Source organism: Grammomys surdaster, unplaced genomic scaffold (assembly GCF_004785775.1).
Source record: "Grammomys surdaster isolate TR1022 unplaced genomic scaffold, NIH_TR_1.0 239, whole genome shotgun sequence".
Lineage (NCBI taxonomy): Eukaryota > Metazoa > Chordata > Mammalia > Rodentia > Muridae > Grammomys > Grammomys surdaster.
In genome coordinates this window covers 3,838,344-3,910,138 of record NW_021604684.1, presented here as the reverse complement: position 1 = coordinate 3,910,138, position 71,795 = coordinate 3,838,344, and the positions used below count along the sequence as shown (strand labels likewise).

Below are 71,795 nucleotides of genomic sequence, written 5' to 3'. Positions count from 1 at the left end.
TAGAACTTTTTAACATTTCATGTGTATAGGTGCTCTGTGTGCATGTGGAGGCCAGAAGAGGGCATCAGACCCCCTGGGACTGGAGTTAGATGAGACTGAGCTGTCGTGTGAGTGCTGAGAATCAAACTCAGATCCTCTGGAAGAGCAATCAGTGCTCTGAGCTGCTGAGCTGTCTCTCTAGACTCTTATTTAGCACTTTTTAAGCAAAAAACTTGAATTATTTTTCTCACTAGTCACCTTGTTTTTAGACATAATAATCACATATTAAAGTTTTTGCCAAAATTTATTCCTGTTTTCAGAAATACTTATTTTAGCTGAAACACACATTGACCTATAAATGAGGTACAATATGACACTTCAGCATGACAGACAATGCATGATTATCAGGTCAGGGATGTTGGACATTCATCACTGACTCAGGGCTTGTGTTAGGAACGCTGAAAACACCCTCTGCTAGCTATTCTGAAATGTAAACAATTGTCAGCTGCTGTGCTGGCTATTCTTGGTTGTCAGCTTAACTACATCTGGAACTAACTAAAACTCAATCCTTAATTAAATCATCTGAAGTGTGAAGACCCACTTTAATCCTGATTTTCTGAGATGGGAAGACGCACCTTCAATCTGGACCACACTTTCTACTGGTAGTCTATATGGCAAGTCCATTCCTTCACTGCCATTAGCCTATCTTCAGGATTGTGGCATATACTGAAGGCCAGCCAAGGCATCCAGCCTCATGGACTGAACAACTTCTGGACTCTTGGACTTTCCATTGGTAGACACCATTGCTGGGCTAGCTGGATCACAGCCAGTAGGTTACTCTAATAAACTCCATATATGTGTGTGTTCTCTCTCTCTCTGTCTCCCCCTCTTTCTCCCCCAGTTCTACTCCTCTAGAGAGTCCTGGAGAATACAACTGTGGCTCCTGTCCTGTTAGAGACTAGAAGTGACTCCTCTATAGCTACTCTAATACCCACTAGTCATTCTCTAGCACTTTCCTCTACATGGCACAGTTTTAAGAATCAATTTTTTTATTTTTAAATAATTTTTTCCTTTTAAAGATATATAGTGGGTGGGGCTGGAGGGGGGATACAATCAGGATGTTAAATAAATAAATAAATAAATAAATAGGAAAACAAATATTCAGGACAAGAAACCCGGTTTGACTGGTCAAGAACTGGCTAAAGAATAGTGGTGATAAATGAATTCAGTCATGAATCAGCTAACCAATCAATCCATCAGTCAATAAATAAACAAGTAAAAGAAAAAAAAGATACATAGAGGGCCACTCTGTATTCCAGACTGGCCTAGAACTTACTATGTGGATCAAACTTGTGGTGAGTCTCTTAGCTCTGCCTCCCAAGTGCTATACCCCTATGCCCGGCATACTTCCTTCCTTCTCAGATCTTTAATATTTTTACTACATGTGTGTATCCACATGTAAGCTCAAGTACCTTTAAGAGTGCAGAGGCTGGAGTTATAGGCGCTTGTGGGCTGCCCGAGTTACAGACAGTTTTAAGCCAAACAACTGGAAACAAAACTGGAGCCCTTGGTAAAAGCTGCACGTGCTCTGTACCATTAAGCATCTCTGACACCAACAAAGGCTCAGCTTTATTAGCCATTCTCCAATGCTGATCCCATCCCCAACCCTTGCACCTCAGGACACAGGCACTAAAAGCACACTGGGCTGGTACCCCAGCGTGGCACTCTGACTTGAACTCAAGAGCTTGGAGGATAAACTGCCTACCAGAAGATGGGCAAGGTCTCCACCTTCACACACTGACACTGTGTCTGGCTTCCTCATCTAAGTCAGTGTGATGTCTGGCACTGTGCCCTCCCGTCTGTAAACAGGCAAGCGTCCACACACCTCCCAGCAGGAGGATGCAGCAGCCCTAGAAACTGTGTCCTTAACTGATAGACAGGCTGCCCAGCATGGGAAGACTGCTACTTTCTGGGTTAAGGAGTACAGGTAGCTCTTAACTTCTGATTTTTTTACCTAGTAGATGGGGTGAAAGTGCTGCACAACTGGTAAAAACTGTACCTCAAATCTTGAATCTGCTTTCCCAGGACCAGCACAGTTAGGCTTGATCCTCTCTAGCTGTGCAGGGTGGCAGCACTTGCAGTTAGCTACACCACCCTTAAGAGACACACTCTGGAGTGCTGTGCTGCTCAACCATAAGTCATGTGCACCAGAGATATTCACTGCATTTTGGACTTAGGGTGTTTTCAACTTAAATGCAAACCCACAAAGGTCAAAAGGCACCTCTAGTCAACATGTGTCAAATTCACACTTTACTGTGCTTGAGTTTTCACAGTGTTTCAGAACCATATTCAACTTTGAGAATGAGACAGACATTAGCTCTGGGTTAATAATTCTTTCACCAGTTTTTCTTAGTCAGCATCATCTTATCTCCAATGTTAGGTGGAATGCTAGCTGAGCTACTGGTATAAAATAACATTAGATGCATGCACAAATGTGCATCAGGTGTGTGCCTGTGGAGACCAGAAGAGCAGGTGGATCCCTTGGAACTGGAGTTACAGATGGCTGTGAGTAAAGCATCTGTACACTGCTCTTCAGAGCAGCTGGCATGGAGGGCTGGGAACCAAAGCCAGGTCCTCTGGAGGAGCAGCTGGTGCTCTGCTGAGTCGCTAGACTCTAATCTCTAATGAGTAAATGTTCTTTTACTCTCTAAAGTCTGTGTCACAGTAAAAATTCTCATTCAGAGATCTGAGACAACTAGCAGTTCAGTTTGACACAGACGGGCGACTGCTCACCATCCATCTCCACAAGCAGCTGATTGAGTGTGTTCTCCTGCTCACTCTGCCCGCCGAAGTTGCCTCTACCACGTTTTCTTCCCACAGCATCAATCTCATCAATGAAGAGAATACAAGGTGCATTCTTCCGAGCAAGGGCAAATAAGTCTCGGACCTTGACAGAGAGAAATGAGTTACTTTACTGAGTCAATGTTACTAGTTTAGTAAAGCTAACCTCAAAACAGGGCATGGTGCACACACCTGTCCTTGTAGCACTCGGGAAGTTGGGGAAGGAGGACTGCAAAAGGGAGGGCAGCCTGGGCTACACTGTAAAACCCTGCTCCCTCCCTAAAGACCACTGAACTCTAGTCTTTCTGTGATTCACGTTATACATCTAGGTATTTTTTTCAGTGAGAGGTAGTGAAGCTGGTGAGAAGACTCAGTGGGGAAAGGTACCTGCCACTGAGCTTGCAGAGCCGAGTCTGACGCCCCCCTAGACCCTACCCACTGGAAAGAGAGAACTGACTTCCTGGAGGTGTCCTCTTCTATTTATGCATGCTGTGGAACATACTTGCCCACACACAAAAATAAATGAAAACATACTTTAAAAAGTTATAAGGAACAAAGGAGTCGGAAATGATAGTACTAAGCAGCTGTCGTAAGGTGGGTCAGTATCATTTCTATAATCCATAAATGACTGTGCCGACTGTATCTGCTGTTTTTATAACATAACAAGTCAGTACTGTCCACGCTGCCCTGCAGATAGACTGTAGCTGACCTCTACTGACCTGAGCTGGTCAGTTAGCTTCTCCCAGGCTCACACTTCATGGTCAGGGCAGCTACTCACAACCAAGGGCTCTCAACAGGCCTCACGCAGGGCTCAGTTTCCACACCCACCTACACAGAACTGGCAATGAGGTTCTTGCCCACAACTCACAACAGGGGCCATTGCTGCAGCTAGCTGATCCTCTTAAGGCCATGACTTGGGAACATAGAAAGGGAATAGCCCTGGGCCTCACCGTCAGTCCTTGCAAGTGTACAGCTCAGTTTCCCACACTCAGACTCCTGTCACCTTTTCCTGCTTAGATTCTAGGTTTTCATTCCTACTCCGCCCTGAAAATGATCCATCCCTGTTTGTGAACTCCCAACCCCAGCCTTAGAGATGAGATCCAAAGACCTCTTGCCCTCAAGCCCTATCCTTCAGCTCGTGGCCTTACTTGGAACTTGGTACCCTTGCAAAGCTCTCAAGTAGGGTCTACCCTGTTCCCTACTATTACTGCTGCCTAGATTAAAGAGTTACTTTTTTTTAAATTTAACATATTTTAGCCTATGTTTAAAATGCTGACTTAAATGAAAAAAAAAAAGCTATCAAAGGGCAAAGTGGTATCACTTTCCAAACATGAAGATACAGCTTTCAATTTGTAGGAAAGCTTCAGAATTCTACTGTAATGTCTTATTCCTGCCATGTGAAGACTCCACCCTCCTTGCTAAGATCCTCCTCACCCCTGATGCCTGCTGGGCACTCTTCCCTTTGTGGTTGTACACATGCATGTGATTGCTGGACTCTCAGTTCCCTGACCAACTCAAGGCCAGCACTTCCACTGTGCCTTCTACAAAACCAGCTACAAGCTGTCCACCCTGCCTACCCCACCTGCCAAGCCAATTCGCCATGTACATCCCAAGCACCTCATAGGACCAAGGCTTCACCCCCTCCATTCACACACCTCCCATCTTCATCATCTCCTTACACAGTAACAGTTAGTGGCATGTCATCTATCACCTGACTCCATCTTCTGTTTTTCTAGGGAGTATCTGCCCTGCAGATCCATAATAATCCACCTGCTCCATTAACCATAGACATCGCTGATGCTAAGGTCCCCACAGTATACTCGCTACCGGAGGATCACGCTTTCCCACAGATTAAAAGCTGTATCAATATGTTTGCAGAATGCTGTGACACCACCTTGCACTTTGACAGCATTTTTTTTCATTTAACATTTTAGACACAGATAATCTCTCTCTTTAAAATTAAACTATCCCGGGCTGGTGAGGTGGCTCAGCGGTTAAGAGCACCAACTGCTCTTCCAGAGGTCCTGAGTTCAAATCCCAGCAACCACATGGTGGTTCACAACCATCTGTAATGCCATCCGATTTCCTCTTCTGGTGTGTCTGAAGATGGCGACAGTGTACTCATATACATAAAATAAATAATTCTAAAAAAAAAAAATTAAAAAAAAAAATTAAACTATCCTCATACTTTCTGATTTCAAACTCACAGAACTGTAGTAATTGTTTGGTTTCAGACCTGAGGACAAAGGACTAAAGTGCATATTTTACACTCCAAAGCAGACCTGGCCTCCAGGTTTCTCTCAGCATCCCTCAGTCCCTATCTGGCATATCCTGCCCCCAACCCTGAACTTTCCAGGCCAGGGGATGGGCTGCCCTTGCCTCAGAGGCTCTTTCCTATATAATCCAGACATTTTGGTTCTCGTCCTCTCTCCTTCCCTCCATTCCTCCCTCCTTCCTTCCCTCCCTCCCTCCCTCTCTCTGTCCGTGAGCTCTTTCTCTCTCTTCCCTTTCCCTTTCTCCTCTCTCCTCATGGCAGTAAACCTGCCTATGTGTATTTTAATCTAGCTTGAATTGGCTTACTTTACTAGTGAAGAAACAGCAAACCAGAAATCAGAGCATGGTACTGGTTAAAGAGCAGACATACAGATCAGCAGGAGAACTCAGAGTCTAGAAATAAATGATATATCTACGGTTGGCAGTGTCAGGACCACTCAGTGGGGGAAATGGTATTTTCAACAAATGATGCTGTCAGAGATGGACAGATAGATATATACGGAAAAATGAGGTAAGGAGACAGGCCGTGGTGGCGCACGCCTTTAATTGTAGCACTCAGGAGGCAGAGGCAGCTGTCTCTAAATTCAAGGCTAGCCTGGTCTATAGAATGAGTTCCAGGATATCCAAGGCTACACAGAGAAACACAGTCTCAAAAAATGTAAAAAAATTTAAAAAAAGAAAAAAAGAAAAAAAGAATTTTCATGTCACACACATTAAATGAATGTTTAAATTTAATGTCATGTCTCTCCCTCCTTCTCCCACAATAAACTCTCATTCCTCCTTCCCTATCTTACACACACACAGACACACACACACACACACACCCCTTAAGAAATTTCTTTTTAAAAAAATTTTGCTCCAGGGTGTGCTGAGCATAGTAGCTCACACCTTTTATCCCAGCACTCAGGAGGTAGATCTCTGTGATTTAATACAAAAGACGCCTCCTAACGCCTCCATTACCTAAAATTATAATCCATTAAGCTAAGGATTTAATGCACTGGAGAGAAAGCTCAGAGGTTAAGAGCATTCTTTGCTTTTCCAGAGCTCCTGAGTTCAACTCCACCAACTACATGGTGGCTCACAACCATCTATAATGAGATCTGGTGCCCTCTTCTGGCCAGCAGACATACATGCAGGCAGAATGCTGTATACATAATAAATAAATCTTATAAAGTTCTAGATCAATCAAGGGGTACATGGAGAGATTCTGTCTCAAAGAAAAGTGTTTGTAAACCAATTATCTAACTAGGAATTAGTAACCAAATGAAAAACTTTTGGCCACTCAATTAACAAAAGCATCAATCAATAAATAAATTAATAAAAAACAGTAGGCTGGGCCAGGGAGACAGCGCAACAATTATAAAAGCACTTGCCACACCAGCCTGACACCTTGAGGCTGATCTCACAACCCATGTGAAAAGGCGGATACGGTGGTATACAACTCCAGAACTCCTACAGTGAAATGGCAGAAGTGCACAGACCAGTAAGTCTACACAAACAGTAGAAACAAGAAAGACTATCTCAATAAGCACAATGAAAACTGCCCTCAAACTGCCCTCAAACTGCCCTCTGACTTCCACACAGGCACACAGAAACAAAGGCAAGCCAGGAATGATGGATGGTGCACATCTATGAGCTTAACCTTTGGGAAGCTGAGGCAAGAATACTGCTGTGAGTGCAAGCCAAGCTACATAGCTACACATTCTACAAAGCTAACACCAGACTAGCCAGGGCTACAGAGCAAGACACTGTCTCAAAGAACAAAAGCAAGGCCCACAGGATGGCTCAGCTGGAGAGGACGCCTACCACCAAGCCTGATATCCCTGTTTTGATGCCAGGACTTATAGAAGAAGAAAACCAACAACTGCAAACTCTCCTCTGATCTCCAAAAGCTCCTGGTGTAGACACCCACACACGATATACACACATCCATGCACACAGAGACACATAAGACAAATAAGTGTAAACAAGCACCACCTTCCCCACAACACACACAAAATTATACACACAAGGCTGACACGGTGGCTCATGCCTGTAATTCAAGTATTTAAAAAGCCTGAGATAGGAGGATCAGAAGTTCAAGGCCAGTCTAGGCTGCATAGGACCCTATTTCAAAAACAAACAAACACCAAAAACCACCACTGGGGCCTGGAGAGATGGCTCAGCAATTAAAAGGACTTGCTGTATAATCATGGGAGCAGAGTTCGCTCTCAGCACCCATGTAATGAACTGGACATCCCAGCACATGCCTGTAAAGGAAGCAGAGACAGGAGGATTGCTAGGACTTACCACCTTTTATCCTAATCAAGAAAGCTAAGCTGCAGGCTCAGGGAGACTCTGCCTTAAAGCATCGTGCAGAGTGAAAGAGGACATCTCCAAACACAGGTGCACAAAGGCACATACACATATATGCGTGCGTGCACGCACTCACACACACGCACACACATGCAACACAAACACACACACAACAGGCAAAGGATCAAAAAGCCATCTCTGCAGGAAAGACCTACATGTAGGGTTAAGAAAATGGCCTGGCCTGTAAAGCCTCTATATCTCTGTGCACATGCATATCTACACCACATACTAACAAGAAAATATAAGGGCTAGAAAGACGGTTCAGAGGTTGAACACACTGACTGCGCTCCCAGAGATCCTGAGTTCAACTCCCAGCAACCACCTGGTGGCTCACAACCATCTGTAATGGGATCTTGGTGCCCTTATCTGGCATGCAGACAGAACACTGTATATAATAAATAAATCTTTAAAAGAAAGAAAAAGAAAAAAGAAAGAAAATGTAGATATACCATACATACACATAAAGATGAATAACCAATATGTAGGTGAAATATTCTCAGCATCAGTAGTCAAGGAAACCCAAAAGTACAATGCCTTAATACACTAAGATGGCTATAATTAAAACATCAGAATGTAGGGCTGGAGAGACAGCGGTTAAGAGCACTAGCTGCTCCCAGCACCCATATGGTAACTCACAACCTTCTATGGAATCGGATGCCCTCTTCTGGTCTACAGATGGAAATGAAACATTGATCTACATAAAATAAATAAACCTTTTAAAAGGTCAGCACGTGTCAGTGAGGAGTGTTTAGGGTTGGTGGAAATGTAAACTGGCACAGACACTCTGGGAAATTCTGTGGTAACTGAAATACGCCAAATGAGAAAGGCCAGACATAAAAGACCACACACCAAGTGCAGCAGTGCATGCTGGGACCTAAGCTACTCAAGACATGGGTGTAGATATGTCACTTGATTCAAGACCAACCTAAACAACACTGCAAGATTCCATCTCAAAAAACAAAACCAGACAAAACTAGGGGCTGGAGAGATGGCTCAGTGGTTAAGAGCATTTGCTGCTCTTCTAGAGGACCTGGATTCAACTCTCAGCACCCATATGTTAGCTAACGGCTGTCTATTATTGGGTAGCCAACACCCTCTTCTGTCCCTGTGGCCACACTGCACACACATGCAGGAAACATACCTATACACACAAAAGAAAAGGAAAAAAAATTAAAAACAAGGAGCTGGAGAGATGGTTCCAAAGTTAAGAGCACTGGCTCCTGTTCCAGAGGACCCAGGTTCAATTCCCAGCACCCACATGGCAGCTCACATAGAGTTCGCCTTAGACCTGAGACAATTCCTCCTCTTACTCCTACTCTTCTTCCCCCTCCCCCTGCTCCAGTTCAAAGAGATCTGACAGACATATATTGAGGCAAAACAGCAAAGCACATAAAAACAAAAAACCAAAAAGCTCAAAACAGAATAGGTCACACATTATATAATTCCATTTATTTCAAATGTCTGAAAATAGGAAATATATAGATATTAGTCTCTGCTTAGGGCTGGGAGATAGAGAGATTACTGAAGGACCTGAGCATCTTCTTTACATGACTAAAATATGATACCTGTTCTAACAGTTGCATAGATCTAAAACCTAGTTAACTGCACACTCTAAGACAGCATGTCAATTATTCAATTATGCCTCAAGAGCAATTACACACAAAGTGACGCACATAAAGTAATTTGTAGATTATTGAAATCTATACATTAGAATTATCTTAAGAATGGACTACAATACTGGCCAGGGTGGGGGAGGTAGACAGGAGTCACACGGCCCTGCTAGGCCTCAGAAGACTGGATGAGGACCTTACCATTGAGGGGTCCCTCTGGGGACTGAGGGACAAAGTCATCCTCACCAGTCACCCAGGGGCAATGAGTTGGAGTAAAGAAGTTCCATCATCATAGCAGAACAAGACTTACTCTGGCTGGACCAACACCGACAAACATCTCCAGAAACTCAGATCCGCTGACAGTGATAAAGGGGACATTGGCTTCTCCAGCTGTGGCCTTAGCTAGCAGCGTCTTCCCAGTACCCGGGGGACCGGTGAGAATGGCACCCTTCAGACACAGAAAGGAAAGATTACATCTAGTCAGAATTTTGAAAACAAACACTGCACATAACATTTCATAACAATCCCAAAGGATATCTCTGACTCTAAATCTTACTGATAAATAAAATACTTACATTATAGCAGAATGTCTTTACATCAGTAAGGTTAAGAAAGGGATTGTTAGAGACAATTCTATTTCTAAATATGGTAACAATATGTTGTGAAATCTCAAATATTTCCCTTATACAGACCTTTAGTGCTTAGCTGTGAGACAGCTCAGTGTAGTCTTGGCTAGCATGTACAAAGCATCCTCAACACTCTAAGGTTTGGGTTTTTTTTAATGGTTGGGTTTTATGAGAGTGGTTGTTTTAGTGTTTTTAGAGCTTTCAATCTAATATTATGAAAAGAAACCAGCTAGACTCTAATAAACTGCTGTTTAAATAATAAAGAAATATAAAAATACAACACTCCCAATTTATAAAATTCTTTTGCTCTTTACCAGCAAAACTGGTTTTGAAACCATACAATTAATAAACACAACCTCTGGCTTTTTTCATGAAAACGTACATGTCAGTAACTACTTAGCATAGATGCATATCTATCTACTGTAAAGCCTAACTGTATTGTGATAGTTTGAATGAAAAATGCCCTCTCCAGTCTTAGATATTTGAAAACTTTGTCCCCAGCTGAAGGCACTATTTGGGAAGGCTAAGGAGAGTGGCCTCACAGAAGGAAGTATGCCCTGCAGGTGTTCTTTGAAAGTTTAAAAGTCTGCAACATTGCTGGGGATGGTGGCACACACCTTTAATCCCAAAGTTAGATTGGCAGAGGCAGGCGGATTTCTGAGTTTGAGGCCAGCCTGGTCTACAGAGTGAGTTCCAGGACAGCCAGGGCTACAGAGAAACCCTGCTTCAAAAAAAAAAGACCTGCGTCAACCCTAGTTCATGCTGTGCTCTGTGACTGTGATTCACAATGTGAGCCCTCAGCTTCCCACTCCTTTCACCATCATGGCCTCTAGCTCCTAGGATCATAAGTCCTAATAAATTCTTTTAGAGACCGTCTTGGTCACTATGTCTTGTCTATGATAGCAACAGAAAAGCATCCAACACATGTGTGAATTCACTCTCATTGTTTACTTTCTATTATGTGACCAACTATAAACTGTTCTGTCTTATAAATATACATATGACTCTTATTTCCAAATACTGTGTGTGGAGAGATGAATAACATGGTCAAAAAATGCATTTTCAAGGCTGTAATAACAAACACTCAAATACTTTTTAAATTTTTTATTTTCATCTGCCTAGGCATGATGTGAATGGGCACTAAGTAATAGCAAATTATTTTATCAGGGACATGATTTTTTTATTCATACAATTAAGACATAAAAATCATAGAAATGATTCATCTTACAAAGCTTTCATCAGCCCAGATGTGGATCTCTGTGAGTTTGATACCAGCCTGGTCTATACACCTAGTCCCAGGCCGCCAAGAGCTACACAGTGATGTTCTACCAAAAAAACAAAAAGATATTTCTTTTACAAAATATTTATCTGTATTTATGTATTTTTTTTGTGTGTGTATGTGCATGTGTGTGTACATGTATGCAAGTGCCTACAGAGGCCAGAAGAGGCCATTAGATTCCCTGGACCTGGAATCACGGTGGTTGTGAGCCACCTGACATGGGTACTAGGAACCAATCTCCAGTCCTCTCAAAGAACAAGGGCCGGATCTTAACTGCTGAGCCATCTCTCCGGAACCTGAGCATTTCTTTAAAGTAAACTTTATTGATGAAGTATTTTATCCAGTTACTTAGTAGCCAATTCAAGATGGGCCTTGTGGCACAGATCTGTAACCCCAACTCCCTGGAAGACTGATGCAAGAGGACAGTAAATTTAAGGTCTACTTGGGCCACAGGAAGAGCTCAAGGCCAGCTCAGGTAACTTAATGAGACTGTCTCAAATATCTATGTAAAAAGAGGGCTGGAGTATCTACCGCTCAGTGATAAAGTACTTGGTAGAGCAGACCTCTACCTATAAGCAATCCACTTAACAAACAGTAAGTTACTACTTTATGCCTAGCCAAGGGCTGCAGGGATGACACAGTATAGGCACAGCAGCTACAAGATATGTGTTAGAAGTGAACATTAATTAGTATTGTCTCTTCTTCAGCAAACACTGTGCCAAGACCATTAGTATCAGGCATGAGCAGCTAGGTTCTCACTCGTGGAAGAGGAGACTGGACCCCTGCAGCATGAATATGCTACCAGGTGGTATAGTTGCCAAGGGAAGAGGGTATCTAAATCAGACAGAGGGAGAACAAAAGCCAATCAAAGAAGGCTTCCATGAGGAGACAGAACACACACAGGAATACACACAATGTATAAATGAGATACAGAACACAGGCTACAGAACTAGATCAGACAGAACAATGGTCAGAAAGAAGAACAGACAACTAATTGAACAGGCTGTAAGTGACGTCTTCAGAGACACACATCGTAGAGCTAACCGTCTCCAAGCATCTTTTTACCTTTGGGATTTTTGCTCCTAGGTCTTGATACTGCTTTGGGTTTTTCAAGAAGTTCACAAATTCCATTATTTCTAGCTTGGCCTCCTCACAGCCAGCGACATCTTTAAACTTCACATCTATCTCGTCCTTTAAGACCTTGGCTGTGGTCTCCCCAACACTGAAGAGTCCACCCATTCCCCGGCCGGTCCGACCAATGCCAGCAGGCCCTCTTCTTATGGTGTAGAGTAGGAAAGCGATAATGAGCACTGTGGGCAGCATGCTCAGCAGGAAGGAGCTAGAGAGACGACACAACAGTTCAGCTGCTAAGCGTCCTTTGCTTCATATATCAGAGCAAACATTGACCAGCTTCAAAAACCTAGTAGTTTAAAATATTCTTATAATTTATCTGAGGCACAGGAGAATCTTGGCATGTTTATATCTCTAAAGCAATAACAACAAAAAGTGAGTTTGTCTCAACACGCAGGCTCTCAATGTTTTGTTCCTATGCACAGTGCTGCTAGCTACTACTACTATATCCAAGTTTCTTTCCAGTTACTCACTTAAATGCTGAGCATAATCCTGGTGTTAGCCTCAGACTCCAGTTCTCTTATAAGGAGGCCTCAACCTCCAGAAAAGCCTTCATTTAACAGCATGCCAGTTTGGAAAGTAATGCATATAATGTTTAACGTCTCTGCTCTGAAACTGCACAGGCTACTCAGGTTAACAGACGCTCTTTTAGCAGAACCTCTCAAACATGGTGCCTGCAAAGATGCCTCAAAGCCTGGGGAAGCAGTCTATCTTTTGTCTTAATCACTTATTCAATGTAACTTTTGAGTACAAATGTGCTAAATGTTTACACATTTTTAAGCACTGTTAAAAGAAGAATCAGGGGAAAATAATCTGCACTGAAAAACAAGTTTATAAAAGAATGAAATGAAACTGTCTACAGCTATGAGTACCCCTAACCTAAAAATTCAGATCTGAAATCCCAGAACATTTTCAGTGCCAACAAATGTTTAAAAAAGGTAGAGTTTTAGAGAAATTTAAATTTCAAGTTTTGGACTAGAAATGTTCAATCAGCAGAGTCTATGTAGACACTCCCACACCTGAAACAGTTCAGGCCCCGGTGTACCACATAGGGAAATCCAGCTTGTGTAATTCCAGTCCATTACACCCACACCAGCTTATCAACTTGGGCAGCCAACCACCTTAAGATCTCTTCAGAAGCATCCTATCAGCTATGAGGCATCACACTAGAGGAAGGTCACCAGAGCCCAGTTCCAGAAGTCTCTAGCTATGAGTAATACCAACAGTGCAATCAACAGACTAGCTCCTGGGTTGGTTTTGTTCTCACTTATAGAGAAAAATGATACAGTGCTAACTCCATTACAACTGCCCGTCTCACAGCAGGACATGCCTGCTGCATTTAATGAGAATGACCCAAGCACGGGGGATTACAGGTATACATAATACAACAGATGAATAACCTACTAAAAACCTACATTCCCTAGTCCATACAGGAGCATCTGCCCAAATTATGAATGGAGTTATTCAGATAAACCCTAAGAGAAGTAGTTCTGAAGAAAGAAAAATGGTTTCTTATTTTAAATGTAGGAATGTTTTATCTACATAGATGTCTGTGCACTGTGTGCATGCCTTGTGCTCATAGAGGCTCAAGCAGGCATTGGATCTCCTAGGACTAGAATTACAGATGGTTGTGAGCCATCATGTGGGTGCTGGGAATTGAATCAAAGTCCTCTAGAAAAGCAGCCAGTGCTCTTACTCGCTGAACCCCCTCTCTAACCTGGAAAAATGTCTTTTTTTTTTTTTTTGGTTTTTCAAGACAGGGTTTGTCGGTGTAGTCTGGCATGCTCTGTAAACAAGGCTGGCCTTGAACTCAAGAGATTCACTTGCCTCTACCTCCTGAGAGTTGGGATTAAAGGTGTGTGCCATCACTGCCCAACACTGAAAATTTTCTTAAATCCTGGAAAACTATCAGCTAGAAAGGTAAAAAACAGCTAACGGTAGGATGCTACTCCTTCACATGGGGCTGTTCATGTAAAATTTACACAAGGACAGCACACTGGACCACAAGAGTTTAAATCCTGCTTAACCAAGAGAAACATAACCACATAGAAAAGAAGGTAGTCACGTGCAAAGTCTAAATCACTAGTGACTTACTTTTCAATACAGCCAAAAAGAGCAAGGTCTGCTTAAAACTTTCATGGAGAGGTGGCGCAGCAATTAAGAGCACTGGCTACTCTCCCACTATCCTGATTTCAACTTCCAGCAGCCATATGGTGGTGGTTTACAACCATTTACAATGGGACCTGATGCCTTCTTCTGGTGTGCAGAACTCATTTACACAAAGCACTCATTTACATAAAATGCATGAACAAATAAACCTTAAAAATTAAGACTTTAAATGTATAACCCTGTCACTTAATGACAAGGGACAGCAAACCATCCATAGCACAGTAAGTGGTACTCAAATCTGTCTTTTTACTGTTTATTTTTTCAGCTTTTTTGAGACAAGGTCTTTCTATGAACCTAAGGTTGGCCTCAAACTCATGGCAATACTCTAGTTTCAGTCTGCCAAATGTTAGAATTATAGGTATATGCACCCTATTTGGCACAAATCATGTACTTAAAATGATTTCTTACCCATCACTTTCAGCAATGTAAACCACAGGCACCCGGTTCTCCCCTTCTATGCCCAATTCTTGCTGCAAAGTCTCCAGATTCCGCTCAAATGTGTCGACACTGCCAATATTAAACCAGACGTATTGCTATAAAAACAGAAAAACAAATATCCTAAGAATGAACAAACAACATTTTGATTTTTCTAAAGCATTTAACCTGCTAAGAATTTTTCAGAAACACTTCATGCTCTCCTAGTTAAGGACTGTGATGGGGAAAGCCTGTGCACACTCAATACAACCAAAAATGACTATGAACTCCTAATTCAACCATTAGGATTAGTGTGCACACCAAACAGACTATGATCTTAAGATTCAGGGCTGGGGACACAGCTCAGTGGTAAAGTACTTGCTATGAGGTAAAGCACCTAACAAGCTCTAGGTTCAATCCCCAACACCACAAAACAAACAAATAAACAAAGCCAACAACCTTGAGATAGAAATCTTTACTGTGGCAAATGGAGAAATAAAAGTAATACAATGCTATTAATTTTAGATGTAAATGTTTGTGTATATCAGTCCTAGAAAAGTGGCCTCTCCATCATCAAAGTTGTCCTTTGGGGATGGTACCACAGGACAGCACTAACAGGGTGGAAACAGACAGTTAGATGAGAGTAATCTCCAAAAGCAGGTGTCTGGTACCGCTAGAAAACTGTTAGAGAGCAACCTGGTGGAAGTCCGGTCCTGGCAGAGGACAGCAGGATGGCAGGACACCCAAGAACTGGGAGTAGGGTTGGACCAGGAAAGGCTGACATTACCTGAGCCTCCCTCCCCTCTTCAAAACCTCCTCTGCGCATCTGACACTTCTGCCATCTCTACACGGAGCCCAAACTAGGTGGACCAGAAATAGAGATTATTTAATACAGCAAACCAGGTGTGCCGGTTTGTGCCTGTGCTCTGTAGGGGCTGAAGCATAAAGACCGCCCTGAGTCAAAAGGCAGCCTGGTTACAGACTACGATCCTATCTCAAAAATACACAAACACAATTGGGAAAACAAACAGGTGCCACAAAAAGGTTACAGGAAAATAAACAGAAAGACTCCTAAGCTGATTTGAAAGAATCCACCTCAAAACACATGGAATTCAAATTTTAATGGTTTGCCCAACCAAACAAATGTTTTTTAGTGTTCAAAGAATCATAAATTATTCTGGAATGCTGAAAACTGAGCTCCTCTTCCCTGTGTCCTAGGTGTGAAACTAAAATAACTACCGAAACCAACCCAAAACTTCCAGAAGCCTCTCCATGTATCAGCACATGCACACACCAGCTGTCGTCAGTGAGCATCCTCCTTGGCACACCAGATGGAACTGTCCCCAGTGTGCATATCTAATGTATTGCAAGGGATGTTTTCTTGTCTAAACCTGAGAAAGTTGAATTTACTACTAACTCACATCAATTAATAAAATTATTTACCCCATCAACCGGAGTTTTTCCTGGTGTAAAGGCCACACGGACAAAACGCTTGTTGACAACTTCTAGTCTGTCCACCTAGAATGTTAAAAAGGCAAATATTTAAACATAAGTTTACAGAAAATACTTGAGATGTTATTTTACTCTCATTTTTTAAAAGACATATGACAGGCTGGGCATGGTGATCCTAACACTTGGGAGGCAAAGCCAGCCCAGTCTCTAAAGCAAGTCAGCCAGGTATACCATGCCATGCCATGCCATGCCATAGGTTTGAGACCCTATATCAAACTGAGGTAGAGGGGCTGGGGAGGAGATGGGAGATGGCTCGGTGGTGAAAAGCACTTGCTGCTTTCAAACAGGACCTGGATTCAGCTCTTAGCATCCACACAGTGGATCCCAACCACCAGAACTCCAGTCCCAGAGGCTAAGACAGCTCTTCTGACTTCTGTGATATCATTCATTCTAACCCTGAATGACATCTACATCTGCTCTGGCCTGCTCTCAAAGCTCTTCCATGGCTGTTTTTATTCACCTTTCTTTTCCTCCCATGATTACATTTGCAAGGTTTACTACATTGGCATTTTGATTCCGTGGAGCCTTGCATCTGATGAGCACACTCCAAGTTACCTCCATGTTCATTAACAGTTAAGCTGTTTCAAACTGTACACAGTCCTACCCAATGCTGCAGTGAGCACCCCTGCAGATACCTTCTGGAACATCTCTTCAACTGTTCGTTCTTCCGGGATACACAGTCTATAGACAGATGCAGCTGCACTAAGGTACGTTGTAGAGTGCACAGTCCTTCAGTTTCCTAGGTACTGTCAAACTGCTCTCTACAGTGGCTCTCCAATCCAAACTCTTCCTAGCCAAGGATTCTTACAGCTTTCCTCTCTAACACTTGCTATTATAAGATTTTACTTTTTCCCCATTACCTGAATAGTACATACTTGTTTTCTTTAATCTCCTAATTATATCTGACTGTTGAACTACTATTATTCTTATTATTTTCATATGTGCTCATTTGTTACTCCCTTGTGCCAGATTCTCTGGAACACCCTGGCTTTCGGTTTGCCACTGTTACTTGGCAGACTTACTGATAACAGATCACAAGAAATAAACATGTCTTAAAGGATACCGCTGTCACTGTTCTTCAGATGTAGTATTTTAAAAGTATTATTAAAAGTGCAGAGGAAAGATTATCATTAAGAATCAGATACAGGGCTGGCAAGATAGCTCAATGGTTAAAAAATACTTGCTATGAAACCTGATGAATTTAGTCCAAGAAGCCCAAATAAGGTGGGAGGAGTTGACCTCTGATCTCCACATGTGTGTTATGGCATGCTAATGCTGAGCCATACCTCTCTTCCACCTCACATTGTGAAATGACAAAGAAATGAGGACATTTCAAGACAAGCACAAATGAAAGCAGTTCACGACCAACATCATGGCCCTGCAAAAGATGCTTACGGAACCATAACACACAGAAGAGGAAGAAAGAAAACAGGTAGATTATATTTGGGGACAAGAATGGCTCAACAGGGGTGAAATAAGGACAGCATCTGCCATGTCCTCTGCAGTGTCAGCAAGTCTGACACTAAAGAGAAAAAGCCAAAAGCAAACAATCTAACCAGAAAATAAACCAAAAGAAGTATCCAACAAAACCCATAGGAAAGCCGGGCAGTGGTGGCACACACCTTTAATCCCAGCACTTGGGAGGCAGAGACAGGAGGATTTCTGAGTTCCAGGCCAGCCTGGTCTACAGAGTGAGTTCCAGGACACCCAGGGCTGCACAGAGAAACCCTGTCTCGAAAAACCAAAAAAAAAAAAAACCATAGAAACTTACTAATCATCAATCTATAATAACTTACGAACTATAATAACATAAATGGCCTGAATTCATCCATAAAGAGACACAGGCTGGGGGATGGAGAGCTTAGCAGTTAAGAGCACTTCTCTTGCACAGGACCCAGGTTGTATTCTCGGCACCAACACCAGATGGCTCATAAGCCTGTAACTCCAGTTTCAGGGAATCGAACGATCTCTGAGCTCAGCAGGTATTGGCGAACACATGGTACACATAAATCATATAGGCACACAGAAATATACATAAATAAGAAACATGTATAAAAAGACAGACTAGCTGACTGGATTAAAAAACTGAAATGAAATGATGGCATGGTGGCTTGTGGTTGAGGAGGTTTTTACTGTAGGTAAGAAGTAGAGTATAGGGGGCTGGAGAGATGGCTCAGCAGTTAAGAGCACTGACTGCTCTTCCAGAAGTCTTGAGTTCAATTCCCAGCAACCACATGGTGGTTCACAGCCATCTGTAATGGGATTCAATGCCCTCTTCGGGTGCGTCTGAAGAGAGCTACAGTACCCTCATATAAATAAAATAAATAAATCTTAAAAAAAAATGTAGAGTATAACTAGAGGCATCTGAAGAGTCTAGAGCAGGGAAAGTATAATACTAGTTATAGCCAACAGAGTGAACTGGACCATGAGAGGAGAAAGAGAGGAAGAAGAGAGAGAGGAGAGAGGGTCAAGAGCAGAAGACCAAGAGGGCAGAGAACCAAGGGAAAAGAGGGAGCCCATAGCCAAAACGGTAGGGTTATAGAGAACAAGAAGCTAGGGGAAAGGAAGCCCAGGAGCTGGAGAGGTTTAGGGCAGAAGATGGGTGAGAAGAGCTGAGAGGAGATGCAGGCACTGAGGGACCTAGAGGAGGCCATCGTTTGCTCTGACCTGCTAATGGAGACACAGCTAGCCATTTGTTCTGGTTTCTTTTGGACCTGACAAAACTATATCTAACTTCCTTGTCTCTAAGAAGCACATCTTACTGGTAAAGACACCAACAAACTGAGAGTAAAAAGATGGAAGACAGCTGGGCAATGGTGGTGCACGCCTTTCATCCCAGCACTTGGGAGGCAGAGGCAGGTGGATTTCTGAGTTTGAGGCCAGCCTGGTCTACAGAGTGAGTTCCAGGACAGCCAGGGCTATACAGAGAAACCCTGTCTCGGGGAAAAAAAAAAAAAAAGATGGAAGACATCATCCACACCAATAGAGACTGAAAATAAAACTGGAGTACCTATTCTAGAAAATGCTGGAAACCACACACACCCTCCCCACAACCTGGAACAAATACATGAATTCAGAAACACACAAGGATACAAAGCCAATTCACAACAGCACCGCTGGGCAGGGACTGGGCAGGTTCAAAGGAAACACACACACACACACACACACCCTTCCCTTTACCCGAGGAGCCCTCTCCGTATCACTAGCAGAGGGACGAATGGCTCTCTTTGATAACCTACTAGCTATAACCCTTTCCTGCTCAAGGGCTTCCCTCCTCCCACTCTTCATCCCATTTAACTCTCTATTTAAGCCATACTCTCTCTCTCTCTCTCTTTCATCTCTTGGCCCCTTCTCCTTTGCCCACACTTTGTCTCCCTCTCTCCCTCTGCCCATCTCTCTCCTCTCGTGGCCAATTCCAGTCTGCAGATCATGTTCAGGACATGCTACTACTTTTTCACCCTGCTCCTGACTCTTCTAGATGCCTCTGGCTATATATAGCCTCTCTCATAGATACAATAAAACCTTCTCCTCAACCATCTTTTGGAGTGGTCATATTATCACTTTATACAATACATGCCTATAATTACAGCACCTGGGAAGCAAAGACGAGGCAGAAGGATTGCTATAAGTTTGAGGCCAGCCTGGACTACATCACGAGCTCGAGGTAAGCCAAAGCTACACATAAGGAGATCCTGTTGCCCCCTTATGTGTCTTAGGAGCAGTCAGTAAGTACAGACACTTTCTGCCAAACAGACAACCTGAGTTCCATTCCTGAGACCTAGTGAGTAGAAGGCAAGAATGAATTCCCACAAGGTGCCCTCTGACCTGCACATATATATACACACATATACACAAAGAGACATACATTAAATACTGTAAAAACAGCACTTGGAAGCCAGAGACAGGTGGATTTCTGAGTTCAAGGCCAGCCTGGTCTACAGAGTGAGTTCCAAGATAGCCAGGGCTTACATGGAGAAACCCTGTTTTGAAAAAACCAAAAACCAAAACAAAATGAAGAGTTAACAACAACAGCAAAAAGAATAAATCAGTAATATTTCTATGTACTAACATGGAGTACTCTGTAAAGGAAATTAATAGTTGCACTTACAATAGGAAACAGAATGTGTAGGGACTAAATTAATTTAAGCAAAAGATGAAAGAAATGCACAATGAAAGCTATAAAGCATCTAGAAATGAGTTAAGGAAGATAAAAGAAAATCTACACTCACAAACTGGAAGACTTTATACTGTTATGAAAGTGATCCGCAGACTTAATGTCTAAAAAAGATTTTTTGCAGAAATAGAAAACCATTCTTACAATTTATATGGAATCTCAAAGGACCAGCCAAAACAATGAAGAAGGTAACATAGTTGAAAGATCCACAACACTACAAAGCTACAGCACTCAAAACTGTGATGCTGGCATTAAAAGAATGGAAGAGAGGCTGGAGAGATGGCACAGCGGTTAAGAGCACTGACTGCTCTTCCAGAGGTTCTGAGTTCAATTCCCAGCAACCACATGGTGGCTCACAACCATCTGTAAAGGGATCCGATGCCCTCTTCTGGAGTGTCTGAAGACAGCTACTGTGTACACACATATATATATTTTTAAAAAAAAAATAAATCTTAAAAAAAAAAGACAATGGAATAGAACTGACAACACAGAAACAAATGGAATCAAATGGTTTTTGACATGAATGTCAAGACCATTCAATGGGAAAAGGAATGTTTATAACAAACATGGATACCCAGTTTAAGGCCTATTCCAAGATTTGGAACCCATGCCTGACACTACCCAGGTACCCAAGATTCTGAGACTAGGTAGGCCATGGGCCTAGGGGAAAAGGAGTATAACAATAAAATGACTCCTAGTGACGTTCTGCTATGTCCATAGATCAGTGCCTTGCTCAGCCCTCATCAGAGAAGCTTCTTCCTGCCGTAGAAGGAACAAACACAGAGTACACAACTGGACAATGTACAGAGAGCGAGAGACTGGCACACTCATTTCTAAATGGGAAGTCCATCAGAACCTTCCTTTCAGGGCTCAGGTAACCCTGTGTAAGAGGAAGCAGAAAGACTATTAAAGCAGAGGGGATGATGGCATCCAAGAAACACTGACATCCATATGAATCCACAGAACTTGTGGCAGTATGCACACGTTCAAGACAGATGGGTCCAGTGCAGAGAGGGGAAGTAGACATGAGCTTGAATCCCAGGCCAAGAAGCTATCTTCAAATCACTATGTTTTCAAAGGGAAAGTTCATTTCTCCAATGAAATCTCACTGGGCATTAAGCACACTTAGGGGCTCTTACATGGGTATACAGATTATATATATATTTGTTTATATACAATACATATATTATACATATGTATATATAAAACAAACCACACTTAGGGGCCCTTATATGGGTACATAGGTGTATATAAACTACACCACACTTATACGTGGGCCCAGCAGCAGATGGCCAATGCAAAATAAACTCAATGGTGTTTTTCTAGATTTTTTTTTTAAATCTCATCTTTTATTTTGATTGGGAATATTTTATCTTCTTGGTGTTTTGTGGCTTTTGATTTAGTGATTTCTATGAGATTTGTGTGTGTGTCTATGTGTGTTCCTTGTGCTTTTTAATTGTGTTTTTTAATTATTCTGTTTTTACCTGTTTTCTAAAGAAAGCAAGAGAATGAAGACATGAAATTGGATGAGTGAGGAGTTAGGATGGATCTGGGGGAAGGGAAACTATAATCAGAATATATTATATGAAAGGAATTATTCTCAATAATAAACGATTAAAAAAAAACCCTAGATATCCATGAGTAAAGAATGGAGTTTAATCTTATGTAACTATATAAATCTTTTACCTAAGTATATAAAAAATTAACTCAAATCAAAGACTTAAGACTACATGACTATCAGAAGAAAGTAGAGCATAAAACTTTCATGACATGGGATTCATCAATGATTCTTAAAATGCTAGCAACAGGAAACAGAAGCTACACGAAATGTAAGAATGTGGAGCTGGGGGTTGTGCGGGGCTGGAGAGGGGGCTCAGCGGTTAACAGCACTGACTGTTCTTCGAGAGGTCCTGAGAGTTCAATTCCCAGGAATCACACAGTGGCTCACAACCATCTGTAATGGGATCTGATATCCCCTTCTGGTGCATCTAAATACAGCAACAGTGTACTTACATACTTAAATACATTTAAAAAAGATGTCTAGGAAGATGGCTCTGTAAATGGAGGAGCTTGGAAGGCAAGCCCTAGACAATCCTCAGGACCCACATAAAAGTAGGGTTCACAAAGCTGTTCTGTGACCTCCACACACATGCCATGACACACACATGCCCCTCCATAACAACTGTCAATTTATAAAAACAAATTTCAAGGAAAATATTCAACATGCAGTTATTTTATGATGGGCACTCTGTGGTCTAACACAACTGCATTTCACCTTCTAAACTGCAACACCCCCAGCCCCATGTTACTTACCACTCCTTTAGAAAGATAGTTATTGACAAAGTCTTTCCATGTGATTTCTCTCCCAGAGCTCTTGATCAGGAAGTAAAACATGACTCCACCCCAAAAAAGAGTAGTCCAGAGAAAGTACAGCCTGAAATCCTTGTCATCCCATGGAAAGTCACCCTAGACAGAGAGGGACACAGTTTCTGTGTGCAAATACGACCTGTGCTATGTGGGCTTTTCTTGGGGCCACCAACCCAACCTCAAAAGTAAACAGTTTGAAATCAAACCTTCTGGAACCTGGACCACCAATGAGAATCTTCTTTTTTGCCACGGCGCTTCCCTCCCCCACCACCTGCACCTCCAGAAGGCTGGGGGCCGGAGAGCTGTGATTCTGTAAACAGAGAGCAGCCTGTCCAGCATGCAGCATATCCTGCATGCAGCACCTCCTACAGTCAGCAAGACCTGTGCAGCTCCAGGCTGAGACTGAGGACCTAAAGGAAACCACTGATTGGCCAACCATCAGTTACTGCAGAAAACACTTTAAGGAAAGACATTAATACAAAGTGGCAAAGGCCAAGAGGCTCCAATGCACTTGCCTAGGACCTCAGAAAATATACACAGTAACCCAATAACCCCAGAAGAATGTTACTGTTACACACATCGTACAGAGGAAGACCTGAGCTTAAGTAACTTGCTGGGTAATTTGTTGGCGTATGACATGTGTGAGCAAAGAGGGGCAGGTTTAAACCTGAGCAAATTCTTGAGTCCTCATTCAAAGTTACAAAGTGTGTGCTGGGCTGGGAATGTAAGAGGGAGAGGGGAGGATCATGGGAGGGAGAGTAACTCGGTTGGCAGTACTGGGCTAACACACACAAAACCGAGGGTTCAGCCTCCAGCACCACAAAAGCCAAGCGTGGTGGCCTTCAGAACTTGAGGTGACCAGTTTGTGATCTGACCCTTCATAAAGGAGCTGAGACAAATTGATGAAGTTATTGATTCTGTCTCTTCTCTATCTTCCTAGTGACCTACAAGTACCATTCTAATGTCACCAACCACCATGAAACAATCTCCCTCACAGAGCAAGCAGTAAGACCACGGGTACCTGTCACCCTCAGTGGCTTCATGACACATTCACTAAACCACTACCTGCACAAAGGCAGATGTGACATAAGCCAGCTCAAGCCACCCGACAGCATAGCACTGAGAAACAGAGTTGTACAATACAGGTTGGGTGACAGTATTCCTTACTCTGGTAAGGTGCCATCCAAAGGGCTATAATGTAATGTAAGTCTCTTACCACTGGTGAGCCTGCCAACTATTGGACTATGCCTTTGGTAAATCCTACAGCGCTGCTCATGTAATCAACACTGCAACCAGAGCCTTGGGGCTGGGCCCTTTTAAAAACAAGGGCTGGCCTGGGGATGTCACTCAATGATAGATCTTAGCATATTCGACCAGGACCACCAATAACAAAAGGCCAAAGGTCTGACTTACATTTCCCTAAAAGGGACGCCACTGGATGCCAATAGGAGTCAAACAAATGCTCAACTGCACAATACTTATGAAAAGGGACCAGAAGACTTGGTGCTATAAGATCTGTCCACCTGGCCAGCCTTAAAAAACCTTCTCCAAGCCAGTAAACAGGGCTCTCTTCAGGATCAGGATTTACATTTTTTAAATTTAAATTTTTAATTTAAAATTTTAAAGCACCATGGAACTAGAGAGATGGTTAAGTGGTTAAAGAGTACTTCTTCCTCTTCCAGAGAACCCAGGCTGGTTCCCAGAACCCATGTCACCCCCACAGGCAGCTCACAACCTGTGACCTCAACACTAGGGGATTGACGGCCTCTTCTGAACTCCACAGACACCTGCACTCACATGAGCACATACTCACACACAAACACACATAATTTAGAATAAATCTTTAGCCAGGCAGTGACGGCACATGCCTTTAATCCCAGTATTTGGGAGGCAAAGGAAGACAGATCTCTGTGAGTTCGAGGCTAGTCTAGTCTACAGAGTAAGCTTCAGAACAGCCAGAGCTATACAGGGAAATCCTGTCTTGGAAAACAAACAAAATAATAATAATAATAATAATAATAAATATAAATAATATAATTAATTATTAATAAGTATTATTATTTTTTAATCTTTATTAAAAACAAACAAAATCCCATCTTGCACCATCCCAAAAAATTGCATGTGTTGGGTTTCTAAGACTTTTCTTAATAGTTTAAATTATGTATCAGGAATACCTATTAAACAGTGTTTGAGCAGTCAGTCTCTCTCTCCAAAGAAAATCTGAACTACTTCCATGTGTAAAGTGGTAGAAAAATAAAAAGAGAATCAAGGAATAAAACAGGGCCCACTGAACTCTGGTGTATTCAGTTACATAGCCAACTTCTGGTGACTCTCATAGAAATATCAAAGGAAAACAACAAACTCAACCTTCTTTTAAAACTACCTTTTTTTTCTCCAACAGCTTCCTTAGGTTCACTGGCCTTTTTTCCATTTTTCCCATTAGGAAAGTATTTTTCAAATCCTGTTAGAAAAAATAAAAAAATCTTCAAATTAAAATTCATCAGGTTTTACGCATATTATTATATGGTTCACACTCTGGAGGTGTCAATTCTACTACCTGTAAGATGTTCACTTGTAGATGACATAATTTTCCCTGCTACCATCAGACAGAAGCTGAAGTCAGGGTGTGGACAGAGTAGACAACAGCTAGTCACCCTGATGAGGTTAACCTATGTACCCACACAGGAAGCCCCTCCTCTCAGAGACTCCACCTTTAGCAAGAATACACAGCACTAGAGTCAGACCAAAGCACTTACCTTTGGGAGGTCGAGAACAGAATCTTTGATAAGCAGCAATTACATCCCTCAGAAGAGAACTTCTGCTGTTTGCTGTCTGGACCGAAGCGTACTGATAAAGCTGCAACACGACATTAAATAAGAGCATGAGGCTATTTTACAAAACAGAGGGGAAGGACTTCATTCCTGACACCCTGAAGTGAGATGTGAACTTCCCTTTGGGAAGAACTAAGGCTTGATGTCACAAAGCCTAGCAATAGAAGCAGGAGATAGGCAGTAACTACCAAAGGTCTTTGTTCTTCCAGAGGTCCTGAGTTCAATTCCCAGCAACCACATGGTGGCTCACAACCATCTGTAATGGGATCCAATGTCCTTTTCTGGTGTGTCTGACATGGGTGCTTCTAAGTCAGACACAACCCAGGCCACGGTCCAAGTATAAAGACCTAAGCACATTCATTTGGCAATGTCTATCTGACTTACAGTACCCAAAAGACAACTTTAACCCAAACTCTGCTGTTTGGTGCTGATTCATTTTCAGGTACTTACCTGAAGTTGCAAGCCAGTGCTGCTTATAAACAATGCTAACTTTATCTCATTTCTGTGATGAGAAAGTCAGGGCTAAATGTCACTGACAATCCTTACACTAGCCAACTGCTAAAGTCCTTGCACACTGCCAGTGAGATGTAATGAATGACCAAGACATTTTGAAACACAGTTTAGCAAATCTCAACATGTTTGATATGGGGGAGTGGGGGAGGGGGTGAGACAGTTTAGTGGATGAAGACACTTGCCACCACAACTGACCACCTAAGCTCAATACTCAGACTCACATAGTGGAAGGAGGTGTCCTCTGATTTCCACATGTGCTTTAGCACGCACATGTACACACACACACCCCAAATGTTAAAAAAAAAAAGTTAGAGTAATACCACAGAACACAAGAAATTCTACTCCTTCCCCTCAAAAAACCTGATTGCATGACTATTCAAAAAGCATACGCACGCTGGCAATGGTGGCGCACACTTTTAATCTCGGTACTCAGGAGGCAGAGGCAGGCAGATCTCTGTGAGTTTGAGGCCAGCCTGGCCTACAGAGTGTGTTTCAGGACAGCCAGAGTTATACAAAGAACCCCTGTCTAGAAAAAAAAAATGCACACATGCTCACAGCTACATCATTCATAATAGTAAAAATGGTACCAACGCAAATGCTCATCAGCTACTAATGAACAGACAAGAAGTGGTAATTCCGAGCTGGAGAGATGGCTCAGTGGTTAAGAGCACACTGACTGCACTTCCAAAGGTCCTCAGTTCAATTCCCAGTAACCACATGGTGGCTCACAACCATCTGTAATTGGATTCGATGCCCTCTTCTGGTGTATCTGAAGACAGCGTACTCGTATATATAAAATAAATAAATCTTTTTTTTTTAAAAAAAAAAAAGAGTGGTAATTCACTCACTACCTGTGATGGTTTGAAAATGCTTGGCCAAGGGAGTGGCACTATTTGGTACTGAGTGGTACTATTTGGAGGTGTGGCCTTGTTGGAGTAGGTGTGTCACTGTGGGAACAGCCTTTAATACCCTAGTCCTAGCTGCCTGGAAGCCAGTCTTCTCCTAGCAGATGAAGATGTAGAACTCTCAGCTCTTCCCACATCATGCCTGCATAGACACTGTCATGCTCCTGCCTTGATGATACTAGACTGAATCTCTGAACCTGTAAGCCAGCAACAATTAAATGTTGTCCTTATAAGAGTTGCCTTAGTCATGGTGTCTGTTCACAGAAGTAAAACCCTAAGACCGTAGTAAAACCGTAGTCCCAGGGACTACGGTATTGCTGTGATAGGCCCGATCATGTTTTTGTCTGGAAGGATGTGGATTTGGGGACTTTGGATTTGGAAAGCAGCGGAATGCTTTAAATGGGGCCTAATGGGCCATCCTAGTAGGAATATGGAAGACTCTGTTACTGAGATTGACTTGAACTATGCAGACCTGGTCCCAGAGGGTTCAATGGAGAATTATTTCAGTATGTAGCCTAGAGACCGTTTTTGTGGTGTCTTGATGAAGAAAGAATGTAGCTGCTTTCTGAAGAATCTGAATCTAAGGTAGAGATTTATATTAACTGCACTGATAAAGACGACTCAGAAAAGCCCAGCAGAGCCTTCGTTCTCTGGTTAAGTCTCATGAAGAGAGTTTTGAACAAGCGTAGCAAGCTTAAAGAGCAAAAATATAAAATATAGGGCTAGAGAGATGGCTCAGTGGTTAAGAGCACTGACTGTTCTTCCAGAGGTCCTGAGTTAATTTCCAGCAACCACATAGTGGCTCCCAACAGTGGGATCTGATGCCCACTTATGGTGTGTTTGAATACAGCTACAGTGCACACATATAAAATAATTAATAAACAAACAAACAAACAAACACATGGTTGGAGTATTAAAGGGGCACCAGGAAGTGAAATGGAGTTCAATCCTGTGTTGAAGGATATTAAATAGAATTAAGGGAGTAATGACTTTGGGGCAAGATCCTACCCAACTAAGTTTAGATCCAGGCATGGTAGTACATACCTTTAATTCCAAGAAATAAAGCCAAACAGATCTCTGAGTTTAAGGCCAGCCTAGAACACAGCAAGTTCTAGGTGAAGAGAAGCTTAAGTTCAGGCTTGGTGGGCAACACCTTTAATCCCAACGTTCAGGAGAGAGGCAAGCATATCTGAGTTCAAAGTCAGTCTACAGAGCAAGTTCCAGGACAGCCAAGCTTAGGCAGTGAAGGAGTTGGAAAACAGAAAGCTCGTGATAATGTAATAGAACAAGAGGGCCGTGTTCCAGCTCCTGCAAGCAGCAGAACTCAGCAGTTTTGGCCATGTGGCTCTGGCTTTAGAGTGAAAAATAGAAGGAACTACTGGAACAGTTGATGCTGGTTAGCTGAAGCTAAGAAATTATTGGTGATTAAGAAGAGACCAGCATCACTGAGGTGAAATCTTCTGGGAAGTGTTTCTGAGGGCATGAAGGAGCTGTGTTCTAGAGAAAGCCAAGGTTGTACCTCAGCTGCAGCTGAATTTGGTAATGTGTAAGAGTCATCCAGGTAGTACTAGTTTTGAAGGCATGAAGGGGTCATGAAGAACAGCTGAGGCTTGGCACTATGAGAGGCCATGGAAGGCCATTGGTGAAGGTGCAGCCTCAGTTACAATTGATGTCCCAGGACTGAAGGGGTCATGCAGAGGAGTTGAGGCTTGACACCATGAAGAGAGCCTATGAGAGGCTATTGGTGAAGCCTAGTTGCAGCAGAAGACCCCAGTGTATCGGAGATGCCAGTACATGGAATCATCACCAAGAACAGCAGTGGCAGTGGAGTGGATCAACCTGAGCTTAGAGTGCTACCGAGGGCAGAGCTGGAGAAGTGATCCAAGCCCTTTGGAGGAGCCCAGAAGATCACGTGTGGATACTAGACATTAGAACAAGAAGCTGTAACACTGAAGTTGCCTTGGAGACCTAAAGATGTTAGAGATGCCACAGCTGTGAGATACCTGCCGAGGAAAGCTGCTAACAGGGAGTGGAACCAGCCCAGAAGAAAGAAATGTGTGGCAGTAAACAAAGATGAAAAAGGAGTTGGAGATCTGAAAATCACTTTGTCATCAATCATGGAGATGTTTGGAGTTTGTCCAGCTTGTTTCCTGTCTTGCCTTGGGGATTACAGTTAAGTGATTGGATGAATCTCAGAAACGACTTTGAACTTTGGATTTAACATTGTTGAGAATGCTATAGGCTATGGGGACTTTGGAAGCTGGACTAAATGTATTTTTTAATTATGCTATGACTAGGTATAGGTCCCCACAGACCCATGTGTTTGAACAAGCCTATGGGGGGGCCAGGGAGTGAAATATGATGGTTTGAAAATGCTTGACCAGGGGCTGGAGAGATGGCTCAGTGGTTAAGAGCATTGACTGCACTTCCAGAAGTCCTGAGTTCAAATCCCAGGAACCACATGGTGGCTCACAATCATCTGTAATGAGATCTGATGCCCTCTTCTGGTGTGTCTGAAGACAGCTACAGTGTATTCATATATAATAAATAAATACATCTTTAAAAAAAGAAATACTATGTGCCCCCATCCCTGCTCCTCCTACACATATATAGCAGAGGACTGCCTGGTCTGGCCTCAGTGGGGGATGCCTGGTGGGGGAGCACCCTCTTAGAGGCAAGGGGGAGGAGGAATGGGATTAGGAACTGTGGAAGGGGGGAGAGGGGACAATGATTGGAATGTAATAAAATATTAAAAATAAATAAATAAATAAATAAGTAAGAAAATGCTTGACCAAGGGAGCGGCACTATTTGGGGGTGTGGCCTTGTTGGAGAAGGTGTGTCAAGGTGTGTCACTGTGGGCATGGGCTTTAATACCCTAGTCCTAGCTGCCTGGAAACCTGTATTAGGCTAGCAGCCTTCAGATGAAGATGTAAAACTCTCATCATGCCTGCCTGGATGCTGCCATGTTCCCGTCTTGATGATAATGGACTGAACCTGTAAGCCAGTCCCAATTAAATGTTGTCCTTATTAGAGTTGCCTTGGTCATGGTGTCTGCTCACAGCAGTAAAACCCTAACTAAGCCACCACCTTTATATTACTTATAATGCATAATACAAGGGGACTGTTCTCTAAGTTGTTGGACTGTATCTTCTAGGAACATATTGTATTTTTCAGGAGGAAAGTTTCTCCATGTTCAATACTCTCAGTTCAAAGTACTGACGTGGAGGGTTAGCTGTGGAGAAGTGAAGACACCACAGAAGCGAGGGGACATTTCTTCATGTCACAACACACAACAAGACTCTGCAGCTTGGTATGGAACCAGACACACAAGTTACCCTCCACAAATATTTGTCACCTCCAAATGCCCTATGGGAGGCTGGAGAGTTTAATGCCCTCTGGAGACTAAGGATGTAGCAGTTGGGAGTGGTTGTCTAGAATGCACAAGCCCTGGGTTTGATGCTCCGAAAACACTAATAAACCAGGCATGGGCCACCATACTTGTAATTCCAACACTCAGGAAACAGAGGCAGGAGGATAACATGTTTAAGGCCATCCTGGGCTTAAGGCCATCCTGGGCTATATGCATTCTGTACAGCAAAGAAATGTTTCAGGTGTCCCTACGCAAGGGGTATACATCACTCACAGGCATACCAACTAGTGGTAGCTATCCAAACAAGAACTTATGTCTGTGTTCACTGGTGACTCACAGGGACAACAGTCCCACTAAGGCTTTTTATGAGATTCAACGTCACAAAGTAGAACCCTGAGTCCAATGTCCACTGATTATAAAAGGGAAGGGATCAGATGAGCAAGGTAAGACGGGAAAACGGTCACACACTCAACAGATGGTCTACAGCAGGAACAGTGAGGATGGCAAGTGAGCCTCAAAGTAAATGTCCCAGACCCAGGTACCCCAGCCTTCCTTACCCATAGTGTTGACTCTCACATCCACCGCCCACTGGTGAAACATTCAAAAAACAGAACACAGACAACAAACTTTGTGCATAACTTTAACCCCACACTTGAGAGATGGAAGACAGAGAGGATCAGTAGTTCAAGGCCAACCTCAGCAGTGAGAAATGTTTGAGGTTTTTTGTTGTTTCCTGTGTGGGGAGGAGTTGGTTGGGTTGGGTTGAGTTTTGGTCATTATTCGTTGAATGGTAGGATATAAAGCCTATTTACTAACCGTTTACATCACATTAGGTACTGAAATAATCTAGAGATGACCGTATGAAGAACCAGCATGATTAGGAGGACCAGGTAGGAGGTTCTGGAGGCTAGCCTGGGCTACACAGGAAGATCTCATCTCCAAAATCCCCAAACAAAACATAAACAAACAGAAGCACATAGGAGGGTGTGCATCCTTTGAGTCTGGTAAGGGTCCATGCACCATTTCCTTTCAGATACTGAAAGGCTATACTTTACTATTACCTCTAGGTTCTAAGTGAAGGGGCTGGACTAATCACCTCAAGGACGCTGGACAGTAAGTGGTCAAGCCAGGTTCAAGTGACCAACCATATTCCTCAACCGCCATACTATGTCCCTCTGAGTAAAACCTGTGCTGGGCTGGCAGATAGCAAGAAGCTGTGTCATGGTTCTGCCAACACGACATCACTTCAATAAAGTGTACCAGGTAGTGTGTGGCCCTACATCATCAGCGAAGCCTCCGGATAGTCGCTGTTTGCAATACATAGGTCCAACCCTGAACAGTATGTATTTTGACACCAGTGGTGTTTGCCGATTTGTATTCAAGATGCCAGCAACGGCCCTCCTTATTCAATAGATGGGAAAGGGAGGTTCCACAGCCCTCTCTCCTCTCTTCCCTCCAGCTGGCCGGTGCAGTCCACGAGTCTGTCATTTTTGAGTGCCACGAAAGCCAAGGAGACCACGGCAGCGAGTAGCAAAGCCGAGGCGTGACCTTCCCGGGCTCCGGACGCCACTCTGCAGCGCGGCCCTCAGGGCCCCGGGGTCAGGAGAAACACCGCCCACGGGGACCAGGAAACTCAGGCCGTCACGAGTCCCGGGCTGGTGACCTTGACACCTGCGCCCGAGCCGGAAGCCGGCCGGAGGGAACAGCAGCGACGCGGGACTCACCGTACGGAGGCAGGGCCGCCGGCCTGGACCCAGGCAGCCGCTGGGCGCGAGCAGGGGAGGAAGGCCGCGACGGCAGCCGCCCCGGCCCCACAGCAGCAGGCAGCGGTGAGCCATCGTGGGCCCGGCCCGCTCCCGGGCGCGCGCAGGCACGGAGCCAAGGCAGGCGGTCGGCTGCCCGCAGCTTCCGCAGCTTATCGGTTCTCCGGGAACTGCGCGCCACCGGCGCAGGAGACCCGCGACAGAACGCGAACCCACGCTCCACGCGTGCTCGTCAGGCCCCGCCCCAGCGTGCGGACGTCGACGTGCCCTCTAGGCGGCCGACCACGCCCTCGGGTTGGGAGGGGTCGGGACGCTGAGCCCGGCTGGAGGCGGGAGCAAAGGAAGAGTGGGGCGGGGTGAAGGGCGAGGCCTATTAAAGAGCTGGAGGGGCGGGAGAGTTAGGAAGACTGCAGAGGGGCGGGGTTGGATGGGTTAAAAAAGGCGGGGTCAAAGGAGGATCGTAAAGGTGGCGGGGCTGGGGCGGACTTGAACGACTGTGGAGGGGCGGGGCTTGAGGTGCTAGCAAATGAGGGCTTTGTAGGCGAGATCAAGGAGGGGTAAAGCTGGTGCGAAGGGTGGTGTGGAGGCGGGGAAGGAGGCGGGGCCTAAAGAGGTTTGGGGAAGATGAGGCGGGTCTGAGGGCGGGACCGAAGAAGGAAAGCAGGAGGGGCCAAACAAGGAGAGCAAGGCTGGTGGGAGGACCTTAAAGAGTTAACCAGAGGCTTAGCAAAGGCTCTATAGAAAAGGACCATTTTTCATTCAGGACTAGAGAACACTGGTCTTGTTTGACATTTTAGCATTCACTCTGACTACTTACCAGGTAGTTAACTGTTCAGACAGGCATGAGGCAAGTTCTACAAAGGGCAAAACACAGCTACTTTCTTATTTTCTCCTGGTGTTTTGGGGATAGGTTTGTAGCTCTGGCTGTCCCCAAACGCTACTGTGAACTGAGCTTATGTTAAAGATTCTGCAGTGCTGATTAACTGGTCAGAACTACCTGATCATGAAGAGTTGGGTTGTTGCAAAACCAGAGTCAAATTGTCTTGGGCAATGTTTAGTCCCTTTTCTAACCCTAAGCATTATTCATCCTCATGTCTAACACAGCATCACCATGAATAAACTAAACCTAGTTGATATTTATAGAAAACTTCCACATGACTTGCATGTGTGAATGCCGAAATCCAATTCCCAGCACCACAAACAAGGAAAGAAAAAAGAAATTTCCTGTGCACGGTATTTTCAGGCTTATTTACCCAGACATCCCTGGATCATAAGTAGTGAGACCCTACAATGTATACTTGCTAGCCATAATAGAACAAAACTAGAAATTGGTATCAGAGGAAGACTAAGAGTGGGGCTGGGGCGATGACTCGGTGGCAGGTTTCCGTATAGGATTTTCATACATCTTTCCTTTGGTTTATCCTTCCCTTCAACTTTCCTTTCCCTACTATACCCTTTTGCCCCAATCTCCCCCTCCACGTTGCTCTATTGTGCACACCACCTTCCCTCAAAGCCTTTCTTTGTCCAGTTTCATGGCTGCCTTTCTGGTTTCCTAGCCTTAACCCTTGTTTACTTCCAAAGTGTACACATGTTTAACAGAGACCAGGGCCCACCTATGAGGGAAAACACACAGTATTTGTTTTTCTGAGTCTGGGTTACTTTGATTAATGTTTTCCAGTTTCATCCATTTTTCTGCAAGTTCCTTCCTTCCTTTCTTTTCCTGGTTTTCTGTTTGTTTGTTTTTGTTACCAACAGCATCCTTTTAAGCAGCCCATGTGTCAAAAGAAAATCGAAAGCTAGGAGTTATTTTAATATAAATGAAATAATAAAACATTTCATTTCACAGAAAAATTTGTAGATGACGTGAGAGCTGTGATTACATGGATTTTTGTTACACTTCCGTGTTTATGTTAGATCAGTGTCCTCAGCTTGTACTCTAGGAAACTGAAGTAAGGCTTAGAGGTGCAGCTCCGTCGAACGTACTTATAGCTTACAAGAAGACTTAGGCTTGATCCCCCAGCGCCACACAAACTGGACATGATAGCACATACCTGTAATCTCAGCACTTAGGAGAGAAAAGCAGAAGGGTCAGGATTTCAGGGTCATCCTCAGCTTTGTGAGGAATTGCAGACCACCCTTAAACACAGGAGTTGCTGTCTCAAATAAGTAAATAAACAAAATTACAACAGGAAGAAAAAAAGAACATAAAAGAAGATCCACAGGGCCTGGAGAGATGGCTCAGTGGTTAAGGGCACTGACTGTTCTTCCAGAGGTCCTGAGTTCAATTCCCAGCTGCCACATGGTGGCTCACAACCATCTGTAATGAGATACGATGCCCTCTTCTGGTGTGTCTGAAGACAACAACAGTACACTCATATACATAAAATAAATAAATAAATAAATAAATAAATAAATCTTTTTAACAAATCATTAGAAGAAGGAGAATGAGGAGGAAGAGGAGGGGGAAGAGGAGGGGGAGGCTCATAGAACATTAAAGGTAGCACAATACCTTTAATCTCAGCATTGGAGAAACAAAGGCAAGTGGATATCTGAGTTCTGGGTCAGCCTGGTCTACATAGTGAGTTCCTGAATATCCAGGGCTGCACAGAAAAACTCTGTTCTACACCTCCAAAAAATGTATAGAATTGCCGGGCAGTGGTGGCACATGCCTTTAATCCCAGCACTTGGGAGGCAGAGGCAGGCAGATTTCTGAGTTCGAGGCCAGCCTGATCTACAGAGTGAGTTCCAGAACAGCGAGGGCTACACAGAGAAAACCCTGTCTCAAAAAAAAAAAAAAAGTATAGAATTGATGAATCTTATAGTGAAAATGTCTACAATGGTAGGGTGAGCATCTCCATGGCAGAACACCCACCTCTAACATGCTCACACTTCTGGTTCCATAGTCTTTGGAGAAATCAAAACTTCCGGACAGGAGTGTGAACAGTATTACTGCTGTGGAAAGATGGGAGCTGTTCTTCCAAAAGATGAACGTAGTGGTCACATGAGTGTCTGAATGCCCTCCCTAAGCATGTGCCTTGTCTTAGTTTGGGTTTTATGACTATGAAAAAACACTATAACTACTGTGATTCTTTGTTGTTGTTGTTGTTGTTGGGACAGGGTCCCTCTGTGTAGTCCTGGCTGTCCTGGAACTCACTCTGTAAACCAAGCTGGTCTCAAACTCAAGATCTGCCTGCCTCTGACGCCCAAGTACCAGGATTAAAGTTGTGTTCCACCACTACCAGGTCAACTGCAACTCTTATAAAAGCAAACATTTAATTGGGGCTGGTTTACAGTTTCAGAGGTTTAGTCCGTTATCATCGTGGAAAGAAGCATGGTGGCATGCAGGCAGACATAGTTACTGGAGAAGGAGCTGAGAATTCTACATCTTGATCCGCAAGCACCAGAAGGAGACTGTGAGCCACCTGGGAAGTACCTGAAGCATATAAGACCTCAAACCCTGCCGGGGGATGGTGGCGCACACCTTTAATCCCAGCACTTGGGAGGCAGAGGCAGGCGGATTTCTGAGTTCGAGGCCAGCCTGGTCTACAGAGTGAGTTCCAGGACAGCCCGGGCTATACCGAGAAACCCTGTCTCAAAAAAAAAAAAGAAAAAAAAAAAGACCTCAAACCCCACTTCCACAGTGACACACTTCCTCCAACAAGGCCACGCCCCTAATAGTGCCATTCCCTATGGCCAAGCATTCAAAACATGAACCTATGGGAGTCATTCCTATTCAAACTATAAGATGCCTCTTATGGTTTATTTTGAATGTCAGCTGGACAGGGTCTAGACTCACCTGGGAGACAAACCTCTGGGCACATCTGTCAGGGAGCTGCTGGAGTGATGTAATTGAGAAGGGAGGACCCTCCCTAAATGTAGGTGGCTCCATCCCATGGGTTGAGGGTCTTGCATTGTGTAGAAAAAGAAGACAGTGGGCCTAGAGACTGGAGACCACTCCCTGGTTGAGAGCTCCTCTTGCTTCTACAGAAAATCTGGGTTCCCAACACCCATACAATGGCTTAGAACAGCAGTTCTTAACTTTTGGGTTGCAACCACTTTGGGAGACTGAACAGGGGAGGACAAATGCCCCTTTTACAAGGGGTCACCTAAGACCATTGGAAAACACAAATTTATACCAGTAGCAGAATTACAGTTAAAATAGAGTAACGGAAATAAATTTATGATGGGAGAGGTCACCATAACATGAGAAACTATGAAAGAATCACAGTATTAGAAAGGTTGAGAACCACTGGTTTAGAACTGTCTGTGACTCCACTTTCAGGGAATCAGCGCCATCTTCTGGCCTCCTTAGACACTGCCGGTACATGGTATACAGTTAGTCACTGGGGCAAAACACTCATGGTGATGCACACCTTCAACCCTAGAACTCTTAGACAAAGGCAGGTGGATCTCTGTGAGTTCAAGGCCAACCTGGTCTACTTAGCGTGTTCTAGGGCAGCCAAGCCTACCTAGTGTGACTCTCTCTCAAAACCAAAACAAAGTCTCCACTCATATACACAAAACAAAAATAAATAAATCTTGAAAGAAGAAAATTAAGTCGAAAAACTGGAAAAAGACAGACAGAAAGGTCCTACTGAATGGCCGTACATAGATGGACGCTCTAGAATTGGCAACTTCTTAGAAATATAATGTATTACAGAAATAGATGGGAAGGGAGGCTAAGAGCCACTGCTCAGTGGCTACAGTTTCTGTTTGGAATAAGAAAAAAATAAAGTTCTGAAAGTAGATGGTGAGCAGAATTGTGACATAGTTAATCTCACATTGCCTTAAGTGGCTAAGATGGCAAATTTCACGTTGTTAGTATGTACCACAATGAAGTGGGGGTATCAGTTAAAAAGAATAAAAGGAGGGAGCTGCAGGGGTGGCTCAGTGGTTTGTTTGTTGGTTGGTTGGTATTGTTGCTCTAGGCTCGGTGGTTAAGACCACTTACTGTTTTTGCAGTGGACCTGAGTTTCAGTCCTAGCACCAGGGTAGCTCACAACCACTTGAGAGGCCATTTCCAGGGGAGCTGATTCTCTTTTGACCTTCTCCGGCTCCAGGATGCATCCCGTGCACACACACAAAATAAGCCAGGGCCCCGGTGATACATGCCTTTAAACCCAGAAGGCAGAAGGCAGAAGCAGGTGGATCTCTGTTGTTTCGGGTCAGCCTGATCTACCTGGTGAGTTCCAGGATAGCCAGGGCTACATAGAGAGACCCTCTGTCAAGATAATGATAATACTTTTTAAAAGATGATGATAATAGTGAGAAAAGAAAGAAAGCATGGTGGCACTCTAGGAGACTGGGGGTGGGTGGAAGGCTGAGGACTCAAGGTCAGTCTGGGCTGCAGAGTGAATTTGGCCTCAAAAATAAGCACGAGCTGGTAAGATGAATCAGCCTGGGAAAGTCTTTGCCATGCAAGACTGGAGACCTAAATTTAGCCCCAAGAACCCACATAAAGGTGATAGAGCCAGGGAAATGTTAGTGATCCCCCAAAACAGACAGGAGTGGATCTGATGCAACTCACAACAGAGTCTTTATTCTATTCAAGTTAGCTTGGGCCCCTCTGACACACCACTGTCACACAGGACAGGTTTGGTGGTGACGGAGCCCCGAATGTCTATCAAGGCAATGCTTTATAGTAAGTAGCAACCGGGGAGTAAGTGTGCAAGCATCTAATTGGAAAGCTACTGTGGCCTTTAACATAATTGGCTCGTGCTGGGAGTCATATCCTAAACTTAACTTCTGCTCCCTTCTGCATTGGTGGTTGTTAGGCAGGGGGTGGGCTTGTATCCTGGGGGGGTGCAGGCTTCATGGGGGAATAACCTAGAGACTGGAGCTAGGCTCGGGTTTTGTTGGGGGGGCAACTAGGAAACTAATGCTAGATACCAGCCTGTTAGTTTACCTGAGGTCAAACTTAGGTCAGGTTCTCTAAAATGGAGTCTGAACTTAAAAGAGTTGGCTTGGGCTGGAGAGGTGGCTCAGTGGTTAAGAGCACTGACTGCTCTTCCAGAGGTCCTGAGTTCAATTCCCAGGAACCACATGGTGGCTTACAACCATTTATAATGGCATTCAATGCCCTCTTCTAGTGTGTCTCAAGACAGCTACAGTGTACTCATATAATAAAATAAATAAATAAATCTTTAAAAAAAAGATTTGGCTTCTCAGGTGGAAGAGTCAGAGAGAGAGAGAGAGAGAGAGAGAGAGAGAGAGAGAGAGAGAGAGAGAGAGACTCACACACACAGACAAACAGACACATACACACACACACACACGATTGGCAAAGGCCCAAAGGGAGAAACACAGCCTAAACAGGCATATGGACGCTGTTCAGTGCCACTGTCCACCAGGGTAAGGCGGTTCAAAGGCAAACTAGAGCTGGGCGTGGATGTACACATTTATAGTCCCAGAAGTGGAGAGACTGAAACAGGAAGATGGCAAGTTCAAGGACAGCCTAGGCTATGTCATGAGCCCGTATCTCAAACTCAGTAGGCAGAGCTTCATGTAGCAGCTCATGACTATAATCCCAGCATTTGGGAAGCAGAGGGTCACTGTAAGTGTGAAGCTAGCCTGGCCTACAGAATAAGGTCAGGGCCAGCCTGAGCTATCTGCTAAAAAAGCAAGAAGAAAAGAAAAATCTCTTAATTTCTTCCCTAAACAGACAGCTTTTCCATGCCCGAGTCTGTTTCATATGTGTTTGCAAGCAAATACACTTTATTTCCCATGAAGTTCTACTTTATACACATGGATTTTTGCTTTATATGAATTTTGTATGTTAATGACATTGAGTACTTTCTTTGCTCCCCCCTTCCCAGCTCCCAGTACTGGGGATTGAGACAGTGCTCACACAACCGGACAAGTAAGCCACAGCCCAGCGCTCTCGCAGATTTTACTCTATTCCATCATATTCTGCAATGGTTTGTAAGTTTCCCAACCAACATTCAAGGTCTCTCTTTATCGTTCTCCAACTCGCTCTCTGAGACTGGGTTGCCTGCTGAACTTGGAGGTCACTATTTAAGCCACGGACTGACCTGCAGACCGTCAGGAAGGAGCCGTTAGTCTCTTCGCGCACGTCCCAGCCCTGAGCTACAGGCATTTGCTCACACGCCCTGCTTTTTACCTGAGGCCTGAGGATCTGAACTCAGGCCCACATGCTTGAGAACAAGCAACTTACTCACTAGGAGCGTGTAAACAACTTCCCATGTATTTCCAGTTCAGATGATAAAATGAACATTTACATTATGTATATGCAAGCCAGTGACTGTCTACAGCATGTTTCTTTTGAGACGGGTTCACTATACAGGTCAGACTGCCTTAAAACTCACTGTATAGACCAGGCTTGCCTCTGCCTCCTGAGTGATGGGCTTCCAGGACGGTGCTATGGTACTCCACAGAGTATGAACATGTTTGCTGGAAGTGAACACAGAGACTCACACCCTAGTTAAGACAGGCATTGAACTATATCCCCAGCCTTAAAATACACACACACACACACACACACACACACACACATGCATGCTTTCTGCTTAGTTTATTTTTTTCATTTCTTCTGTATTTATCTTGATTTTTTCAAGACACGTTTTTTCTGTGTAGCCCTGGCTGTCCTGGACCTAGCTGTGTAGACCAAGCTAGCCTCGAACACACAGAGATCCGCCTTCCTCTTGGGATTGGAGGCGTGAGACGCCACTTCCACACTTGGCCCATTTTATTATTTTTTTAAGTTTGAGATAGTCTCACTAAATTGCTCAGTGTAATCTTGAATGCACTGTGTTAGCTCAAGCTGGCCCTGAACTTGTGTCTTGCCGCAGTCTGACAGGCAGCCGGGACAGGACCTTGGGATTCCCCAAACGAGCAGTGCTGCATGCATTTGTCCACTAGGTGGCAGGAGAGATCTACAAAGCTCTCCAAGACAACCCAGCAGCTTAGCTGCATTTAAAACAAAAATAAAAAACCTTAAAGCTGGATTTGGTGGCAGAGAGGCAGATTTCTGAGTTTGAGGCCAGCCTAGTCTACAGAGTAAGTTACTGGACAACCCAGACTACACAGAGAAATCCTGTCTCAAGAGACCAGACCAAACCAAAAAGCCTTAAAATAGGTTTACGAGGTTGATTTGGGCTTCTTTTGAAATTATCATTAAATGATTTTTGCTTTTGCCCATAGTTTATCTTTTGAGATCCTAAGATTTTTCCACAAGACAAAGCTGTGTGCAAGATCTGTCCCCAGATAACGTGTCTCAGATAAAATACTCTAAAAATGTCCACTTACAATCTTCTACATGATAATGAAAAAAATATCAGGGATTACAACAGTAGCCCTGAGGTCTAGCAACACAAGCTGTATGAACGATGCCAGCACAGCATTCAGAATTCCTTAACCAGCAGTTTCCTCAGAGTGAGTCACTATTTTCCTTGCAATGTTTCCTCAATCGTACAGTAAAATAAACTGGTAATGTCATAACGTCACTAGGTTTGGAGCTGGAGCATAGCTCAGAGACAGAGGGCTTTCCAAAGATGTACAAGTCCCTGAGTTCAATCCTTGGCAAAGCAAAAACAGCCCAATGTGTCTTCTTGCAAGAGAATGGGTGACTCCTGGGCACATCAGACTTCTTGGTGATAACCACCTCAAAGTATGTACTGCAAAGCCAGAGGCGTGTCAGAGAAAGGTTTGCAAGGAAACAGCTTCCCAGGTTCCCATTGAAAAGCTATGCGAACTAAACTATATAGAATTAATGTGTGCACAACAGAAATAAGGAGGAAAACTTAAGGTGTGTGTTGACAACCCCCTCTGAGTGGGGGTTGGGAAAAGAAAACATCACAGAAAGAAAAGGATCACAGCTTGTTTTAAGAATATCCTAGGAAGAAGGGCGGTGGTAGGTCAAGCCTTTGATCCCAGCATTGGGAGGCAGAGGCAGACAGATGTTTGAATTTGAGGCAGCCTGGTCTACAGAGTGAGTTTCAGGACAGCCAGGGCTACACAGAGAAACCCTGTCTGAAAAAAAAAAAAACAATAATAACAACAGCAGCAGCAGCAGCAAGAACAACAATAATAATATGCTTGAATACCTCTGCAAAATAAGGCTCAAGATAGATATGATTATGTCTGGATTCCAGTAATTCCTTTTAGATTTATTTTTTGCCTATGCACTATGAGTGTTTTGCCCAAATGTCTGTGTATACACTACATTCACACAGAGCCTGTGGAGGTCAGAATAGATCATCAGATCCCCCTGGGACTGGAGTTACAGATGGTTGTTAGCCACTATGGGGGTGCTTGGAACCAAACCCATATCTCTGCAGGAATAGCTAGTGCTCCACTAGCCATCTCTCTAGCTCCTCCAGTAATTTTCTTTCCAGTGCTGGCATTTAAACCCAAAGCACTAGGGCCTAAGGAAGTTATACCACTGGGCCACATCCTCAGCCCCTCCCAGTGTATTCTGTCAGGAAGAGCTCAGTAAACCTAGATAGGGCAAGGAACTCTGTGTTGCTGGTGCTCTGTTTGCTCTGACAACACAGCAGACCAGTAAGTGTCTATAAACAAAGTCTTTACTGCTGTTGAATTAGTGAATTGGTGATACACCCGAGCCTGTGTCTTCTTGTAGTTCTGAGTAATGAATGAAACAGGTACCCATGGGAAAGAGACAGGGAGCAACTCCAAATGTTTTTTGAAATTTCTCCCGTCGGAGAATTGGTTTTTCTTTCTAAGTTAAAAACAAAACAAACAAAAAGCAACTACTTGAGTATAGCAACTCTCAAATGCATGCACCTATTTTTAGGAACAGAGTCTTTTATTTACAAAGAGGAGGAGGAGGAGAAAGGAAAGAAAGAAATATATGATTTATACCCGGTGGCTCAAGCCTTTAATTCTGACTCTTAGAGGTGGGCAATGGTGGTGTACACCTTTAATCCCAGCACTTGGGAAGCAGAGGCAGGTGGATTTCTGAGTTTGAGGCCAGCCCGGTCTACAGAGTGAGTTCCAGGACAGCCAGAGCTACACAGAGAAACCCTGTCTCAAAAAGCAAACAAAAACAAAAAAAACAAAATAATACAAAACAAAAAATTCTGACACTTGGGAGGTAGAGGCAGGAAGATCAAGACCAGCTTGATCTATCTATCTATCTATCTATCTATCTATCTATCTATCTATCTTAATGTTAGCTCAGGTCTCAATGAAACCCTGCTAGGAAAGAGAGAGAATTAAAAGAGTGCACTACCATGCCTGGCCAAAAATAGACATTTAAAGAATGGGAGAATATATCTCAGTGGTAGATAGAGGGTATACTTAATCCCTTGGGTTTCATCTCCAACACAACACAACACAGACAGACAGACAGACAGACACACACACACACACACACACACACACACACACACACTGACTATGATAATTCCAGCACTGGGAAGCTGAGGCAGGAGGATCAGGAGTGTGAGACCAGCCTGTACCACAAAGTATAAACCTGTCTGAAACAGCATGTGCACAGGACCACTGCTGGACATGCCTGTAGGTTTCCCCCAGGGGGTCAGTAGAGTTGAACAGGGCTGGAAACACTACACTAGCTGGCTGCTGGGAGTTATCCTAAGTGGTGTGCTTGTCACCCAGGGCCAGGCCACTCTTGGCCTTATCACTCCCTAGGAATGATTCTTGACTCACTAAACAAGCAATTGGCAAATACCGCCTGTTTGCCAGAGACTTGGTTAGGTCCTGTGTGCACAGCAAACGGGGTTCAGGTCCTGTCCTTGGAGAGCTCAAACAGTGTTCAGGTCCTGTCCTTGGAGAGCTCAAATGAGGCTCAGGTCCTGTCCTTGGAGAGCTCAGAGAGGTTGAGACTCACTTTTTAAACTTTAGCCAACATTTTAATGGCTCAGGACAATCATTTAAAAAAAAAAGGATAATTTCTGAATCTTGCTCCAGTAATACCCACTCAAGAGGCCTTTGAGCAGGCCTGAAAACCAGCCCAACTCAGTGTGAGTCTGGTAGGAGAGACAGACCATCAAGTCCGGCAGCCAAGGAGTTTGTTGAATAAAGCCAAAGGTGCAGGAGGACTTCCTAGTATTGGGAGTGTGGGAGGGGCACCCAAAGGCAGCCCTGAGGTCTGTAGGGCATGCCTGCCTAGGCACGAGACAGTTCCTGAAGGACAAGTCACAGCTGTTGGGCATGGGGTGGCACCTTGTATTCAGGCAGGCTGATGGGAGTCAGAGACCAGTCAGCAGGAGGAAGTGGGTGGGGCTAGGGTGCAGGTCAGAGGATAGCAATGACAGCTGTCAAGTCACCCTGCGGAAGCTAGCCTTACAGTTTCATTCCAGTCTCCCCTACCCTTGGGGTAGCTACTGCCAGCTGGCTCCTTTCTTGGATAAAGGCCCTAAGGCTTAGAGAAAAGTAACTCATGAAGGGGGTCCAACCTTAGCCGAAGACTGGCTGCCTCCTGCAGGATGGGGATAGAGGAGAGGGTTAGCACCCTGTGTAAGGGTAGAGTTCAGAAGACTGTGGCTCACTGGCTTTAAGGGATATGACAGACTAATGGTCTCTCTTGCTTGGAGACCCTGGGTATGGTGCATGGAGCCTGCTGTGGGACTTCGTAGGCACCCAGGCTGCTGGCATGAGACTAAAGTTTGATGAAAAAGTGACGTGGAGATGTCCCAGGCAGGGTTTCTATCGCTGTGATCAAGCACCATGACCTTCTGAAAGCAACTTGGGGAGGAAAGGGTTTATTTGCTTACACTTACTATTCATCATTGAAGGAAATCAGGACAGGAACTCAAACCGGGCAGGAACCTGGAGGCAGGAACTGATGCAGAGCCCATGGAGGGGCGCAGTTTACTGGATTGCTTCCTCCTGGCCTGCTAAACCTGCTTTCTTAAAGAACCAGGACCACCAGGCCAGGCCCCACCCATAATGGGCTGGGGGCTGGGCCCTTCACCATTCAAGACTAATGAAAATGTTCTACATTATTATGGAATGTCCCATCTTCTGGAAACATTTTCTCAGCTGAGGCTCCCTCCTCTCCAGTGATGCTAGCCTGTGTCCTGTTGACATAAAACTAGCCAGCTCACAGATGCAGGCTTAGGAGTCAGTGGACATGCTTTCAGGGAGAGTGCTGAGAGAAAAGAGGCATTCTCGCTACCCAGTGAGATACCAGGACAGTGTGCTGCCATTAGCACCATACAGAGGGTCACTGTGAAGCAAGACACAGGGTGGAGCAGCTGTGGGTGGGCTGGATGAGAGGCGCTTCAGGGACCCATTACATGAACCGTGGAATAGATAAGTCATCAAAATTAAACAAGAGCCAGTGTGGTGGTTCACTCCTGTTCCCAACACTTGGGAAGCAGAGGAAAGAGAATTGCTAGTTTGAAGCCACAAATAGTGAGATTCTGCCTCGAAACAAAAACAAAGAGATAGACCCCCTGGTTCCCTTTCCCGTCAGATGAAGTCTCTGGTCTTGGTAGTTGTAAATTGGGAAGATTACACCACAGCTGTCCTTGCTGAGATGTGGTCTGGTGTAGAGCTTGTGGGTCGGATTCAAACGGACTTGAACTCCCTCTGTAAAACGGGATAATCTGAGAATTAAAGAGATGAACGTGAAGAAACAACCACACCTTAAGCCCCGTTTCACCAAATAATGCATGTCCCATGTTAACGAAGGGAAGACTCTCCCTTTTCTCCCTCCCTTCCCCACTTGTCATTTTATCTTTCTTAGGGGGGTTATTTTAGAAAACTTGTAATTGCACCACTGCCCTCATTATAGTCAGTGTCTCTTGTATCCCAGGCTGGCCTTGAACTCACTATATAGCTTAGGTTGACTTGAATTCCTGATCCTCCTCCTAAATATTGAGATGTGGCTGCCTGCCTCTATGCCCAGCTGTTTTTATTTTAATTGTGAGTATATGAGTGCAGGTTTGCTGTGGCATGAGTGAGCTCAGAGGACGTCTTTCATGAGTTCATTCTCTCCTTCCACTGTAAGGACCAAATTTAAGTTGTCAGGTTTTATGTGGAAAATGGGTTTTTTTTTTTTTTTTTTTCGAGACAGGGTTTCTCTGTCCTGGAACTCATTCTGTAGACCAGGCTGGCCTCGAACTCAGAAATCCGCCTGCCTCTGCCTCCCAAGTGCTGGGATCAAAGGCATGCACCACCACCGCCCAGCCGTGGAAAATGTTTTTAACCACTGAGCTGTCTGCCCACCCTAAGGGTAGTCTCAGTTTAGACTCCTGATTTTAACCTGCCTCTGAATCTGAGGGATAACCTGTGTGAGCAGCCACACCTGGCTGCAGAGGCCTTCTCTTCTTGAGATGTATGCACATGTTTGCAGGGAGTTAAATAAGGCCTTTTCCAGTTTTAACTCATCAGGATTAGTCTTCCTCAAAGAATTTGAAGCCATCCCTTTGAAATGGTGACATCAAGGAAGACGGCATCCTTTTTTCCCCCTAGGATCAGAGTATAACTTCAGAGGCCATGAGATTTCAGTTTGCAAATATACCTCTTATCTGAAAGAGGTGAATTTCTGATATTTGTTGCCTATGCTGGGGATTGAGCCATGACCGTTGCTCATTCTATGTAACTGCTTTACTGATAAGCTATATTCCCAACCTCCTTTTACTCTTTTTTTTTTTATTTGTGTTTCCTGCAGCCAAGCCCTCAAACTGAAGATGCCCCAGGTATGCACAGCTAAGCTCAGTTTATACAGTGTCTTACCAGGTCTGGCATGTCTTACTTTGTATTTAACACTTGCTATGTTGACCAGCCTGGCCTCTAATTCCTCATCTTTTTCTATCATACCAAGTGCTGGGATTATAAACATGAGCCACCACACCAGCCCAAGTTATGATCAATATATTTCTCTGAAGTTCCCAGGAAAAAGAAAAGACAGACCTTGTTAAAGACTCCAAGGCTAACAGACTGAATTTAGTGCTTATGGGGAGTTAAAATGTTGCAGACTAGAGCCAAATTATCTAGAGCTTTTCTTAGTCCTTTTAAAATTTTTCTCTTTTGTTTGTATTTGTGTGTAGTGCTTATGCTCATATTTGCATGTGTGTGGGCACACATGGTGTGTGTGCAGGTACTTAATATATGTACGGAATCTCTTGCTAAACGGTAGCTTCTTAGTCTAGCTAGCCATCTTGGTTGCTAGATTCCGTGTCTCTACCTTCAGTGAGTTTAGATTAAATGTGGGCTGCCATACCTACCCAGCAGCCCGGTTTTCAGTCCCTCTGAAGACGATTAATTGCACACTCATGTATCCGAACAAATATCCTTGCCTATCAGAACCGTTACAGTAAACCTCATAGCAGACCACTGACTCTTTACCAGTCCAAATGCTAAGAGGCCTATAGCGGAGTTTCCGTTGCCCTAGTCCCTGCTAACTTACTTGGTAAATGCCACGATTTGTGATTTTCTTTGTGCTGTAACAGGTTCACATAAGTAACGGCATCCGGAGTGGGACATGCCTTTCAGGGAAGTTCCTGGATCATGATCAGTCATATTTGGCTCAAAAATAAACTGGATTTTACTTCCCCCGAGGCGAGAACTGTTTCCATGTCTACAGAAATAAAGGCAATTAGCTCCGTTGGAGCAACGCTCCAGTTACTAATAACTTTAGGACAAAGTCTGCCTTTGTCCTCAAGCCCTTTGGGGCAGGACCACATATTGTTCACGTAAAAAGCATTTGCAGAAGGCTACTTCTGTTTCTTAGCGGTGAGGGCTCAGTCTTTGTAGTCTCTCTACTGGGTTGCCTGTGATGCGCATCGATAGCATTGGGGTTTTAAGCTTATTCAATATCCAGACTGTTTATTTTGAATTGGCAGTTCTAGTTTGTCCACGACGTTCGCGTGTGGTTGGAAAGGGCACGGGCAGGGTTTGGACAGCTTCGAAGAGCTCAGAGCTGCCGTTTGAAGCTGCGCACTCGCGCAAGTCCCTGCGCAGCGCGGCGCGGCGCGGCGCTGGGTACCACTCGCCTCCCACCTCCCTATTTTTAGCCGCCGCAGCCCGGGCCACGTGACGCAGGAGGCGGTACAGCCGGCGCCCCGCCCCCACGGCGCCGCGCAGCATCCCGCAGAGCGCCGAGCCCGCGCCCTGGGCCTGCGGCTGCGGCGATGAAGATCTGGAGCTCGGAGCACGTGTTCGGGTGAGCCAGCCCAGGGCTGCGCTGGGAAATGCGCGGACGTGGCCAGAGCCGTGCGGCCTCGGGGAAGGGCGGGGATACGGGACGGGCAGGGGCTCCGGGGCCGGCATCATGCCGGGGCCGGGATCACGCTGAGGCCGGGAGCGTGGCGGCGGATGCTTGGCGAGGCCTCCTCAGCCGGTTTGTGCTGGCTGCGAGCTGCGCCGCGGGGCGTCGCGATCCATCCGGAGTAGGGCAGCGGCCTGCGGCCAGCGGTGCCCGAGGGGCTTGGGCTCGGGAGAAATCTAGACGTGAGGAGGCGTTTGGGGCGTTTGGTCCTGAATACAAGTGCACACGGACGCCTCCAAGCCACTAGGGACACCGCGAACTGCCTCGAGTTCTCCCCTGACCCGTAGGGCGCCTTCCACCTTGTCATCGAGTGTTTTGATATCTTCTTCAAAGAAAAAAGGATTTTTTTTGAGACTTTCTGATCCCGATTAGAGATGCTTTTCGTTCCAAGCGGGGGTGGATGTGGAGAGACTGCATGAAACAGAATTGTCGTCCCTTGTCTTTTAAAGTGTAAAGTTTTAATAAAAATTGATCACCTGGGTTCAGAACTTCTGGCCTCTTCATTTTTATATTTCGATAGTGCTGGGTCCGGACCCAGTGTTTCGAGCTTGCTAGAAAAGTGTTCCATCGCAGAGCTATAGCATCCGCTTCTAGAAAAAAAACTCTTTTTAAATGAGGAAACTTAAACGGGTGGTATGTAAATTTTTGTTAAAGTTGGCAGGCTTTCTGAAGGTTTCCCCAAGATTTAGATGTAATTTGTACCGTCTAGATGCAAAGTCGGGTAGAAAGTCATACAGAGATGCCAGACTTTGGACCCGCTGAGAGTAGCCCTAAGGGTCCTGAAGTGTTGACTGCCACTGGAAAATCACTGCTCACAATTTTGACCATTTATGCAGCTTCCGTTCTTTTTTTAAAAAAATCCTTATTATTTACATTTTGTAATCTGTAATGTGTTACCACTCATTTTAATGTATGTGTGTTTTGGGGAGATTATTTTTCTTTTTCCTTTTTTTTTTTTTTTCCGAAGCAGGGTTTCTCTTTGTAGCCCTGGCTGTCCTGGAACTCACTCTGTAGACCAGGCTGGCCTCGAACTCAGAAATCCGCCTGCCTCTGCCTCCCAAGTGCTGGGACTAAAGGCATGTGTCACCACTGCCTGGCTCAGGTCCTCTAAAAGACAAGGACTTGCTCACTCATAACTGCTGAGCCATCTCTCCAGGCACAGTCCCACTTTTTGCCACTTAATCACAGACTGGCTTGGAAGACACTGTAACCAGTCTTATGAATACTTGGGTTTTCTGACAGAAAATGCTCATGTTATAACATTTATCTTTGCATAACATTTTCATGGTTTTCAAAGCATTTGCATATATACAACCTACTTTTAATTCAGATAATACAATTTATAAAAGATATCTATTTCTTTTTTGTTTTTGTTTTTTGAGACGGTTTCTCTGTATAGCCCTGGCTGTCCTGGAACTCACTCTGTAGACCAGGCTGGCCTCGAACTCAGAAAGCCGCCTGCCTTTGCCTCCCAAGTGCTGGGATTAAAGGCATGCGCCACCACTGCCCTGCTATTTTTCTTTTTTCTTTTTTTTTTTGAGATAGGGTTTCACTATGTGGCATTAGCTGGCCTGGAGCTTGCTGTGTAGACCAGGATGGCCTCAAGCTCACAGAGATCTACTTGCCTCTGCTTCCCCAGTGCTGGGATTAAAGCTATGTGTCACAAAGGTTGGCTCTTTTTAATATTTTTTAAATTACATTTAATTAATTACTGTGTGTGTGTGTGTGTGTGTGTGTGTGTGAACACGAGCCACATTGTGCAAGCTGCAGTCAAGATAACATGGGGGAGTCGGTTCTCAACTCCTACCATGTGGATCTGGAAATCCAACTCAGACTCCGAGGTTTGACAGCAGCATCTTTAGCAGCCTTCTTGTTGGCCCCGAGTCGTCCATTTACAAACGTATTCTACAGTTCTGGACTGGGGAGATGGCTCACTGGTTAAAGTCCTTGCCATGTGAGTGTGGGGACTGAGGTTCAGGTCCCCAGAATCCGTGTAAATCTGATTGGAGCGGCTGGCCTGTGATTCTAGCTTGGTAGGGTAAAGATGGGGATGCCTGGGGTAAGCTGGCTGGCAGGACTACCCTGCTTGAGTGAAAAAGTGTATAACAGGATCTCTGCATCAGTCTCAGGCCTCCACAAGCACACCCACGCACACGAGCATGCACACCCCCATGCTCCTGTGCACAGCACTCACCCTCATGCACACCACATGTGAAAAGAGAACATGAGGAAAATTTAAATATATAATTCAGGCCGGGCGGTGGTGGCGCACGCCTTTAATCCTAGCACTTGGGAGGCAGAGACAGGTGAATTTCTGAGTTCGAGTCCAGCCTGGTCTACAGAGTGAGTTCCAGGACAGCCAGGGCTACACAGAGAAACCCTGTCTCGAAAAAATCAAATAATAATAATAATAATTTTTAGTATAGTTACAGAAATTTTGTGTGTTTTTATTTCTTTTTATTTTTTTTTTTTGCAAATTGTGCAGCCATCACCATGGTGATCTATCTAGCTTTAGGACATTTCTGTTATCTTGTAAAGAGATACTGAACTTTATGTGGGAGATGTACTCCCTCCCCGTTCCTGCCCCAGGAAACCACAGATCCATTTCTGTAGATTTTTCTCCTGGATATTTTATGTAAATAGTCAATATCATATGTGGTATTCTGTGTCTGGTTTGGTTTGGAAAGGATCATCATCATCATTTTTGAGGCTCACACACGTGGTAGCATGTACTAGTTCATTGTTTTGTGTCCCAGGTACCCTGTCAGTGCCTGCCCCTGGCTCTGTTCATAGGGAGCAGCTCACAGGGAGACCAGATGCCCTTCTGGAGTAAGGGCCTCCATAGAGGCCGTCAGCATCCACTCAGGGCAGTAGAGCTTGAGAAGATGGACCTACAGCTAGCTTGCTTTCTAGTAAGGAGCTGGAAAAAGAAATTAACCTTTCAGAGAGGCAGAAAATGTCCACTTTCCCTTCTCTTCAATTTTGTCTCTTGTTCTTTTCAGCAGTGGCAGCTGAGATGGTAAACATGCTGACATGTGGTAAACATGCCAGAATCCACACCATCACATATATGTCTGTTTATGTATAAATCCACATAATGTGGTTTGTTTTTCCCAATTAGGGGTCATTGACACCATCTCACAAGGATCTTTTGACAGTTTCTTTTTCTTCCAATAGTGTGTTTTGGAGCTCTTAACTAAGCTGATACATATGTATGGATATAAGTTGATATACATACAGCTTGATTATACTAGCTATATAATCGCCTATTGTATGAATGTTATAATTTGCCCTACCTTATCGAAAGGACACTTGTGCTTGTTCAATACTTTTATGACCTGTGATGGCCAATGCTGGCCGTTATTGTGGGTTGAGAGACACCTGGAGATTAGTAAGGCATGCCTCTGGGTATGTTTGCAAGAACTTTTCCAATACAGTGGCTCCCAGTCTTCCTAATACTGTGACCCTTTAATATAGTTCCTCATGTTGTGACCTCCAGCCATAAAATCATTTTCTTTGCTACTTCATAACTGTAATTTTGCTACTGTTATGAATCATAATGTAAATATCTGATATGCAGGACATCTGATGTGTGACCCCAAAGAGGTCGTGGCCCACAGGTGGAGAACCACTGCCATAGGAGATGAGGTCATGAGGTCTGTGACCCAACGTTGATTTAATACATTGAAAATGGGAAATGGTGGACCCATGTAAGTTGGGACCTTGTTGAAGGGAAGTCACCTGAGGTGTGCCATTGAAGGGACATGTCTCTTACCCTTTCTCTTACTCCTTTCTGCTCTCTCTGTCTTGAGGTGAGCTGTTCCTCTGCACCCCATGACCTTTGTCCTTGTGTTCTGCCTCATCTCAGAGACAAGCGACCCTGGACTGAATCTTGGAGATAGTGAGGCTCTCAGTTTTGTTTATGCTGATTGTATCTTATATTAGTTACTATATCACAGAGCTAGGGATACCGGCACAGACTGTAACCCCAGGATTTAGGAGTGAGAGTCTTGAGGCATACAGAGACCCTACCTTAAAAAACAGCCAACCAACTGTATATTACCATTAGGAATTGTAATTGAAAATGTAAAGTATTAATTCATTGCAATAAACAATAATAGCCCCCTCTCCCTTTTGTTTTTGGACACAAGGTTTCACGTAGCCCAGGATGGCCTTACTATGGAGCTAAGGATGACTTTGAATTTCTGATCCTTCTATGTCCGTTTCCTGAGTGCTCAGATGACAGGGCATGCGGCACCGTGCCTGGTTTTAAGCCTATACTACTATACAAACTGGGATAAGGATGAGAGATATTTGCCTTGAATGTATGAATCCTGGGTTCAGTCCCCCATTAACTTGGCAGAGTGGTACATGCCTATAGTCCCAGCAGTTGGGAGGCAGAGGCAGGAAAATCAGGAGTTCAAGGTCAGCTGAGCATATATAAGACCCTCTGTCAACAATAAAAAAATGTCTATCAACAATAAAAAAAGAATCAGAAACTTAACTGAATTTTGGAGAAATTGGGAGACTCCGGTACTTAAAAAATAGTATCCATGATTTCTGTTTTTCTGTAGTTTGATTTTCTTATCTACTTATGCATCTGGTATTTTGTAATTTATAGTCTTGGTTGAGGTGTATGGGTAGAGTCCAGCATCACACAGATAAGTTGTAAAACATAAATATGTCTGTCCTTAGGGTTTCTGTTGCTGTGACGAGAACAGCCTGACCAAAAAGCAGTGTAGCCCTCCTGAGGGATGTGTGTGGTATGGACCAGTTATTCTATGGCAAGGGATACAAGTTTCCTAAAGTTTCAGCTTTCATTCAGAAGCTCAGGTTTTCTCTTTGGGCAAAAAACACTAAAGATGTTTGCCTTAAAGTGACAGGCTTACTCCCTTAACTTCCCAGAGAGCGAACAGTGTGTGCATTGTTCTTTTAAGGGCAAGCAGGGGGCGTTGAGAGGTAGCTTGTTGTGCGTGCTCTCAACACAACAGCTGCCTGATAGACTCGGGGCAGCCCCGAGTTCGGCTTGTCCTGCAGAGAGATTTCTGGCACGCTTCCTGTTCTCTTGCAGATTGTCAAAGAGAAGAGTCCTCAGGGGTCAAGTGATGATCAGATTAACCACTTTACCATTTCATCACATACTCCTTAGAGAATCCTGAGTTGTTTCCCTAAGTGCGTGTGTGAGCAGTGTGACCAGACTGTGGTTTGGAGCCTGGCCTGCGTTGCTGGGAAAGTCTAGCACTTTCCCCTATTGCTTTAAGTCATCAGTGTCAATGTTTGTGTACTGAGGGCTAGTAATGTCCCAGTCACACTGGGACAACCAGGTCCAGAGCCCCCAGGATGTGGCCCGCTCTGTAGAATCCTCTGGAGGTAGGATTGAGTTGAGCTTTTGGTCCTGTGACTGCCTCTTAACAACCAAACCGACAGCTTTTAGAAATAAGCAAAAGTGGAAAGAGCAGACTCCTGGATCCATGGTGGGTCTCCTAGGCTAACTGTTCCCCTTACAGGGTAAGTGGTTCCCCATGTATGCCCACCCTGGCATTTTCACTGAATGCTGTAGGCAAATCTTTTTTTTTTTTAATGTTTTGTTTGGTTTTTGTTTTGTTTTTTCAAGACAGTCCTTCTCTTTTGTAGTCTTGGCTGTAATGGAACTTGCTCTGTAGACCAGGCTGGCCTTGAACCCACAGAGATCTGCCTGCCTCTGCCTCCCAGGTGCTGGGATCAAAGGCCTGTGCCACCACCGCCTGGCTGATTTAGGCAGATCTTGGACAGTGGTTTCTATCACCTTGCTGTTGACTGGGGTTCTCCCTTAGACACTCTCACTCCTTAGGGTGTGATGAGTCTTCATTGCTGACTTTACTGGACCTCGGATCAACTGAAGTGTAAGTTGCTGGACACTCCTGCGAGGGACTTTCTTGACCAGATTACTTGAAGCGGGAAGACACACCCTAAGTGTGAGAAGCACCTTCTGATGGTCACTCAGATCAAAGGATGTGAAAGAGGGAAGCTTTGCATTCTCTGCTTGCTCTTACTCCTGCCGGCAAGTCTATCCTTCCTGTTGCTATGGCATCCCTCTATGGACTTTAGACATTAGGACCAGTTCTTCAGGATTCCAACACAGCCTGAAGACCAGCAGCTCTCTAGTAGTCCTCCAGGCCTTCAACACCAGATTGGGACTACTGGGATTAGCCCCATGGGTTGAGCAGGTATCAGATTCTCAGCCTTTCCAATGTGAGACCGCCACTGTGGGGGCTACCTAGACAGTACCATGTAAGCTAATCTAACAGATCCTCTTTAATATATATAATCAAACAATTCATACACACACACCCCCCATTCTCTTCCTTTAGAGAACTCTAATACAGCATGGAAGCCACAGTTAGTCCTCCTATCTGCTCTTTGTTGCTCCAGGCAGACCTTGCCATGGATGCTTGGGACCATTCAGGAGTGGGTGTCAGCAGAGGCCTCCCTTCCTTTGAGATAGGACAGTCACGCCATGTCTCAGTGTAGCTGGGACTTTGCCTCTTAAAGAGTGGTCTCCATTCAACTCCTCATCTGCCAGAGAGAGCTTTGTGCCCTTGCAGCTAAAAATGAGCCAGCAGGCGCTCCCATGAACGGCTGAGGTGCCTTCAGCCAGCCATGCCATTCTCGATACCTAATGTTACCAGGTTTGCATGCTGGCTGTATATTAGTGTTTGCTTCAGCCAGTGGGTGCAATTATGGACTTTGTGCCTAGACTTTGCCACTTAATTTTTTTGTTTGTTTTTTGAAACATGGTTTCTCTGTGTAGTCCTGGCTGTTTAGCACTTGCTCTATAGACCAGGTTAGCCTCAGATTCAGATCTGTTCTGTCTGCCTCTTTCTCCCTGATGGGATTAAAGGCATGTGTCAACACAGCCAGCTGGGTTTTGTCCTTTAGAGATAGCTTTAGAGACTGCTCTCAGCAGATAACTCCAGTTCCAGGGGATCCGATACTCTCTTAGCCTCCGTGAGCACACGTGGGTGCACATACAAACATGCAAATAAAACAACGCAGCCAGGCAGTGGTGGTGCATACCTTTAATCCCAGCACTCGGGAGGCAGAGGCAGGCAGATCTCTAAGTTCGAGGCCAGCCTGGTCTACAGAGGAAGGTCCAGGACAGTCAGGACTACACAGAGAAATCCTGTCCAAAAACCAAAAAACCAACAACAAAACAAAACCCACATATATCTACTATAACTAATGTGGTTTTTTTTTTCTGTATGTATATTTAAACAAGGTGTTTATCATTTGAGTCTGAATTATAAAAAGAAACAATGGCGTCCTGGCGATACACTTCTCTTTGCTGGAGAGACTTCCAGGACAGCCAGCATATCAGGAAGGGAGGGAAGGTTAGCTGACTTGACAGTAGTTCTCAGCAATGGAGGAAGGCCCATGTTGAACTTCTGGAAGGGAGGCTCCTTTAATTTGGCTCCATCACAGGGGTCTGAGGTCTGAGGTTAGGTCCAACCTACAGGGTCTGAGGTCTGAGGTTAGATCCAACCTACAGGATCTGAGGTCTGAGGTTAGGTCCAGCCTAACCAAGGGCATGGCTCTGGTCAGTAGTGGGCTGTTGCCTGAGGCTTTGGCATCTCTGAGAGCAAGAGATGAATTAGCTTAGCACTGAGCTCTGACTTAGATAAGTGTGACTCTGCAAGGGAAACCTTGGGGAGTTCTTGGGACATCCTTAAAATGACTTTTGGGATTCTACCGGATAGCCAGGCAGTCTGGTAGAACCATAAGCCCTGGAAGGACCCTGGAAGTCAGGGTCATCCTGAATTAAGGACCGCAGCCAGTTTCCAGCGAAGCGAAGGCAGGGAGACACTCTAATTGCTGAGAAGTGCTCACAAAAGGTTTCTGCCTCCTGTGGGCTGGAGGAGGACCAAGACAGGAAAGCCAGCGATCAACTAAGCTTGATGGCTCTGTGTAGCCTCAGCACAAACCTGTTTCCCACCCCCCAACCCCCCCCCCCCCTCGCCCCCCAGGAGACACCCAGGGCAGCCTGGCTGGAATAAACACAGGAGCCATAGCCTCAGGGCCACTTCCAATGCTGATTGTGTTCTCTTGCCAGCCATCCTTGGGACACCGTGATCAAGGCGGCCATGAGGAAGTACCCTAACCCGATGAACCCATGCGTGGTGGGAGTGGATGTGCTGGAGCGCAGTGTGGATGGCTGTGGGCGCCTGCACAGTCTGCGCCTGCTCAGCACAGAATGGGGGCTGCCTGGCCTCGTGCGTGCGGTGAGAATTCCCTGTGTGGCCGCGGGCACTTATTGCTGAGGGATGCCACAAATGGCTGGGCAGAGTGGGTTCCTGCAGCCCCTCACCTCCTTCTCCTTAGACTGGCCATGGATCTTATTCGGTTGTCTGGGGAGGACTCTAGTCACTCTAGATTAGGTGACCTGGGTGACCTTTCTTCAGTGACACATGTGAAGGTCCGGGATCCCACATTTTGTGGTGCTGCAGTTATACCTTTTACATGCGAGCTTCAGGTAGACATAGCTCAGTCTGTACTCACTTTTAGAGCCAAACATGGGGGTGGAGAACTGTAAGAATGTTTACAAAAGGCATCACCCTAACCTTCCCCCTACTCCAAGCGCAGGTCCTTGCATAGCCCCAGGGTCTCCTTGTGGCTCCTTTGCCACTCCTAGATTCTATGAAGGATGTGATAACTAGCCCTGCAGGCTGGTTCTTGCCTTCAAAAGTCTGTCAGTAGAGGAGCCTCTTTCTTCAAGATCCCTGATTTCATTTTTGTCGAAACATTTGTTACTGTCATGTGTTAATACTCTTAGCTCTGTTTTCTAATATCTGCTGAGGGTTTGAACTCTCTGCCCTTACTGAATCCACAGATATAGAGCATTTGCTGTAAAGAAATGTGTAACTGGACCTTAGCATGTCGCTCTACTCTTTTGTCTCTTAGATTTTGGGAGCCAACAGGACCTTGACGTACATCAAAGAGCGCTCTGTCGTGGATCCGGCTGCCAGGAAAATGGAGCTGTGTTCCACCAATGTAAGCAGTGGTCTAAGATGAGAAGGTGCTTAATGTTGCTCCCTGATGGTGCGTAATGCCTCCCTTAAACTGTACTTGCAGATTGCCTTTTGCTCGCTCTGAGAGCATTTGTTTTTAGGAGGAGGGTTACATTTATTTAGTGGTATTTATCTTTGTTTTGTTTTGAGATGGAGGTCTTACTGTACCCTCTGTTCAGCCTAGAACTCGCTGGATAGCCTAAGCTAGTCTTAAATTTTCTGTAATCCTGCCTGCGGAGAGCTGAGGCTACAGGCTCAGGATACCACACCTACTTTTTTCTGACCTTTTTATTCTAATATAATCATCATAAAGAAAAAGGCAATAGGTCAGGTGTGACAGTGTGTGCGTCAGGTGGACCTCTGTGAGTTTGAGGCCAGCTTGATCTACACAGTGAGTTCCAGGACAGACAGAGCTACACAGTAAGACCATGTCTCTAAATAAATAAATAAGACCATGTAAATAAATAAAAAGAAAGAGAGAGAGAGAGAGAGAGAGAGAGAGAGAGAGAGAGAAAGAAAGAAAGAAAGAAAGAAAGAAAGAAAGAAAGAAAGAAAGAAAGAGAAAGGCAATAACTAGTTAAATGAGAAAACTGAATCTGGGTGGTGGCTATAGATAACGACATATGTATTTTATAAATAATAATAGTATTAATAATAATACAGGCTCTCACTATATAGCTCCAGCTGGCCTAAGACCAGGCTGACTTGGAACTCACAGATATCCTTCAGATGTGTGTCACCATGCCCAGCTAACTGTGTGTGTGTGTGTGTGTGTGTGTAGTTATATAGTTATATGCATATAACTATATATAATATATTAAAAGAACTAGGAAGAAAAATATTTAGAATGTCCCCACCACACAGATATAAATATTTGAGGAAACAGAAATGTTTACCCGGATTTTTTACATTTATTTATTTTGATACAGGGTCTAAGTATGTAGACAGGCTGGCCCGGAACTCTCAGAGATCTTCCTAGTAGTAGGATTAGCCACTACTTACCCTGATTTGAATGTTATACAGTGTATATATACATTGAGACATTATGGTAACCATATATGTGTTCAATTGTCATATATGAGACCAAAGTGTACACAATTTTCACAAAGTGTGAACAGTTAGATAAAACAACAGACACGCTCAAACCCAGAGTCTGTCCTGAGTCACAGTGGTGGAGAGTGGGGTGTCTGGCATACTACAGCCAGTAGTGATAGTCCATGGGAGGCAGAAGGCAGTTTGGTTCAACAGGGCTCAGTAGCTGGTATTGGTTCAAACTTTGAGAGTCTGACTCCAGGTAGTTTATTTAAGGCATATACAATTTGGTGAAAAGTTTCCTGGTGATAATGAACTCAGTGTCTCATGCACAACAAAACTGAAGACACCGGATCTCTGTAAAGTACAAGTGACATCTTCCATAAAGATAGGTTCTAGTAGATTGAGAAAAACCAGCTCAAGATGAGGAGGAGGATCCTGTGCGGTCTCTGCACGAAAGTCACCAGGCTATTAACTATGTCGGCTCCCAGCCTTCTAGGCAGATAACAGGTTATGCATCTCTCTCTTTGAAGAGACAGCTGGTGTGTTGACATTCCTGGTTCCCTGGTGCCATTCTTCAGTCTGCATCCTGGGCATTCACTAGCCATGTGTATTTGTAGCTGTCATCCAAATGTAACGTCATAGTGCCATAGAGAACTCTGCTCACCGTGATAGTCTAGAGTCATTTTTTAGAGTTTTTTTTTAAAAAAAAACTTTTAATTTTTTTTTTACGTGAACATGCCATTGAATGCATTGGAGGTCAGAAGACAGCATTATGGAGTCAGTTCTCTCCTTCATTTATGTGGGTTCTAAGAATCGAACTCATGTTTCTAGGCCTCCGTGGTAAGTACCTTTATCTGATGAGCTATCTCACTGACTCTAGGTAGGTTTTAATAGAAAATACAAACAGTAAGTTAGTTTGCTGACAGGAAGTAGGGCTGGAGACAAGGCTGCTGAAGCTTCTGTGTAGATCCCAGAGTCTAGCATGTCTAGCCATCCAGAGATTCTGAGGGCTGGAAAGTTGGCTACTGTTGCCATGGACAGCAACAGTGGACTGTCTGTCCTACAGCTGCTGATAGGTATGGCAATGTGTGGGTGCCTTGAAGGCAGGTCCTGCCTCAGATGAAGGTAGATGTCTACGATCATCATCAGGAGTCGCCTAGTGGTGTCCTTACTGCAGAGGTGTGTGTGTGTGTCTGTGTGTTTCCTTTCTCTGGCTTTCATAGTGTTCATTCTGGGCTGGAAGGGTAGATGGTTTGGGAAAAAATACAAGAAAACTAGAACCTAAAGCCAGTGGTGTTTTGTTTTTTTTTTTTTTTTAATGTGTATGTTTGTTTTTAAAGATCACTCTCACAAATCTGGTGTCAGTGAATGAGAGGCTGGTGTACACACCTCATCCAGAGAACCCTGAAAAGTGAGTCACCACATCCTGGGATGGACACATTGAACAGCAGGGGTAGATGGAGCTTCCCTCCCGGGGACTGGTCAGCCCTTACTTCTGCTCTTCTGCAGGACTGTGCTCACTCAGGAAGCCGTCATCACTGTGAAGGGGATCAGCTTGGGGAGCTACCTGGAAAGTCTCATGGCCACCACGATATCCTCCAATGCAAAGAAGGTGCACACCTCAGGACAGGGCCCTGATGCACTCTGTGCATCATATGAAGTGGGGCATATCTGGTCCTTGGGTCCTCCTGAGGAATGGGATCTTTGTAGTTGAGCTTCTAATGCCATAGAACTTCCCACAGTTCTATTTCAAATAGAGATACAGAAGGGCTGGCCAGGTTCTGAGGGGAAAGACATCTGTCCTAGAAAGGGTTACTATTGCTTTGAAGTTCATCTCAGTCTCTCTGGTCTCCACATGGCAGCTTTGGCTCTGGGACTTTGGGATGTCTTAGGTCTCTCTCAGATGTGGACTGGCTGTTATTCTAAGAGGGTGTTGACCTTGGGATAACTCAAGCTGATGCATTCTTTAACTCATTAGAGAAGTGTAGACATTGGAAACATCCAATCATGTTTCTGAGCTTGAATAGCTTGCTTCTGCAGACTGTTTTAGTTAGGATTTCTATCGCTGAGAAGAGACACCATGACCATCTCAGGACTTATAAAGGAAAACACTTAATGGGGGCTGGCTTACAGTTCAGAGGTATAGTCCATTGTCATCATGGCAGAAAGCAAGGCAGCATGCAGGCAGACATGGTGCTGGAGAGTACCTGAGAGGTCTATACTTGCAGGTAGCTGGAAGAGACAGTAAGCTTATCTGGCCTGGCTTGAACTTCTGAGACCTCTAAGCCCACAACCACAACCCACTTCTTCCAACAAAGCCATACCTACTCCAATAGGGTTATACCTCCTGTTAGTACCACTCCCTATGGGCCTGTGGGGGCCATTTTTATTCAAACCAACTCATTGTCCATGGCTCAGGGAGATTGTTGCTATAGCGTTGCCACAGCAGTTCCCTCCTGCATGTGGCAAGAACTGAAGTCCTTCTGTGTTGTTGCAGGGGTGGGCTGCCATTGAGTGGATAATTGAACATTCCGAGAGCGCCATAAGCTAACAGGTCTGCATCCACGCCTGGTGACACAAGGGGCAGTTACAGTAACTTCTTAACCTGGTACAGAGTTTTAGCTTTTTATTACCTGTGTGTATAAGGTGCATGTGAGATTGCTTGTCAGCCCCGTGCTGCATACTGTCTGCCACATGGTCAGCTCCATCCTTTTTCATGTCCTTAGTTTGTGCCGAAGCTTCTTTCCAGGATACACCTGAGCTCTTGTCAACTGGAGTCTGAGGAAAGCAGTGTAGCAATTGCTACCCTGAGGTCTCAGAACCTGGCTTCCTGAACATTCCTCAGGATTGACACAGCTGATGAAGAGCATCCACGAATAGGCCCACAGAGCTATAGGCAAATTTAATCTCGAGTTTTTTTGTCTTGGGTAAATTTTGCACTTCTTGAAAAACATTGTTATCCTTTTTATTATGCTGGGGAGTGGGCTGAGGGGCACACACCCGCTGGGCTTGGGTACGTGCTCTACCTCTGAGCTCCCAGTCTACGCGCATCTATGAAAAGCGCTTCATTTTACTCACTTGGTACAAGCTAGTGTTCAGCCTGACATTGTAGAGTTGTCATTGTAGTGGCAAAAGCATCTCTGCACAGATGTTCCGTGCTCTCTTTGGTCCCAGATATTTGACACTTGGTTGGCATTTGTCTTGTGTCCTCACAGAAAGCTTCCCACTTCCCTTTAGGTGGGGCCTTCTCACTTCCTGCCTGCATGTCCCTCTTAAGCTGCTGATGGTGGTGGCTTGCTTCCCTGTTGCTTCCAGTCATGAGGAGGCTTCCTCATTTCCCTCAGCGGACAAGCTGTGGGGTTTGAGGTATCTTTTTTTTTTTTTTTTTTTTTGGTTTTTCGAGACAGGGTTTCTCCGTGTAGTTCTGGCTGTGCTGGAACTCACTCGGTAGACCAGGCTGGCCTCAAACTCAGAAATCTGCCTGCCTCTGCCTCCTAAGTGCTGGGATTAAAGGCGTGCGCCACCACTACCCAGAGCTTGAGGTATCTTTTAGATATTCTTGCTCCTTTTTCCCAAGTCAACAAAGCTTGCCAGAGAAGTTTCCCTTGAATCCAAGGCCAAGTCCTGCTCTGGCGTCTCTTAGCCTCAATCTGAGCTGAGCTTGTGGGAGCTGTGTGCAGGTCTGTGTCTGGAGAGAGAGTCCTGATGTAAAGTCTAAGCTCCTCAGGTTGTTTCTTCATCAACTAGAGCTAAACTGTCCCTATCTTCAGTCAGATGTCTCACCAAAAAGAGTCAAAGAGGAAGGAAAGAAGGAAGTACAGACGAATAAAGAAGACGAGAGGCAAGTGTGGATGTGGCTCCCGTCAAGTCTGGAAGAGGTATCTGCTGGAATCTTCCCTGTCCACGATAACCTCCCAGTGCAGCATCAGGCCCAGGGCCAGCTCTGCCAGGCTGTTTGTGCGAACCCGTTTCTTGGGAGTGCTGTGGAGCCCTGGTCTGCTGGGCTCTGCTATAGGCACTGCGCTGGGAAGTACTGGGCTGCACTGCCCCTGCGTTGGTTTTAAGCTTTTATCTGCTTCTGGAAGGGGTGTCACCTCTGTGTGCTGGCTCTAGTCACTCCATCAAAAGAGAGCTCCCCTTTCCTCATGCCCTGTCAGCTAAGCTGGGGTAGGTCCCTCAAACCTTCCCCAGGGGCCTGGCTACTGTCCTCTGTTCCTGGTGGCCCTATGTCCTTCTAGTGTCCCACTTGCCTCTGTGAAGGACAATGAGAAGTTACTCTGTGGCCCTCAGGGTCCCCATCATGCACTGCATCCAAAAACAGTTCGGGAGCTCTCTACACAGGCCACCATGGGTTCCCAGCAGCAACTGGGATTTTCACACTCAAGACTGGCCTTGAACTCTCAGTGTGACTGAAGATGACCTTGATCTCTTCCTCCTGCTTCCCCATTCCCAAGTCCTGAGATGACAGACTTGGGCCGCTATACTTGACTCTTTTTGGTTGTTGTTTTTGAGACAGATCTTGCTATGTAGCCCTGGCTGTTTTGAAACTCATGGCATTCTTCCTGCCTCAGCATCTCAAGGGTTGGAATCACAGGTATGTACACCATGCCCATTATGGGATTTTTGTCAAGTCCCAACTGTCTTCTCAACAGGTTCACCTGACAAGCCTGGTTGTCCCTTGAAGAGGGTGGGAACCTCCTGTGATGTACAAAGAGCTGTCCAGCTAATTCCCTCCCTCCATATCCTGGGGTTCTGGGGTCTTGCTGGGGTGTGAGTGGTGGTTTTGTGCTTGTCCTAGACTGAAGCCCCTCCCCCCCATACCTACATTGCCTTCCTGCCTCAGAGTTTCTGTGTTCTTCATTTCTTGTAGTCTTTATCAGTGTTTCTCAGTCAGGGACATGAGCATGAGGTACCACCATCTTTTGTTTTGAGACAATGTCTCATGTAACTCAGGATGACCTTCAACTCACTGTAAATGAGGCTGGTCTCCATCTTCTTCCATCTCTTACAGATTACAAGTGAGCACTGTCATATCTGGTATTCTATCATCTCTAAGTCAAGGTTGTTTAAGATAGACAGACAGACAAGACCACACACACATAATCCATGTTTGTAGTTTTAAAAAGAGGTATTGAATCTGTTGAATAGTAGAGACCTCTGTTCTCCCTGATGGTCCACTCACTGTTTTTAGACCCTTCTAGAACTTTCCTATGCCTATGAAAGTTAATGTCTCTTGCCTTCATTAAACCCAGTTCATACTGTAACTATTTTTGTGATTGTCTCTTTTCTACTTTTAAACAACAGTGTCTTAAAAAGTCCCCTTTGAGGCTCACTGCAGAGAGCCTAGTAGACCTTAGTTCCTGAGGCTACTGAAGGCTTCTTGCCACTGTTACTGGGTCAGCCACCATAGTAAGGTGGTCGCCGTAGAGGGACACTGCAGCTCCTGCTTTGTGTAGGAACAGTTCCTAGACACTGCTTCACTTTGAGATGGTTCTAGACTACTGACTAACAGCTTGGCGGGAGTAGGAAACGCCTAGGGCATTAAGGAGGAGCACTCTTGGGTATGTCTGTGAGTCCATTCCTAGAGATGTTTGGCTGAAAGGACACCTCCTCTTACTGTGGCCAGTACCATTCACTCCATGGGAAAGTGGGGGAAGTCAAAAGCCACTGGGCTAGGGGGTTCCCGCTTTTTGCTTGGCTCCCCAGACCACACCACTTCTGCAGCCACAGTGGACTGTGTTAAACCCTTCTTTCCTGAAGTTGCCTCCTGGCACAGCCATGAGAAAAGTAGGCAATACTCGTTTCAAGTTCAACCGAGTTAAGGGAATATAGTCATTGTCTTCAATATTCGTTCTGTGTAAAGCCGCTTGATTTTGTAACTTCTGTTTTGGTTGGAAGTGGATTCCACAACTCTTCCTTTTGGGAATTCAGTAGCATAAAAGCAAATGTTTTATGATCTACTGTTATAAGTGGTTACACCTTAAATTTTAAGTTGAGAAAACTAGCACAAGTCAGTTTAAAAACTCGAGTACCAAGTCAGCCTCCCAGATTCCACTCCACAACCAGTCAGTACTCGAGTGCCTGGAAGAAACACCTCAGAGGACAGCCTCGTATTCCAAGATGCTCCACTGAAGGGTCCCATAAATTCCCAAAGTAACAAAACCCACAGGAAAAACACAAATTAGAAGCCTAACAGGCAAACCCCAGAATACAGTGTGTTCAGGAAGCTCCATTAGTCTCTAAGAAATGGCACAGTGTTGGCAGGGTTGAGAGGCCTTGGAGTTGGGCCCCTGACCGTTTTGTGCAGACTCAGAGAAACGTGGGCCTGAGTGCTGATATGGGAGTTTGCTATCTCATTTCTCTGCCATTTTCTCTCCAACCTATGGGCCCTCTTAGGGCTGAGCCTACTAAACACCTTTTCTTTGGTGTGCTCTCAATGAGCCACAATCCTAGGATCAAAACAGCTGTTAGAACCTTGGTGTTCCTAGGATTTGAAACTGAATTGTGCTGGGAACTTGAGGTAGCCAGGTGTCTGGTCGTTTCAGGGATCTGAAAAAACTCAGTAGGCCTGTGCCTGCTGAACATTCGAGAAACATGGACGTGGATACACACGTCAAAGGGCTCTGAGAGCATCACAACAGAGGGTGCGGCTCTGTACTGGGCCACGGGGCTGCTGGTGCTGAAGGCTGCGCTTGCATAGTGTGTGAGAGTATTTTTACTTTTTGTTTAACCTTTAAGTCTTCAGTAAGAGTTGTCAACTGTGAGACCAGCAAGTAGTAATTAGCACTTACCAGAACCCACGTAGGTCACCATCGTGCTCTTTCAAGTTCTGTGCTGGTTACTGGTTAGAGCATGCTTCACCAGATCAGGGGCTGGCAAGCCAAGCTTGCTGCTGAGAATAGTTTTGTTGTTTTCAGAGGGTTATGAAAACAATTTCAACTCCAGGCTGTCTGACAGAGACATGGAGGCCCACAGAGTCTAGACTACTTTCCATCTGGCCCTTTGCTGTCCAGTTTTCTAAGGGCCCCCACTGTGTTCGATCATTGTAAATAAAACCAATTTCTTCCCATTAGACAGCTTTCCTCTCCTCACTGATACATAGTTATGTTTCCATCAACATAAAATTCCTGCTAAGACTCCTTCTCCTGATGTTCCTGTGCAGCCATTTGGACAAGGAAACCTCCCTGGGAAGATCTCAGATCCATCTGTTTCCTATTCTCACTGTCCCATTCTGCTCCAAGCTGTCACTTCCCAGGAGGTCCCAGGAGGTCCCAGGAGGCTGTGCCTCATGACCTCTCCTGAGCTGTGCTGTTTGCATGTATATGGGCTTTGTCATGTAAAGCATGTAGTGATGGTGCCTGTGACTCAGTCTGCCATATGGTAAGGTCACTGAGGAGCCCAGCAGGTCCCTAGGGCACTCCGCTGTGCAAGCAGCCACACTGGAAGCAGAGTTGCAGCCCAGTGCAGCCTTCAGATAACAATGGGTCCACTGACATCTCTAATATCACTCTACATGGAAGGACAGTCTCAGGCTGCTGCTGAACTGACCCACAAACTTTTGCTATAATGAAGGCTCATAATTTCAGCATGGTTGTTAAGTAATTTACTACACAGCAATAGGTCACTTCTATGCCACCTTCCAACTGGCCTCCCTTTTACAATGCTCCATACGCTGTAAGATTTCCCTCAAATAATACTGTCCTGACTAGGAAGCCTCTTTTAGGAAGGTTTAATTCTATTCATTTATTTATTGTACTCTTTTCTGATGAAGAGAGGTCCCTGAAAGCCAAGCTGAGGTCCTGGCACGGGTGGTGATGTGGTTGGCAAGTGGCCCTTGCTCTCTCTCAGCTGCTCTGCCTCCATGCGGCTTTGTTCTATGGTACCACCGGCAGTTCACTGTGCATGTGGGCAGACTTGAGCTACTTTGCATACAGAGAGCTGGGCCTGGTGCTGCCCACCTGTGATCATAGTGCTCGGGCAGGAGAAGCAAGAGTCAGGAGTTCAAGGCAGCCTGGCCTACATGAGGTTCATCTCACCGAACAGCCTCCCATTCCTCTCTCTAGGCTCACTTTTCACCCTGCTGCACCCATCTGCAGGAGCAGAGCACCTCACCCTACCCCGCCTCCACGCCCTGCAGACATGATGTGGCTGGCCCCAGTTCCCCTAGATCTTTCCCAGTATCCCCCCAGCCTTTCCTCCTGTCCATCTCCGTTTCTTTTTGGCACCTGTAGACCTATAGAGAAAGTCGTCTCTACCAAGGATCCCACACGTGCTTAGGATCCAGGGTGGGCAACAGCAGTCAAAGAACAGAACCCTTACCTAACAAAGACCAGACCAGATACCAGATATCTACACCAAGAAACACCTCAAATATCATGAATAGCCAAGAAAATATGTCTCTTCCAAAAGCTGGTAACACTGCTACAGCAGGCTGAGACAAGATTTAGCTGAAGCTTAAGAACTTCGAAATAGCTATTATAAATATGTTCAAGGAACCTTACAGAGAATATGAATAACATCTAAATGAAAGACCATGAGAAAAAAACAATTGAATCAAATAATGGAAACACCTCAAGATATAAAAGTAGAATCATTAAAGAAAACCCAGACTGGAAGAAAAAAAAAAAAGGATAATTCAGTGTGGCGATTTGAATAAGTATGGCCCCATAGATTCATGCATTTGGATGCTTGGTTCGAATGGAGTGGCATTACAGAAGGTGAGGCCTTGTTGGATGGGTTTGGCTTTGTTGGAGGAAGTGGGTCACTGTGTAGGCTTTGATGTCTCAGAAGCCCAAATCTGGCTAGTGTGTCTCAGTCATTTTGGCTGCCTACAAATCAAGATGCAGAACTCTTAGCTCTTTTTCTAGCACCATGTCTGCCTGTTAATCACTATGCTTCCTGCCACAAAGAGAGTGGGCTAAAACTCTGAATTGTAAGCCAGCCCCAATTAAATGTTTTCCTTTATAAGGGTTACCATGGTCATTGTGTCTTCTTCACAGCAATAAAACTCTAACTAAGACACTCAAAGAAAAAAAATCCAGCCATAAAACAACCAGGAAATCTGGGACAGTATGAGAAGATTAAACCCGTGAATAATAGGAATAAAGAAAGGAGAAAAAAACCTAAGGTCAAAGGAACAGAAAATACTTTAACAAAATCAAAGAATTTCCCCAATTTGGCCAGGCGTGGTGGCACAGGCTTGTAATCCCAGTACTTCAGAGGCAGAGGCAAGCTAATCTTTGTGAGTTCCAGGATAGCATGGTCTACATGGTGAGTTTCAGGACAGCCAGGAATATGTAGAAAGATCCTGTCTCAAAAATCCAAAGGGAGAAAAATGTCCCCAATCTATAAGAGGTGCCTGTTAAAGTACCAGAAGCACGCAGAACACCAAATAGGATCAGAAAAGAAATACCCCATGATACACAATAATCAAAACACTTAATGTACAGAACAAGAAACAATATTAAAAGGTACAGGGGGAAAAGAGCAAGTAACATAAAAAGACAGGCCCATTAGAATAGCACTTGAGTTTTCAATGAAGAGTCTGAAAACCAGAAGGCCCTAGGTGCATGTTCTACAAAGTCTGAGAGACTACCAGTCCAGACTACTATACCTAGCAAAACTATCACACACAATTGATGGAGAAAGAAAAACATTCCATGATTAGACCAAATTTAAGTGATTTCTATCAATCCAGTTTTATAGAAGGCATTAGAAGGAAAACTTCACTCTGAAGAAGTTAACTATACCCAAGAAGACAAAAGGAGCATATAATTGCAGAACAGTAAATCAAAAAGGAAAATCTCCACACCACAACAAAATAACAGGAACCAATAAAAACTACCCATAGCTGTTATAGTCTCAGTTTCACAACAAAAATACATACTAACAGACTGGATTAAAAGGCAGGATCCAGTTAGGTGTGATGGTGCATGCCTTTAGTCCCAGCAGCTGGAAAGCAGAGGCAGGCAAATGTACGTGAGTTAGAGGCCAACCTGGCCTACAGAGCAAATTCCAGAAAACACACACACACACACACACACACACACACACAGAGAGAGAGAGAGAGAGAGAGAGAGAGAGAGAGAGAGAGAGAACGAACAGGATTCATCTTTCTGCTGCATCCAAGAAGAGAGATAGACAGATCTAGAGAGGCAGAGAGAAAACAAAAACAGGATTCATCTTTCTGCTGCATCCAATAAACAAACACACCTCACCTCACCATCAAGGGCAGATTGGAAAAAGCTATTCCAAATAGTGGAACCAAGCAGCTATCTTAATACCAGATAAAACAGACTTCAAACCAAGTTCCCCCAAATTCATAAAAGAAACACCACTACAGCTCAAATTACTTCACAGAGATAGTGTATAACTTCAAACATCTCCTCACCATTAGACAGGTTATAGAGACAAAATCTAAACAGAGAAATGATGGCATTAACATCATAAATCAACTAAACTTTACCGGTATCTACAGAACATTCCACCCAAACACTTCCTTCTCAGAAGCTACTGAGTTTTCTCTAAAACTGACCACATAGTAAGACAACAAAGCAAATCCCAACAAATATAAGAAAACTGACATAACATCCTGTATCGTATCTGACCACCCTGGTAAGATTAAAGGTAGGTATCAATGGAAGCAGCAGAAAGTATAGAAAGCCATGGACAATCAGCCTAGTCTGGTTGGTAAACAATGATAGACTCTTTCCCAAAAGAAAGGATGTGGGCAGCCTTCTTGACGATGATCCCTGAGACTTGCTCATGCACAGGCACTTCCCTCTCTCCCGTAGATGGCAGAGGGGTGAAAAGCATAGTGGATGCATGCAGTGAAGGGAAGCCAGAGGACCACGGCTGCTGCACCACGGCCATGCTGCCCAGGATAACTTTAATTTCAAGATCCTTCTGCTTCCACACCCCACACACTGGGATCAGTGTTCCACCATCCCTGGCAATGTCCCTTTTCTTTAGTCACATGGCTTCCTAACAGCAGCCTCTGATGGTAGGTGGAACTGTTTTATTTTTTGTTTTATATGGTTCTTGGGGACTATATTCATAAAGTATTTTGTTTGGTTAGTTGGTTTTTTTGTAGACAAGGTCTCTCTCCCTGGCTGTCCTAGAACTCACTCTGATGACTAGACTGGCCTCAAACTTGGAGATCCACCTGCCACTGCCTCCTGAGTGCTAAGAGTAAAGGTGTGTATCACCATCACCTGGGTTTAAAATAGTTTTAAACTGCTGCTGCAAGTAGCTCCCTTATCTTTAAAACCTGAGTGATTTCTAAAAGCTTGTTAATTCCTGGAAGACATCACCATTTTACAGTAGGAATTCAACACAGAAGGTACGAGGAAAGCCAGTTTATTTCCCCCCTTCATAAGTTCTAAAATAAAATACCTTAAAAAAAAAAAAAAAGAAAAGGTATCTCACTGTGTAGACCAGGCTGGCCCTGAAATCACAGAGATTTTCTGCCTCTGTTTCCAGAATGCTGGAACTAAGGTATGCAGCATCACGCCTGGCTGAAATACTCCATGGAGCACACTCAGCACTGTCAATTTCCCTGGAGTGTCAGCCATCCTCCGCTTACACATGTGGGAAGCCAGGGGGGCGGGATACATTTCTTCATGGTCCTTCAATGTGCAAAATTTTCTGTTTTTTTTTGTTTGTTTTTTGTTTTTTGTTTTCCGAGACAGGGTTTCTCTGTGTAGCCCTGGCTGTCCTGGAACTCACTCTGTAGACCAGGCTGGCCTCGAACTCAGAAATCCGCCTGCCTCTACCTCCCAAGGGCTGGGATTAAAGGCGTGCGCCACCACTGCCCGGCAAAATTTTCTGTTTTATTTGAACAAATAGCAACATAATTTAAAACTTCCATGTGTCCTACATTCACTTGAAGTTCAGTCCTCTATTAATACAGTTAGAAAAATAAAAACCTTACAGATTTCATGGTGTGAGTTCATGGTACTAACCACACATCTCTTCAAAACAGATCATTTTTAGAATTACTATATAATAACTTTTGGGTTTAATTTTAAAGGGCTGAGACTTGAAATCAAGTAATTAAGGTCATTAAGTCAATGTGCAAATCAATTATTTAATTTTTACTTATCTTGGGAGAATTAATTTCCATTGCCAATGACAGAGTGCCTTTCAAATATTAATGAGTATGTTACAATATTTACAAGCATTTTTACATACTCTGACTTCAAGGTCTATGGGACCAATGGTTTGTGCTCACGCCTGGAGGGGTCAGGACGGACTTACAGATGTATCCAGGAGAAGCATCAGACTCTGGGGTCAGCCATAAACAACTGTTGAACTAAGAGAGCCACACAGCAAGGAAGCAGGACACAGGGTCCTACACAAGGTTCCTGGAGGAACAGGAAGCCCTAACTGTGTAAGCTAGGACTTTAGAAGCAAGCCCCACAGGCAGCACCAGCTCCCTGGCCCAAAGCCCTAGCCTATGGAATCCTAGCTTAGTGTGAGTGCTGGTGGGGGGAAGAGCCAGTCTTATAGACAAGATACAGTTAAATGCACATATCTTTCTTGGTGTCTCCCAAACAATGCTAACTTTATTTCTATAATTTCTATCTTGTCACGTGCCCTTTTTTCCCACTACTTTCTGCATGATGTTTACTGGGGATGGCATACACTTGAACTCTTGACACATCATTAATGTGCTGAAAAATTTATATCCTGATATTCTGGTAAAAGGGGTCATAATGCTCAAATCACTATACACAGTACTGTGAGCCTGAGGGAATGAGGTCAAATCTGTGACACTTACTAGATCATTGATTTGTGAATGTGAATAAAATTTTCACTTGTGGGGGTGGAGTCAGTGTCTTACGTGGGAAGTCAAACACTAATTAGTCACCATTTTACAGAAGCATGTTACCCTATACGCATGCTTATAAACCCACACAGGTATGTACCATCTTCCTTGCTTCCTTCCAGGAAATCATTCTAAAATGTATGCCTAGGGCCATAGCAGTGGTGGTCCCACCTAACTGTGGTATAAAGTTCTAGTGGTTTCAGGGAAAACTGTATAAATGGGATTCACACACTGCAATTTTTACAGCTCTTAGACTTAACACCAGCTGGAATGTAAGGGTTTTCTGGTGGCCCACTTCTACATGCAGTACAGATGAACTACTAACATGCATTATGTTAGTCAACTGGTAAAGTTTATTTCGTCAGTATAAGTAATTTAAAGCCATTTACTAAACTATAAATTTCAGTGCATTAGAAATGACTACTGGAGCATTTCTGAGGTGTTGCTGTCAATTTAATGGGAAATGTTACTCTATCTTGATGTTGGTATGAAATGCAACTGTCATGCCTTTTATTAAACGGAGCTGTCATCAGTGGTGATTATGAGGGTGGTTTTTATAGCTGTCAGGAATTACACTGTGCATGTGCTTTAGTTCATTCTCCAAACATCAGTGGCAGTCTGATTGACCGGTTATTTCTAAGCATATGGAATGAGGGGCAGCCCATGTTATGTGTGTCACAGGAGCCGAGGAGTTTCAGGTAAACCATACTACCTGTCAGTTGCCCTTCATCAGAAACGCAGTGACATTTACAAGACAACTAGTGCAAAAAGCATCAAAAAATTATGCAGGCAGCAGGTTCATTTTCTTGAGATTTTAAAACAGCCAAGGTTTTTCTTTTAAAATTCATTTATAAAAATAAACTTCAGTTTGAGACTCAGATACCAAACTGTGGTTAATTTAGTCACGATGGCCACACTATAAAGTTATGGAAAATGTAGGTGAAAACGTATGAGCTGGCACCCCTGCTGTTACAGCTTCCAATCAGTTAACCAAAACCTGCTCAACTGCTTGACAAAATTTTAATCTTCCCTTTTCCTCAGACTTCCACAAAATCTTAATTCTTAGACATGTATTATAAAACTATTCAAAACCATAATACATTCACAATAAGGAATGAAGGCCTGGTAGCAGCTCAGGAAACACTGAGGCCTGGGCCTGGGCAGACCCTGAGCTCAGAAAAATGGCCACCCGTGCGGTGTACAGCTTAACTTGATTGTTCTGCACTGGATGCAGCCAGAGCCCCAAAGAGAATTATCAGCAAGGCCTTCAAGATTTGTGCTGTGAGATGACAGTCAACCTGGCCCACCCCCAGGGAGCCGATGTGTGGCAGGGCTTTGGACATTATGTACATGAGATAGGAACACTGTCAAGTGGAATGCCAATATGACTTACTGCTTACAAGTGTGCTAACATCAACACTCAGTCAGACTGACTTCACACATAAGCTTTTTGCCTTAGTCAGGAAATTATCCAAAGAACATTGAGGAACCGAACTAAGGAAGTTTCTGGCTTCCTTACTCACATACACAAAATCAAGTTTTAGGCTTTCTGAGTG

At 44.5% G+C, this 71,795-nt stretch overlaps 3 protein-coding genes across 3 annotated transcripts in view; 1 reads left to right on the top strand and 2 right to left on the bottom strand.

Annotated features, from left to right (window-relative positions):
- Afg3l2 (AFG3 like matrix AAA peptidase subunit 2) overlaps nt 1-32,365 on the bottom strand; it is a 51,500-nt gene extending 19,135 nt beyond the window's left edge. Inside the window, exons 1-10 of the mRNA XM_028774255.1 lie at nt 32,076-32,365; nt 25,488-25,587; nt 25,115-25,192; nt 22,938-23,041; nt 22,678-22,830; nt 16,122-16,196; nt 14,673-14,797; nt 12,030-12,303; nt 9,370-9,507; nt 2,773-2,926 (exon numbers count right to left, since the gene is read on the bottom strand). Of these exons, the coding sequence (XP_028630088.1) occupies nt 2,773-2,926; nt 9,370-9,507; nt 12,030-12,303; nt 14,673-14,797; nt 16,122-16,196; nt 22,678-22,830; nt 22,938-23,041; nt 25,115-25,192; nt 25,488-25,587; nt 32,076-32,189 (1,315 nt within the window). The 5' untranslated portion in view covers nt 32,190-32,365. The remainder of the gene's footprint in view (nt 1-2,772; nt 2,927-9,369; nt 9,508-12,029; nt 12,304-14,672; nt 14,798-16,121; nt 16,197-22,677; nt 22,831-22,937; nt 23,042-25,114; nt 25,193-25,487; nt 25,588-32,075) is intronic.
- Nucleotides 32,366-47,152: 14,787 nt separating this feature from the next.
- Prelid3a (PRELI domain containing 3A) lies at nt 47,153-61,335 on the top strand. The gene is made up of 7 exons (XM_028774292.1): nt 47,153-47,226; nt 55,421-55,589; nt 56,269-56,358; nt 58,751-58,821; nt 58,920-59,022; nt 59,908-59,964; nt 61,185-61,335. The coding sequence occupies exons 1-6, from the start codon at nt 47,195-47,197 to the stop codon at nt 59,959-59,961; spliced, it is 519 nt and encodes a 172-aa protein (XP_028630125.1). The 5' UTR covers nt 47,153-47,194; the 3' UTR covers nt 59,962-59,964; nt 61,185-61,335.
- Nucleotides 61,336-71,068: 9,733 nt separating this feature from the next.
- Nucleotides 71,069-71,795, bottom strand: part of Spire1 (spire type actin nucleation factor 1) — a 138,512-nt gene continuing 137,785 nt past the window's right edge. Inside the window, exon 17 of the mRNA XM_028774208.1 lies at nt 71,069-71,795. This exon is cut by the window's right edge and continues 451 nt beyond it. The gene's annotated coding sequence lies outside the window, so the exon portion shown is untranslated.

Coding starts and splice junctions, on each gene's coding strand:
- Prelid3a (XM_028774292.1), top strand. CDS start 47,195: ATGAAGATCTGGAGCTCGGAGCACGTGTTCGG. Junction 47,227..55,420: donor AGCTCGGAGCACGTGTTCGG/GTGAGCCAGCCC, acceptor TTCTCTTGCCAG/CCATCCTTGGGACACCGTGA. Junction 56,359..58,750: donor TGGAGCTGTGTTCCACCAAT/GTAAGCAGTGGT, acceptor TTGTTTTTAAAG/ATCACTCTCACAAATCTGGT.